The sequence below is a fragment of the Mus caroli genome, chromosome 7 (assembly GCF_900094665.2).
Source record: "Mus caroli chromosome 7, CAROLI_EIJ_v1.1, whole genome shotgun sequence".
Taxonomy (NCBI): domain Eukaryota; kingdom Metazoa; phylum Chordata; class Mammalia; order Rodentia; family Muridae; genus Mus; species Mus caroli.
The window spans coordinates 84,356,794-84,428,882 of NC_034576.1; the positions used below are offsets into that span (position 1 = coordinate 84,356,794).

A 72,089-nucleotide genomic window follows, 5' to 3' on the forward strand; every position below is an offset into this window, starting at 1 on the left:
CCAGTCTAGGGGTGTGATCCATTGGTGAGCCATCTTTGTCAGCAGAGGGAAAATTGTCACCTATCCTTAGGGTTGGCAAGACCAGCCAGCCTTGGTGCTCGCCTGCCCAACGCGGCACCATGGCAATTCGCACAGGGCAGTGTGCAAGGAGAGGAGATACACTGTGGGGTTGAATACAACCGCTCGTGAACCTGGAGCCTCAGAGGCAAATCAATGCAAGTGCTAAAGTTAGGGACTGGTCTTGTCCAATAAGGTTAGAAAGTATATATGGTATATGCCCAGAGGTAGGAAGATCTGCTACCTAAATGGGAGATGGCTTGTAACCATTTTGAGAATCTTTGGGACCTGAATAGTCTGAGATGGGAAAGATTGACTGAAGATGCCTGAGTCTCCGGCTAGTAGTTGTGGCAGTCCGAGGGGGAGTTTTTAGGGTACATTAAGTATGAAATGATTGGAGACATCCAAGTGGAATAGTTAAGGAGCTACCTGAATACATAACCAAAGTATGTATCCACTGTGCCAGTGAGAGGGGAGTTAAGGAGGAAGACAGAGACTATGACAAATGTCAAAGGGCGACAGCATTCAGATTCACAAACAGGTGAGACTGGAATGTGAGTGCTGAAAACAGCCACTAAAGGTTGGGATCAGAATGGGATGTCTCAGTTTACTCTCCCAGAGACACCATTTCCATATGACAAGTTAAGTGGTGTGATCATGAGAAAGTGGCTAAAGCCTATGACTCAGGTGATGAAACCACACCACACCTATTTTGAAATAAATTACAAATAGAGGCACAAAGTGGAGCCAAAACTATACTGTAGTAATTTGGTGAATTTTGAGGTGAAATCATGATACCCTCTTGAGCAGTGGTTTTCAACCAGTGTGGGTCTCCACCTTTGACAAACCTCGCCCTAAAAATATTTACATTACGATTCATAACAGTAGCCAAATTAGTTATGAAGTAGCAACAAAAGTAATGTTATCGTCGGGAGTCACCACAACATGAGGAACTGTATTAAAAGGTTGCAGCATCAGGAAGGTTTAGAACCACTGCTCTAGAGACTTGACAATTTTTTTTAGGGGAGGAACACAAATTGGTGTATTTCTGATGGTGCCTGGCACGTGGCTGGATGGGCAGAGGGGGAAGCAATGTCCTCTAAGGAACCGTCAGCCTTCTCCACAGGTACCTCTAGAGTACCTCATCACCAGCTAGAAAGAACAGGACCCCGCCTCAGGTCAATCTGTCACACAGCCACTTGCCCCAATGGAAAGAACAGGGGTTTGTAATCCAAATGGCAGAAACCCATTGTCTTAGATTTGACAATGGAGTTAAGGGTTTGTTTGGCATGTAGGAAGGATAAATGCTGTGGTTCCCTCTCTGGCCTTCTGAATGTGAGGACAAGGACAGAGACAGAAGGCTGAAGACGGCAGAGCAGAACAAGAGGGCAGCAATCGCTGCTGACACTCCCCATTACTGTGCTATGAGCATCTTCCCTTTCAAAGTGTGTGTCTCCCTAAAACTTCATGTTCACCTAAAATACGGTTGAAAGTGCAAATAGTCCATCTTAAATTGTTGGCTAGATTAGGAGTGTTTTAAAGAAATACTTTTTAAATTATTGATATCCTATAGTAGGTACAGGTTAGTGAAAATATATAATTGTATAATTCTATATAACATGTTGTTTTGTTATTGTCATTATATAATTATGTCTTGATATATTATATAATTGTGTAATACTATATACTATGTTGTTTTGTTGTTGTTATTAAGACTGGGTCTCTCTGTGTAGTCCTGGCTCTCCTGGAATTTGTTCTGTAGACCGGGCTGGTCTCAAACTCAAAAGACCCACCCATCTCTGTCTCCAGTGCTGGGACTAAAGGTGTACACCACAACTGCCTGGCTGTTTTGGCAATTCTAATGAAGCATTTTTCCTGCTCAATAATGTGGGGCATAAGTTACTTTAAATCGTATCCAGTAACGTGTAGTAACCTTTCTAATTATTAAATTCTTTGGGCACTATAATACCAATGCACAATGATGCAGTGGCAAGCAAGAATTTTTGCAAAAGACTTAGAGCAAAGGCCAGTCAGTGCACAGTAACTACTCAGGCTGCAATGACTGGCATTTTGAAACTAGGAATGAAATTCCAGCTAGGTGTCTTAGTCAGTGCTCTATTGCTGTGAAGAGACACCATGACCAAGGCAACTCGTATAAAAGAAACATTTAATTGGGGTTTGCTTACTGTTCAGGGGTTCAGTCCATTATCATGGTGGGAAGCATGATGATGTGCAAAGGTCACAACTTCTAATAGTGCTACCCTCCCATGAGCCTACAGGGGCATTTTCATTCACACCATTACACTGGGCAACTGCTATACCGCTGAGTTATTCCCTGCCCAACTCTCTAAGTATTAGTTAAAATTAGAAGTGCATAAAAGCTAAACTTTAACTATCTGGAACCGTTGTTCTAAAGTAGCATCTCAAGTTTTAGAGAGAAAGAGAGGTGACAAAAAATAGGTAAACAAAAAGGATAAATTTATTTTAAAAATTCCAGGTGATGTCCCAATGTCAGTGAGTGGTTCCGTATCTTGTTCCTTCCATGACTACATTCAGTTACAGTTGTTCAGTAAAGCACAAGGCATGTGAATGCCCCAATTGTCAGAAAGCACTAACTTACCTCTGGCATGCAACACTGGTTAAGGAATGGTTACTACACAGTCTTTACTTCTCTTCAGTTAAGCAGAATCACACATTCCATGGGCATTCCCGCTAACTGAGCTTAGACCATAAGATCATGGTAGCAGAGCAGACTGAAAACAGGTCCCTTTCTTCAACAACTTCAAGAGATCCTGGCCACCAACACATCACCTCCCTGCCATCTTGAAAATACAAAATTTACTTTTGATGAAAACTTTTATATCCTATTTAGAAAAATTCTTAAGTTGATACTTAAAAGAATTCATATTTTTAATAATTTCCCACAACTATCTGATAGACTGATAGACCTTAAGCTTAATTATACAAGGTTTTTTTGGTAAGATAATCATTTTCAAGGGGAAAATGTTATCTTACTTGTATTTTAAAAATCTGCTTTATATAAAAAATGTAGAAATGTCACACTGCCAAATATCCTTTTGATCCACTCTTACTGTAGCATTTTTACTTCTTGGGTGGAACTATGTAGGTGACACAAAGCCTTCTTCCTCTTCAGCTGGACATGGACAGCTTTATGGTTCAGCACAGCTGTTAGGGATCTTGGTATTCTATCCCCTTCTTGCTGTGTATGGGCACTGCAGTGCTGCAGTGGTCATCTGTTGGCATCTGTCATATCTCAGTCATCTGGATCACTGGCAGCACCCATGACAGGCTTAGTGGGATGGGAGTGATAAAGAATCCATCTCAGATAATCCCTTAGATCTGTTTATATCACATTGTGAATTTATACAAACCCCACTTCCAGCTTTAAAACAGTGCTATGTGATGTACCTCTATACTGCTACAGAATACCTTCCCTGTAAATGCACTGAAACTTTTCTTGAGTGTTTTCTAGGCATTATTCCAAAAGGTAATGACCACATATTTGAAAACCCCAAATATAAAGTCAGTTTTCTTAATTTTCTGAAATTAGTTATTTGAGTTAAAAAGAATTCTGTAGGAATACTCACCCATCTCATCTAACTTTCAAAACAGTTAAAACAAAAGTTTTAAAAAACAAACACCCACATCTGCTATTATGACAAGAATCTCTCAATTCCCAAACTACTGAAAGATCATGAGTCAGCGGATCTATGAAATCACACAAGACGAAGCAGAAAAGACGGCAATTTACACACACACCTGGTTCTCTTTGCTTCGAATCATGCAGAGACTTAAATGAACTATTTTACTTCTAAGAAATTAAAATGTTTCTTAATCTGTAATTATAAATACTCAAGACACTCAAACTATTTGTGGCCAGGTGTTTATGCTTTTGAGATTAGACTGAATGGTTAACACTAGATTATGTATAAAATATTATTTCTGGTATTTGTCCATCTTCTATTGATGTGCCATTGTTATTGCCAGGGGAACTGAAAAATAGGAAAACAGTCTTGCTTGCAGCAGGGGTCTCATGCACTACTTTCTTCAGTCCTTTTGTGCCATAGTGAGAATCTGGGCCCTAAATGAAAATAAACAATTCAGTGGCTGTCAGTTAAGAAGCATTCCTGTGTTCTGAGGTGACTAATGGTCTGCCCTATTCATTACAGACTCAGTATAAAATCTCATGCAGGCATCTAACGAAATATGAGGGTTTGCTTAAAAACAATTTTAATAGCAATATGAAGTTCAGCCATTAACAACTGTGAAAAAGGTTTAAGAAAAGCAAACTGAACGTTCCATTTTCTTTAAACAAACGGGAAGTTCTTGGGAAGACCTCTTCTCTCAGAATGGATGAGTGCTGGGCTGCACTGAGTGCAGCAGAGCATCTTAGCTCAGGCTTCCTCTTCCCCTGTCTAAGAGGCTCCCATGCTAGTGACTCTAAAACACGGAAGCCAGGAGCCTCCTGAGTGCATAGCAGGCACAGCTTGTGGGGCTGAGTGGCTCTTACCTTGAGTGTTGCGCATGCTGTGTAATAGACATTGGGCAGGATCTCTATAGGTTCTTTGAACATAACCCTGAATGTGTTAGCAGTCCCATCACAACTAAATCCAGTATCATTCTGTCCCAAGGTTTGTTTTTTCTCATATTCAATGATCTGTGATTTTTAAAAGAGAAGTTACATTTAAGTTAAATTGTAACAGTTTTGTGGGAAAGAATATGAAGGTTTGCCGGGCGTGGTGGCACACGCCTTTAATCCCAGCACTTGGGAGGCAGAGGCAGGTGGATTTCTGAGTTCGAGGCCAGCCTGGTCTAGAGAGTGAGTTCCAGAACAGCCAGGGCTACACAGAGAAACCCTGTCTCGAAAAACAAAAACCAGAAATTGTAACATAGTATAAACTTTTCTCTACTTATCTTTAATTGTCAAAGATTTTTAAAGCATAAGATGATCAGAAAATGGCTCTGTAACTCACACATCACAAGAACAGGAAAGACATCAAACTTGGGTTTGGCTACAGAAGGATTTCATAAAGAAAAGTAGAGTTTGGTGTACGAGCTTTAGATGTGGCCTTGGGATGTTACAGGGAAGAATCTGTCCTCCTTGTTTAGCCCATGTCTCTTCCCTACAATAATCTCAACACTTTCAGCTTCAGTATTTACGAAATTAAAATGTCCTTAAATGCACTGTCACCTTTATGTGCCAAGTGGTAAACAGACTACTAAGGGACCCATCCAGGAGGGTCCAGGCAACAGGAAACATGCTGGCAGTGCCAGTTCAGATGAAAGGAGACGGATGGACGGAGAGTTAACTACATTTGCTGAAGAGGGCTGAAGCTTCCTGGGGGACAGCTTGACAAACTCAAGCCATAGCTTATGGAGTGACACCTTACAAGCCTGCCTTTCTGCCAGCATTCTAGCAAACAATAATGAAATGAGCAAAAGCTACCTAAAGCTAAGGTCAGAACAGTGTTTCCTCTGTAAGGAGGGTGGAAGGATCACTAAGAGTTCTAGATGTTGCTCTGTCTTGCTCTTTGACTAGGCGTTAGTTATACAGGTCTGTCTGTATTAGTTGTACAGTCTGTGAACACTAAGACACGTACCGTTTATTAATATAACCCGCCTCCTTCCCAAGTTTTTGTTTGTTTCTTTAAAGACAAGGTCTCACTATGTAGTTCTGGCTGCAGTGGAACTCTCAAGGGCTGGGAATAGAGGTGTCCACCACCACACTCAGTGAACGTACCCTTCAAATATCTTCTATCAGTTCAGTAGAAAAAGAGGTCATACCGTTATGAGGTATCATTATCAGCATACAGAGATGTTTCCAACACCTTCTTGTGTTGGTTACCATCAATTTACATTACTTCCTAGTCAGTACTGCTGACCCATGGAGTTTTGGGGAGTTGAGATGGAGTGTGTATGTGATGTAACTGCTACAGTCCTAAGAGTCACTATCTTTCCTTAATAATCCACATAGCTAATGGCAGGGGAGATACGGATCGACTTTCAAAAATGCCCTTCTATTACACAAGTCTCTAATACTGTCATCTGTTAATACAGCGGAGCCAAAGCCGTTTCTTGGTAGTGCAGGGCTCTCGCTTCAGAGGAAAGGTAAAGTGTATCTCAAACAAAGCAAGCACACAGAGATGAACTTTCACATAGAAAATGCCTTCTGTCTACAACACCAGACTTCCCTTTCTGTGCCACAAGTCCCTGAGATAAGTATCTAAGAGCTGGAGAGGTGGTTCCGCAATTAAGAAAACTTAGTGTCCCTTCAGAGGACTGGGTTCAGTTCCCAGTACCCACATGATGGTTCACAACTGTCTCTAACGCCACTTCCCAGGAAATCCAATGCTTCCCCTGATCTCTTCAGGTTTGTGCATGCATACAGTGCACATGCATACACTTATACACGCACACAAAATAAAACAAATACTTAAGAAAATAAAAAGTCCTCTCGATGGTTCTAATAAAACTTAATAAAACTGGGGAATGGATCAGTGGGTAAAGTATCTGCTGCACGAGCATGAAGTTCTCATTAAGCTGCCCAACACCCTGAGTTCAAGGCTACAGAGTGAATTCTAGGACACGGAGAGGCTGTCTACAAATAAAGGTAGATGGCACGAGGAATGAATGATACCCAAGGTTCCTTCTGGAGTCTACATGCACTCAGGTGCATTAACGTGTACCTCTGCATATGTAGACATACTTAACCCCACACACAAAACAGCATAAAATAACTTTCCTTTGTTTCTGGCTGTCACAGAAATTGTTTTTAGTCACAAAGAATACAAAATAGCAACATTTTAAAAGCATTCATTTCATTTCAAGGTTCAAAGATTTTACTATTAAAAAGAATATAGTGGTTAGCATTTATAAAGCATGCTTTTGTTTTGTTGATAAAACCTTGAAACATGTCTTACTTCCTTTTCTCTTATTTGTATGTTTTATGTATAAAATAGATGCAGATCACTGCATAGTTCATAAATGACTTGTTTTCCAAAATAATTCTACTTGACAGGGTATGCGACCCGAGGGAGGGCAGTAGACCTCTTGGACGGATGGAACGGAAGAGGTGTCCTTAGTGCCCTATCTCAAAGAACTGAGGCCAAGCAGCCCTCAAGAATGGCCAGACTAGCTATGGGGGCACCCACCTGTAGTCTCAGTACTACAAAGACAAAAGAAGGATGGCAAGTTCAGACCATCCTCAGTCCGACTCTGTCGAAATAGAACACAGGTAGTTCCCGTACGCTTATACTTTTGTAAAGGACCTAAATTTCCCCAAACTGAATTTTCTACTTTACAGCAACCACAAAACAGAAACGGTTCAAAATACTACTGATGCTTCCTGATGCCTTTGACAATTAAACTTGTTTTTCTGTTAGGACAGTATTTACTGAAAAGTTGCTGCTGCGTCTCAGGATGCTAACAGAGAAGGGGATTACCTGTATATTCACTTGATAATCTGTGGGCCCGTGAATAGATCCATACAAACCAAATCCAACTACAGAGATTCTTCTGTTAACTGTGAACCTGTGGGAAAGAAGCCCATTACAAAATAACAGAAACAGTTCTCTATGTGCTCATGTTCTGAAGGTGGTAGCTTTTTAAAAGTATTTTACTTTTACTGAATTTTACTTAAAAAAAAAAAAAGCCTATCATAAAAGACAATTTTGAAAATGTCATTTTCTTTGTCCACATAACCTAATGTGAACTGAAGAGGAACTCAAGTCGGATTTGTTCTGTACAGTCAAAGGATTGTAACCTAAACAACTACTTTTATTATAATGGTGGACTCAGTGCTACACTTATCCAATCGCTCTCATGAATATGCTAATCATTAAGATCAAAGTTCCAAATTTGATCTATCTATCTATCTATCTATCTATCTATCTATCTATCTATCTATCTATCTACCTACCTACCTACCAACCAGAAAGCGGTCCAGATATGGAGCTGGGTAGTAGAGAATGTGCCTAGGTTCTGTAGTAGTCAATCCTCAGCACAAAAGAAAAAGTGAGGAGGCATTTGGAGCATCCTGTAAAACCAGAAGTGAATCTTGTCAACTCCTTTCTATGAGCTATATTAAAAATCATTATCAGACCCTGTATTTTAAATTTTTTTTTTTTTTTTTTTTTTGGTTTTTCGAGACAGGGTTTCTCTGTGTAGCCCTGGCTGTCCTCGAACTCAGAAATCTGCCTGCCTCTGCCTCCCGAGTGCTGGGATTAAAGGCATGCGCCACCATGCCCAGCTTGTATTTTAAATTCTTAATCATGTAAAACAGTAAAAATGACTATCGATTCACTGCAATCAACCAATTCCTTGGATAATCTAGGTTATTTAACTGCAGTTTTTAAGTCTATGATAGTGTGTGATTTAGAGCAAAATTGTTTTATAAGATTTTCATTACTTCCTTAGAATAAATTCCAGAAGTAGCACTGATGAAAAAAATCAAAGCACACTCCTAGACTTTCTGATATTTGTTAAGCTGTTTCAAAAAAGTTTCAACATTTGTTATTTATTTTTTGATTTTAGACATAAAATTCTTTAGTCATGTGGAAACCAAACTATAATTTATTCCAAGTTTAGAGAGGCAGATAATCCTCATCACTACGGTATGTTCAAGTTTCATTTTTGTTTCATATTAAAACTTTAATTTCCCAGTGGGTAATCCTTCCCTCTCCTTCATCCAATTCTAACTACTCACCTGGCCTCAGGGGTTTTGACCTGGAGTGTGTTTCACAGAAAACTTTTTTTTTTGTTTTTTTGAGACAGGGTTTCTCTGTGTAGCCCTGGCTGTCCTGGAACTCACTATGTAGACCAGGCTGGCCTCGAACTCAGAAATCCGCCTGCCTCTGCCTCCCGAGTGCTGGGATTAAAGGCGTGCGCCACCACTGCCCGGCCACAGAAAACTTCTTATAGACCCATTGCACTTTTTCATATTTGAGCTACTCCTCTCTTTGTAGAAGAGTATTTATTCTCCCAGATTAACTGTATTTTGTTAGGCAACTCCCTTACCAAACACATGGGACTTCTGAAAGGAATGTTCTAAGATACTCACAGTAATTTGGAAAGTTAACTTATCCCTATCATAGTGTGATTCAAGCCAAAGTTCTCTAGATAGTCCTATTTGCGGGACATTTCAGAGTTTAATTCTATTCTATCACAGTAATATCCAACATAATAAATATATAATTTACTGCAATATAGTAAAATATATATTTGCATGTTATTTACTCAACATAACTCAGTTTTTTAAGCATGTAAAGTCTTGGGTTTCAACAATGTGGCAATACATATGAGAGTCGCATCAGGTCAGTCATTCCGTGCACGGCTGAGTGCACTAAGTGCTCACATCACTGCACAACTGCCACTGTCATTTCTGGAACTGAGGACTTTTTATTTTATCAGAGCTTGGGTGAGAATAATCTCAAATTCACATTTTAAGCAGCAACTATTCTTTTACTAATTCCAATACTTTATTTTTTTTCTTCACCCTAAAGTTTATAGACACGAAGAGCCAGTGATGCTACAATTCCTGTGATGGACAGAACCGATCCCTATAACCCAAAAGCTCCAAATTCATTACAGGAAATTGTCTGTGACTATTAGCCTTAATCATATTCTATTTAAAAACCAAAGTACAACTTCACTGCCTTCCATAAAAGGCAAGGACCATATACGTAAAGAAACTCTTACACAGTTATTGTTGCCATTGGTAATTGTGTGTTAATTCACACACACACAACTTTCCACCCATACATGTGTTTGTTACATGTGAAGACACAGATACCCTTCTCTACCTTAGACCTAAATCCTACAAACGTCTTATCCTACAGTGTTATCTTCATTTTACAAAAGGACCACTTGGAGTTCAGTAACTTGATCAAGGCTGCCCTGCTAACAGCTGCTTCACCTGGGTCTGTAGGCCCAGCTCCAAGCAGTTTCTTGCACTGCCCCGCCCCGCTCTTCTCTTTTCTGCCTGTGCAGGAAAGCTGAAATAGGAAGGCAGAGCTTCAGCTTGCCTGGGAACATACAACTCAAGTCTCTGGCAGAAAAGGACCAAAAAGCTGAGTAGTGACTTCTGAGTTCCAAATAGCTTTCAGCCAGTAGGTAAGCTCAGATATGGAAAAATGAATATTGGAATGTAAAGCATAAACATGTCCATATTTGTAGCTGACACATGAGTATAGAGATGTACACTTCAGTTTGCCTGCTAGTGTCGTACCCAAAGTCTATGTACCAAAGTCTAATTTTACTATCAGCTTCAATATTTCTCTTTAAATTTTTATTATCAGCTGTATTTATTTCTCCTTTGTACTACAGATATGCCATTTATCCCCTAAATTGTGACACTATGAATTTCATGTCGGTAAAGGAAAAAGTACAAAAATATTTACTACAGAAAAACTGAGCTTCTGAGAGCTATATACTGATGTAGATCCAGAGTTAATGGGAAAGGCCTCTTCCTTTCTGATTCTATAGGGCTCTAATTTATGACCACAACAATCACCACAGAAACTCAGTAAAGCTGGTACATCTCTCTAAGTGGATTTTTAATTTCTCTTCAATAGTCTATATTAATTCTTAGAGAAATGCTAACAATTTAACCTACTAATATCATCACTAGGTACAAAGGTAAATTTCTATCAAATGCACCCCCACCCAGCAAGAGTCCTGCTGCCTACGGGAACTACTGTTCCTGGGTCTCCTGCTGGGATGAGCTGTATTACTGACCTACTTCTTGATTCTCCAAGCACACACTATTCGTTCTTGCAGCACTGTCCCATGAAGGTGGGGTGGACACATACAATTTCCTCTCTATGGTGAGGCTCATCTACAGTATGTGTCTTGTTAAACTCATATCTGAATTTTGCTTCTTTCAGTAATTAACCACATGGTATTTTCCTCTTACAGTGCTCAAGGAAACTGTTCCTTGAATGTTGGATGAAAAACTCACCTGTAAAAACTTTGTGAATGGACAGTTCTCTGATAACTTAATTCTTCCCAGGGTAATTGGTCTACACAGGCTTTCTTCTTCGGTCAATTTTGATAATTTATATTTGCCTATAAAATGATCCATTCCATCAAGATGTTCAATTTATTAGCATAGAGTAAACCCAGAACTAAAGTAAAATTTTCAGCATATGATAGTCGCATTTTGATTTCTAAATATGAATTTAAAGAACTGCTTCTAGGATGGTTTGTTTGTTAATCTTTTAAGAAAGACAGATTACTAGTTGATCAGCTTTCCTACTTTTAATTCACTACTGTCTTCACTTGCCTATTTAATTTCTCTAGGGCTCTATGCTCATTTTCTACTTACTTGCACTACATACTTAAATCAGTTGTCCCTACTCTTATTTGCTAAAAACAGTTATTTTTTTTCTTTTGTGTGCAGCTTTGACCTCATCCTGTATTAAGCAAACTATAAACTAAATAAAATACTTGTTAACAACCTCTCACAAGAGGATAAAAACTAGCCACTAGCTGTCCCCTCCACTCCACGTCACGCCCACACTCCGACAGATACCTGATGCGATCGCTTGTCCCACTGTAACCCCAGCGGCTCTCTACTTGCTGGAACCTGTTGATGCAGCACTCCTTCCCTCTGAGGCAGCACCGCGGCCGGTCAATGTACTCTACTCGGGGTTTAGGGTTGACGGTAAAATGAAGAAAGAGGTTTACCACTTCACGATCTGACAAAATTCCAGATTGAGCAGGACCTGGAAAAACAGAAAATAAACTTCGCATATTAAATTTTAGTATACATTTGAGGTTTTAGTCAATCGCTTTGAGGCTAACCTGAAAGAGTGTGTTAAGATAAGTGAAGGCTTAGATGGAACTCTACCATAACAAAAAAGATTTGTTTCTGCCCACTCCCCTGTACCACAGACTTCCATTCACCAAAAGAATCATTGTCTCTGATGGCTCATCACCTCCCAGGTCAGACAGGTAGGTACCAGTGACCTTCCATCTCCCATTTAATACTTGTCTGAGGCTATAATCTTAACAAAGGAACATTTCAGCACAGAACAAAACACAGAGAGTAATACTTATTTCTGGAGTTTAGAAGTGAGCAGAAAGTGAGAACTTCGGTTGGGAAAGCTGTGGAAACAGACAACCACATCTAGTAAAATTTTCCAGGTCCCTGTCTCTTATTGGAGTATTTTAAGTTTACAGAATTAATGCTGTACCCTTATAAAGAGGGCAGGAAGGCTGGAGAGATGGCTCAGTGGTTAAGAGCACCGACTGCTCTTCTGAAGGTCCTGAGTTCAAATCCCAGCAACCACATGGTGGCTCACAACCATCCATAAAAATACCTGATACCCTCTTCTGGTGTGTTTGAAGACAGCTACAGTGTACTTAGATATAATAATAAATAAATGTTTGGTTTAAAAATAAATAAATAAAGAGGGTAGGAGAGCCTTTGCAAATCAAGTAGAAGCAGGAGACTTCAAAATACTGTAATTTTGGATTAGAAAACCTACTAATTTTAAAACACATTTGTTTTTTTTCCCTTAATTTCAGTGTGAGTGCCAGGTGTGGTGGCGCATGCCTGTAATCCTGGAACTTCATATGCAGAGGGAGCTGATTTCTGTAAGCTCAGAATCAGCATATTCTACATAGCAATTTCCCAGTCACTGTGGCTATGTAGTAAGACCCTGACTCAAATAAGTTTAAAAAAAACCATACAAAATATATTGCTCAACATACATGATGCAAGCTTTACTACTTTGTTATCTGTGGATAAGGAAAGAGGATAAAGCAAACAAGAAGGAAAGCAGACAGAGAGGGAGGGAGGGAGGGAGGGAGGGAGGGAGGGAGGGAGGGAAGGAAGGAAACAGCAGCACAGTGAAGGATGACATAAGGGATGAAGATGAAAACCCATCTCCCTCCCTCCAGATGGATGAGAATTTTAAGGATAGGGCTGAGGAGACTCCTCAAACCTACAAACCTGAACCCCCACCACCCATATAAAAGCCACACACAGTCCAAGTAAGAAGCCGTCCCCAAAAAACTGTCTTAAAAGCCAACGTGGAGAGTTCCCAAGGAACAACACCCATGCCTCTCCTCTGGCTCTCCATACTGTGCATCACATTGCACCACACACACTTTTTAAGGTTAAAACTGCATGATAATTCAAAAGCCTGTGGCAAGAGAATTTTCCTTCATTGAAAAAAAAAGAAGCCTTCACTGGGCATGGGTGGGAGCACATCTTTGATCCCAGCACTCAGGAGGCAGAGGCAGGCAGACCTCTGAGTTTGAAGCCAGCCTAGTCTATATTAGTGAGTTCCAGGACAGCCAGGGCTTCAGAGAGAAAGCCTGTCTGGGGGGGGAAAAAATCCAAAAAACAAAGTCTTCATGTCATGAAAAACATGTAACAGCTTCAAGAAGGTAAAATAGCATTCATCAAAATTAAGAGGTCAATCAAATAATTCAGGTCTGTTATGTAAAAGGATACACTGAATATATCAACAACCTACTAGAAAGCAAACATAATAATAATAAAAAAACCTACAAGTACCAGTGAAAAGGTGTTCATTCTCCTAAAAACAAGCCTGCCAATGGGAATAGTGGGACCCCGAGGAACAGGATGACATCTAAATAGCAGATGAATAACTAACTGCCAAACTGAAGCTGCAGACCCAGGAATACAACCTTGAAAAGTGCAAACAGGAGAAGATGTTTACAGATGAAGAGCAGAGAAGGAATAAGAGACTCTAATGGCCTAATAATTACTATGAAAAATACTCTTTGTTTAGCTTGACAGAAATGATCCCGGACAGAACACAGCAGTCATAAGTAGTATGAATTTACAGGTAATCTAAATGACTACTGGTTTTTTTTAAAGGCTTATATATTTTATGTTATTTATGAGTACATTGTTTTCATGCACACCGTAAGAGGGCATCAGATCTCATTACAGATGGCTATGAGCCAGCATGTGGTTGCTGGGAATTGAACTCAGGTCCTCTGGAAGAGCAGCTAGTGCTCTTAACCGCTGAGCCATCTCTCCAGTCCATGACTGTTAATTTTTAAGATAACAACATCTTATAGACTTTAAAATATATGAAGAGTTAAAATACATGAAAGGGCACCAAACACTGAAGAGAATAAAGTATTAGTAAAATCTTTTGTACTGCATGAGAAAGTTTAATTTAAATTTTTTAATTTTTAGGATTTAATTTTAAAATCTCATAAGGAAGGATTTGTATATTATCAAGTAACCCACCAAAGGAATAGTAAAAAAATACTTAATTTCTCATTAAAATTGCTAACCTTTTGCTTTTCACTAACAAAATAGTAAAAGAATGTTTAACAAGCAAATAGAGAACAAAATACCAGAAAGCATTTGGTTCCTCCAAAAAAAGGATAAACAAACAAACAAAAAAGCCAGGCGTGGTGGTACACGCCTTTAATCCCAGCACTTGGGAGGCAGAGGCAGGCGGATTTCTGAGTTCGAGGCCAGCCTGGTCTACANAGTGAGTTCCAGGACAGTCAAGGCTATACAGAGAAACCCTGTCTCAAAAAACAAAAACAAAACAAACAAAAAAAAATGCAGCTTACAAAAACATAATTGGCATGCAAAGATAGTGAAAACCTACTTAAAATGGGGAAAATAAAGACTACAGCTCTGGAAGGATGGCTTAATAAGTAACAGCACCTGAGTGCTCCTGTAGAGACCCAATTTGATTCCTAGTCACCGGATCAGCAGCTCACAACTGCCTTTGTCACCAGCTCCAAGGGGACCCAAGACCTCTGGCCTTCTTGGGCACCTGCACTCTTATGCACATACCTTATCTCAAACACAACTACAAATAACAAAAATAAATCCCTAGAAAATACAGAATACAAAAAACCTTTTTAAAAAAGGTTGTAAAACTACACTAGTGTCAAAGATGTAAAATAAGCTTTACTAGATTTAAAATGGGATATAAAATAAAGGTAAAGGCATAAATCCAATAAAAGTAATACAAAATTTAATGTACCTAATAGAATCTTAAAGAAAAAGATTTATGGAACCAAGTAGGGACATTCTTTCAACTAAAAAACAAACACTCGAACCTCTCCTCTCTCCTAGTGACTGACAAAAGGAAACAGGAGAAAACAGCAGATATGATAAATTGTTGAGCAATATTTTTAGAATGTATTTTGTAGATATGTGATTAATCAAGTTGTTAAGCAAGCTTTTTCTGTATTTAACAATTCAAATTACATTCACTTTATTATACATCAATATTTATTAAAATTGGACATGTTGGCACATAGAACAAGTTTCAACAAATTTCAAAGGACTGAGATGATACAGAAGCGATGTCCTAACTACACCAGAATTAAAAGAAAATAAAAATAAAATCTCAAATATTTGAAAATAAAAACATACACCTATAATCACAGTTCTGATGAGGAAAAAAAAGACCTCTACTACAAAACTAGAACTGATTTTTTTGTTGCTGTGAATTAAGCCCACTACCATGTAAATGCTGGGGAAGCACTCCAGGCTGTAAGAAAGAGAAAACGAGCCCTTTCCTCCCCAAGGTGCTTTGGATCACGATCTTTAATCGCAGTGATAGAAAACAAACTACAGCCATCATGATCAGAAGTGTTAGGGAAGAATGTTACAGGAAGAATCAGAATGGATGTAATTGTTCTAACTTTCAGCCTCCATGTGGACTTAACCACTTTGGGAAACTGACAGGATAAACCGATGCTAAAATATTAATTCTCCACGTAGTAGTTCTACTTACATATGCCCAATTGAAACATTTACATTGTACACCAAATGACATGTATTATGAATGTACTTTTTAATTTTTATTATTTTATTCTCTATGTATGACTATTTTGTCTGCATCATGTACATTCATGGTACCCAAAGTTCTGTCAGAGAATAAGGAAGAAGGTCTCAAGACCCCTGCTTATGAACTACTATATAAGTGCTAGTTATACAGCAGCAACGGAAAATCAGGTCTGTCTCATTCTAATCAGAAGTGCAACCATAAAGACCAAAACGATTCGTTCCTATAACCTTGGGCAAGGCACTTAATCTTCTCTAGTTTAATCTATAAAATGTGGATGTTATCTTGAACAGCTCTTTTGAGAATTAAATGAAATTACACACAAATATTTATATTTTAACTAGCACTTACTAAGTCATAGCTTACTCTTTATTTTCTGCCCTGGAAATAGTTTCAAATTAGTGAAGTTACAGCCTTACCTGCTGCAAACTCCTCAATTGTCATCAGTGGGAAGCGGATTAAGGAAAGCGCTTTTCCTAGAACTTTCTGTTTGTTTCCAAATGTCACAGCCAGTTGTTGTCTCTGACACTCTGCTTCTGCCCAACGTACAATAGCTCCAAAAAGTCGACTTTCTCGGATACTCAGTGTGTCTCTTTCTAGAACTGCACAGAGTGTATCTACAGAAAAAAAATACAGTAATGAAGGATATTCTGTTCTTTAACAAAGTACTATTTTACGTTTTTAAATCTCAGCTTAAACACAATTAGATACTTAAGACTATTAATACAAAGCAGGTAAAATGGTGGATTAGCAGCATCCTCTGCAACCCAGTAACAGAAAGTAACTAGGATAAAAACAATAAACTCTTTGTAAGAGAGTGTTGAAGAAAAAGAATAAAGACTAATAGAGACCTCTACAAGACAGTAGGCAGGAACAGCTGCAGACTGGCACACACTGAATGAGCAGCATCTGCTGGGGGAGTGCCCTTTCTTACAGACACAGCACTACAACAGTAGCGGGCCAGAGAGTAGACTTGATCAGGAGCTAGACACAGTCAATGGAGATAAGGCCTGGGCAATACAGGCTATGGGGACAGAGGCGGAGGTGTAGCAGAGGAGCCTCACACAGAGACTCCACCAGAGCTCTGAAGTGAATAGCCTGGAAGGAATCAGCCCCACCATGCCTGCGTGAGAGAAACAGAGAAAGCAGCAAGTGTGCTGCTGAATTTGCTGCAGTCTCCTTGTGCAGGTAGGAAGAGATTACAGGACAGAGGTGGCTAGGCCTTCCATACCCCCTGGGCCTCAATCACATGAAACTCTAAACATGGAACGAACTAATCCCCCACACTCCAGAGACAAGCTGTAACTAACTGGTGAGGTAGAAATGGAGTCTCTGCAAGGTTGTCACTCTCCCCGTATCTATTCAATAGAGAACTTGAAGTTATTGCTAGAGCACTAAGACAACTAAATAAAGATCCAGGGGATTCAAATTGGGAAAGAAGTCAAAGTATTGCTATTCATATTCAAGGTATATGATAGAATGAATATATAAATGACCCCAAAAATTCTAGCAGGGAACTCCTATAGCTGAGACACACCTTCAGCAAAGTGACTGGATAGAAAATTAACTAAAAAAATAAAAATAAAAACCAGTAGTTCTCTTACATACAAATGGCAGACTGGCTGAGCAAGAAATCAGGGAAATACACCCTTTACAATAGCCACAGATACTATATCTTGGGGTAACTACTCAAGCAAGTGAAAGACCTGTATAATAAAAACGCAAGACTTTGAAGAAGGAAACTGAATTAGATTCCAGAAGATGGAAAGATGTCCTATGCTCATGGATTGGTAGAATCAACATAATAAAAATGGCCATCCTACCAAAAGTGGCATACAGATTCAATTCAATCCCCATCACATTTACAACACAATACTTTACAGACCTTGAAAAAAACAATACTCAAATTCATATGGAAAGACAAAACAACAACAAAACAGGCTAAAACAATCCTATATAATAAAAATATATCCAGAGGTATTACAATCCCTGATTTTAAGCTGTACTACAAAGCTATCGTAATAAAAACTGCATGGGACTGGTATGAAAACATACAGAATGATCAATGTAATCAGATCAAAGACCCAGACATAAATCCACACACCTATGGACACCTGATCTTTTTTATACAGAAGCCAGAAATATACAATGGGGACAAAAGCATTTTCAATAAATGGTGCTTGTATAACTGGATGTCACCTTATACAGGAATGCAAACAGATCTACATCTACCACCCTGCACAAAACTCAAGTCCAAGTGTATTACAGACCTCAACATAAAACCAGGAACACTGAACCTGACAGAAGAGAAAATGGGGAGTAGCCTTGAATGCACTGGCACAGGAGACAACTTCCTAAACAGAACACCAACAGCACAAACACTAAGATCATGTAATTAATACATGAAGCCTCATGAAACTGGAAAGCTTCTGTAAGGCAAAGCACACTGTCAATACGACAAAACAACTCTACATCTAACAGTGGGCTAATATCCAAAATAAATAAAACAACTCAAGAAACTAGACATCAACGAACTAAATAATCCAATTAAAAAATGGGGTACAGATCAAAACAGAATTCTCAACAGAGAAATCTCAAATAGCTGAGAAACACTTAGAGATGTGTTCAACATCCTTAGCCGTTAGGGAAATGCAAATCAAAAAATTTGTGATTCTCTCTTACAGAATGTCTAAGATCAAAAACAAGTGACAACGACTCATGCTGGCAAGGATATGGAGCAAAGGGAACATTCCTTCATGGCTGGTAGGAGCGCAAACTTGTACAACCACCTTGGAAATCAATATAGCATTTTATAAGAAAATCAGGAATCAATCTCCCTCAAGACCCACTTCTGGGCATTTACCCAAAGAATGCTCCATTCCATCACAGAGCTATGTTCAGCTATGTCAGCTATGTTCACTGCAGCTTTGTTCGTAATGGACAGAGACTAGAAACACCTTGTATGTCCCTGAATCTAAGAATGGATTAAAAAGCATTTACTCAATGGAGTATATTTCTCAGCTGTTTAAAAAAAAATGATATCACGAATAAAATTTACAGGAAAATAGATGCAAATAGAAAATGAAGATCATCCCGAGTGAGGTAATCCAGACCAAAAATGACAAACATGCTATGTATTCACTTATTAAGTGGGTATTAGCTATAAAGGATAATCTTGCTACAATCTATAGACCCAGAGAGGCTAAGTACAAGTAGGGCATCAGGAGATAGTGTGGGGAAGACACAGACACACACACACACACACACAGATACACACACAAGGATCTTTCCGGGAAGGAGAACCAGAATAGACTTCTTGGGTGAACTGGAGACAGGAAAGAATGGAAACAGGAGGGAATCAAGTGGAGTTGGGAATGTAGGGAGACGATACTGGAAGAGATGTCTGGAACTGGGGTCATATCAGGAGTCAGGTAGAAACCTCATGCAATGGAATGACTCCTAGTAAGGTGACTTGGAGCCTGAACCAGCAGCCATGCTCTATCACCAGGCAAGGCCTCCAGTGAAGGGGTTGGCACAGCAACCCAACCATAAAACCTCCAACCTACTTTGTCATGCCTGCATGATGTGCTAAGACTGAAGCCTTTCATAATCATAATCATTAAAAAAGAAGTTGACACAAAACTAGCCAGTACAGGTGGTAATCTCTGACTCTTCTGGACGCCTTTGGGACCGTTTTCCTCCTGGGTGGCCTTGTCCAGCCTTGACGTGAGAATATGTGCCTGGTCTTAGCATAACTTTAGCATAACTAAATAAAAACCATTATGGAAACCATCTTCAGAAGACGAGAAAATATCAAGAATGGAGGTCCAAGTGGAGGCAATAATAAATCCTGATATTCAGAAAGAAAAAAGTGAGTATGAGCAAAGCTCCCAAGAACTCTAGGATATATTCAACAGGATGCAAGCAAGCCAGCGCAATGTAAAAGCAGACTTACAACACAAGTCACATCGTTATCCCAACACACACAGAAAATGTATCTGGCAAAGTTCAAAAGCCCTTTGTGATAAAAGGCCTGAAGAAAACAGAAGAAATGTTCTTCAACATAATAAAGGCGACCTATGACAAGCCTATAGCCAGCATTATACCAAGTTGGAAAAAACTAGGAGCTATTTCCTATGAAACAAGGGTGCCGACTATCCCCACTCTTATTCAATATAGGGCTCAAAGTCTATAGAAAAACAAAGAGGAATCTAAGTACAAAAAGAAGTCTAAATTATTCCTGTTCTCAGAGAAGGACATAATCCTGTACTTAAAAGGCCCTTAAGACTCCATCAGAAAATTCTCAGGATGAAAAACTTTCCACAAATTAGATGGTTAGATTACCACATTAAAAACAAAAACAAAAACCAGCAGCTTTCCTTTTAAACTGCATGTGTGTGCCACATGTACCACAGTACATGAGTGGGGAAAGATGATGACTTAAGGATGTCTGCTCCATCCTTCCACCATACGGGTTCCAGTCTTGCTGACTTTACTAAAGTCATCTCACTGGCCCATTAGTAGCTTTTCTATACATGAATAATGAACATGTCAAGATAGAAATGAGAAAAGATATCTCACTCACAAAACTGTTTAAAAAAGAATAAATGAAAACTTAAAAAAAAAGACACAAGAAAATGGTATTTCTATGATCAAAGATAGGCAGAATTGGTAGTATAAAAACATGACTGGAAATAATCTACATATTGAGTACAATCTCCATCAAAACATTCCTCACAGAACTAGCACAACTCTAAAACGCTGATGGAAGCACAAAAGTCCTCATATTAGCCAAAGTGATGCTGAGTAGAGTCATGCTGGAGGACCACATCAGAGGCAGCATGGCACAGACCAGACACACAGACTAACTGAACAGAATAAAGAAAGTGTGATATATACACACACTACAATTCTAGTTACCCGTAGAAAAGTCGAATTTGCAGGAAAATGGATGGGACTGGAAATCACCTTAAATGAAACAAACTGGACTCAGAATGTCCAATATAGAATACTCTCTTATGTGAGCCTACATTTTCTGGGCATGCCTGTGTATAACTGGAAATGGGACCATGGAATGGTAACAACAGACCTTAGTGGGAAGGAGAAAAGAGAAGGTAATGGAATGTATGTGCCATGGAAGCAGAAGAGGGCTTGTTGGGGGGGAAGAACAGAGAGCAGCAAGAGGAGTAAGGGGATGGGTTTTAGTGGGATGGGATTAAGGAGGGACTACTATAATAACGTCCAGTACTTTGTATTAGCCAACTCATAAAAATTATTGGCTTTATCTTTAAAATACTAAAGACACTAAAGGAATTAAATATATATATATATACACACACATATATATGACACTGTCAAAAAATAAAAGGTATTCTAAAAAAACTATATATGGTAAACATAACTTATCACTTAGAACTCCTGCTATAGTCATGTCATTTATTAAGCATGTTTAGATAGCCAGAAAATTAATAATAAGCAACATATCGGGGCTGGAGAGATGGCTCAGAGGTTAAAAGCACTGACTGCTCTTCTGAAGATCCTGAGTTCAAATCCCAGCAACCATATGGTGGCTCACAACCATCTGTAATGAGATTTGATGCCCTCTTATGGGGTGTCTGAAGACAGCTACAGTGTACTCATATAAATAATAAATACATACATACATAATTTTTTTTTAAAAAGCAACATGTCTTAGTCAGGATTTCTATTCCTGCACAAACATCATGACCAAGAAGCAAGTTGGGGAGGAAAGGGTTTATTCGGCTTACACTTCCATGCTGCTGTTCATCACCAAAGGAAGTCAGGACTGGAACTCAGACAGGTCAGGGAGCAGGAGCTGATACAGAGGCCATGGAGGGATGTTCTTTACTGGCTTGCCTCCTCTGGCTTGCTCAGCCTGCTCTCTAATAGAGCCCAAGACTACCCAGCCCAGAGATGGTCCCACCCACAAGGGGCCTTTCCCCCTTGATCACAAATTGAGAAAATGCCTTACAGTTGGATCTCATGGAGGCATTTCCTCAACTGAAGCTCCTTTCTCTGTGATAACTCCAGCTGTGTCAAGTTGACACAAAAATAGCCAGTACACAACATATAGGCATCAAAGTTATTCACAAAAACTAATGATGATTACAGACACAATCCATTCAGTAAATATTTATTCTGAAGCATACACTGTTGCTAGGTACTCTGTGCAGAGATATATCACTGAACAAAAGTGAAGTCCTTGCCATCACAAAATTTACATTCTAGCTTAATTAAGAAATGTAGGATGACTGTTGTAAAACAGCAAGGAAGGAATCAGAAGTTTTGATTTAGATTGGAGCATCTGCAGAAGTCTCAAGTTTCCAAGGCTTGCTGCCCTACCTTTTAAATTTAATTAAAAGCACTCTATATTTATACATAGCAGAAATCAACTAAAGCATTACACATGAGTAATAAATTATTCAGAAATAAATATAAAATGATTAAAAAACACATCCTGCAGTCTATACATTCACTCTATAAATCAAATATTTGCTTATCAATGGAGGGTAACATTGATATTAGTCCTTAGAACAAAGTAGGGGTTCAATAATACGTTAAAAATTGGTTAAGTAAAAATTTCTTTAAAAAGTTACATCTAGTTGTTATTTCTTGTGTGTATGTTACTATAACTTGTACACGTGGTAACATGGGACTCACAGGACAAACGGTGGGAGCACCTGAGTCCTGGGCTGGCACCGGCCAACAGCCCACCTTTCCTCATCCCAGCATCCTCGGATTTGTTTTTTAACAAATCAAACTTTTTAAATTTTCATTTTCATTGAGCAAATCAGTTCAAACTAAGGATCTATGTAGTTTTTCACAATTCAGTTAAGTGAAGATTAACATACTTTATTATTTTTTGGATTAAATATACACAACAAAGGGCTAGAGAGATGGCTCAGAGGTTACCAGCACTGGCTGCTTTTCCGGAGGATCTGGGTTCAATTTCCAGCAACCACGTGGTAACTAACAACTGTCTGTAGCTCTAGTTCCAGAGCATCTGACACCCTCATGCAGACATATATGCAAGCAAAACACCAATGAATATAAAATAAAATTAGATAAGTTTAAAAATACACAGTGAGCATAGCATAGTGGCTAACTCCTAGAACCCAGCCTCCAAAGGCTGAAACAGGAGAATCACCACAAGTTCAAGGCCAGCCTGGACTACAGAGTGAGACCCTGTCTCAAAAACTGCACAAACAGCCGGGCATGGTGGCGCACACCTTTAATCCCAGCACTCGGGAGGCAGAGGCAGGCGGATTTCTTAGTTCGAGGCCAGCCTGGTCTACAAAGTGAGTTCCAGGACAGCCAGGGCTACACAGAGAAACCCTGTCTCGAAAAACCAAAAAAAACAAAAAACCAAAAACCAAAACAAACAAAACCCAAACAATATTTAATCTCTTCAATGGAAAACAGACCTCTTATCTAATTCAGTACTAACTTTGATTTTAAAATAAACTTAAATTCTGGAGTATGATACACACCACATCATCCTGCTCTTGACACAGTGTGAAATTTTTTTTAAAAATTTTGCGTGTATGCACACATCATAGTGCACAGGTGGGAGCCAGAGGAAAACTTCCGGGAGCTGGTTCTCTGCTCCTACTATGTGGGTCCTGGGGCTCCAACTCCAGATATCAGGCTTAACAGCAAGCACCTTTACCTGCTGAGCTATCTTGCTGGCCCAAATTCATTTTGTTATATCCGTGTTAAAATGATTCTTTCCCCTGAAGTAAAAAAGCTAAAACATCTCTTTTCCTCTAGAACATGTGCTCACACCCTAGAGAAGGAAAAAAAAATCCCTATCCTCTTAGTTACTACACGTTCTCTAGAATTCCCAGGTTCAATAAGTGCATGTCAGGCAAATTGGCCTACAGTGTGGAAATAGGTGGAGGAACAAATAGGTCCTACTGACAGGATTCTATGTGTTAAAAAAAATATATAGCTGAGCCCAAGATGATAAAAACACAACAAATTATGAGTCATAACATAATACAACACTGGGTGTTAAACAAATCAGCAAGTCTACACAGCTAAGCACCCACACTTTAAGATTCCCAGGCTCTTAGATTTCATCCCAGGGATAAAAAATATAAAAGCTATTTATAAACCAGTTGCCACATGTAAAGCACTCAGAAGCAGGTAGTGTGATTTCACAATTAGATGAAAAACAATGGAGCATTTGACAGCTTAACAAGAAACAATTAAGCTTAAACAATGCTTCATTAACAGCTCAACACTGTACTAGCCCTTGCCCTTCAGTAAAACACAATGGATAAATTCTTCCCAAGGCACTGAGCAATGAACAGGTAAACTGACAATGAACTGTTAGATTCGCTATAAAAGAAGTACACTCCATGTCTGGAAAAGGGTAAGGTGTCAGTTCTTACACAACTCACTGCAGTGGTATAAGCTGAGCTAAGTTGTATTTTAAAAGGACCATCCTGGCTTCCTGACTGAAAACGAAACGCATTCAAAGAAACAGCATTTTATCACAGCTGGTCAGGGTATTAACTCAACGTGTACTATGTGCTACAAATACAGTGGTAACCAAGACAAAGGCCTGCCTTCATGGAGCTTACAGTCTAGGAGAGGAAATCAGACAGCCCACACTTAAGGAAAGAGAAACACCTAGTTAAGACTCACAAAGAGCAATTAATATGAGGAAAATAAGCCAGAGTAAAGGACCAGGGATTTTATTTAGTTATTTAATTAAGTAGGTCTGAGATAGTCTATCCCAAGTCTCAGTTAACCTGTGAACTGAGTAGTTAAAAACAGGCAGCCATATAAAGATCCAAGGGAAAAGGAGTCCAGTCAGAATGAGCAACAAACACAAAGGCTTGAAAGGCAGTGACTCCTGTTGGGTGTAAAGAACAGGGATGGACAAGAGGGTAGAGAGCAGCGGCTGTGCTGCGTCTGCGCTGTTAGTTACAGCTATCGTCCCTCTCGTCTTAGGAAGTAACTAGTCTGTACGTCCTGCCTTGCCGTCACATCAGCTGGATCATGTGACTGAATTCTGGACAATGAAATAAGGGGGCTATTTCTTTTAGACCCAAGTGTTTTGTAACATGGATATTTTCCCTCCCATCTGCTAGCAAGATACAGGCAGTAATCAGGCTACCTGCTGAAGACACTCTCTATGGACCATTACATGAACACAAAATGACCTTGTTTTGTGTTTGAGCCAGACAGCACTCTGGGGTTTGTTACTATAGTCAAGCCTAGTCTCTGCCTTACACAGGGTCTGATCTTCTAGGATTTATGAAAAGTTTGAATTATATTATTCCTGCAGTGGAAACAGAAGTAATACAATCTGATTTTTTTAGTTACGAACATCATTCTAAGGCATCCCACTGAGAAAGAATGCTGGCTTATATGGTAGCAACAGATAAGAAATGGTCATTTGTAGGATTTGTTTATAAGTGAAGTAATGGGTACCTACTGGTGAGACTGCATGTGGGGTAATGAAAAAGAATAATCAAAGACTAAGTTCTGGGGTTTAAGCTTGAGCAATCAGGTCTAAAAATAAATATATTTAAAAACATTTCCTGTTGTAAATGAGAGGAATACAAAGATTTCAGAGCATCAGACTTTTGGTGAAGACTAAAAACAGCCAGAAAGGAACTGAGGAAGTCTAACACAGGGAAAGAAATTAACATTTCTCTTTTGACTGTTTTGTATGGAATACCTTTTTTTAAAAATGAAGCAGGCAACCGGTATAAGAGTTTCAATCCCCAAAGAGAGGGACTCATGACACCTAACTTCAATTCACCATAAAAAAATAAAGCTGTGGAAACTCGCTTTCTCTTCCTGCAAAACAAATCCTAAGCCTGTCCACTTCCTGGTCCTCTACCGTCTGGAGCCTACAGCCAGCTCTTCTCTGCCACATACTTCCTGTGATTCTGCTGTCTCTAATGCCTAATGTTGTTGCTTTAACTACTGAGGGATCCTGCTTCTTGTGGTGCTGGGATGGGAAGCGGGGTCTCATGCATGTCAAGCAAGCAATCTATGACTAAGCCGTATCCCCAGTCCAAGTGCTAGCCATTCCATAAGGCTCTTATCAGAACCTCTTGTGTCATAATTTTCCTAACACAACACCAATGTAAGGTAATGTCTCTCATTTTTTGTAGTTATCAAGTAATTATTTTCCACAGATATGATACCTTCTTAGAATGGCTAAAGTTACCATTATATGCTAGCTTATCTACTAACATGCTAAATCCTAATGTTCACGTATTTTGTTCCTTGGCATCTCTGACTAGCAGTTATTTAACAAGACGATCACATTTTACTCTTCTTTTTATTTGCTCTAGGACAATCCCATGAAGATGGTGAACAATCTTAGCTATTTGGTACTTTTTGGGACACACCCAGGTAGTGAAGATTCTCAAGAGTACTGTCACTAAGATGAAAGAAAGTACACCCCCTTAAGGACAGAGACCTTCAAATATCGGGAGGAAACACCAATTGACACAGTTTTCCAACAAGATAGTGCTGTCTCCAAATGTAAACACTCTGATCAGTAGGAACTCACCTATGTCAATATCAGTAAACCCTTCCGCACTGATTGCATCCACTGTGCTTTTGTCTATGGTGTCCAGACAAAGGCTAGCCAGCTGGGGCTCATCGAACAACCGCGCCTACACAAACAGACAAATAGTCATCTTACTTTCAGTTACTTACCTCAGACTGTGCACAAAGTTGATACTGTATAAAGCTACAATTGCTATTTATGCAAAATACTGAGAATAAGAAATGGAAGGCTAAAGAATACTAGTGTGTCACAATATCAACAGTCTTGTTATTTTTACTTTCATATGCGTTATACATTACAGCCTAATTTTCATGTATTACTTAGTCTGATCCTTAACAAACTCTCAGATTAGGTAAAGGACATCACACACTTCGGTGGTGTACACATACTTGTCTAAGATCTAGTTAGATATGCTGCAGTCTAGTACTTAAAACTTCAGTCTTGCCATCACTGCTAACTAGTACACCAACTGTCAAGAATAAAGAGATCGTAAGGTTTTTTTTTTTTAAACATTTCCTGTAGTGATGGGAGCTGTGTAAGAATTTTAGAAGTCCATGCACCCAACTAATTAACTACATCAGAAATGACACCCATAACCTGACATGACTGATGGGTCTTCACTTAATTTTGAGTAAAATTCTCTTCTTAAAGATTTATTTAGGGCTGGAGAGATGGCTCAGAGGTTAAGAGCACTATCTGCTCTTTGGTAGGTCCTGAGGTCTAATCCCAGCAGTCACCATGGTGGCTCCCAACCATCCATAATGAGATCTTATGTGTATTTACATATAATAAATAAATAAATAAATAAATAAATCTTTTAAAAATGATTTATTTTTATGAGTGCTTTACATGCATTATATATGTGTACTGTATATATGTGTACTATATGAGTGCTTGGCACCTGTAAAAAACAAAGAGAGCATTGGATCCCTTGAACTGGAGTTGCAGAAGACCGAAGACACCATCTAGGTGCTAGAAACTGACTACGCTGTTCCTCTATGAGAACAGCAAATGCTCTTTAACTGCTGAGCATCTCTTTAGCCACAGTAAAATTAATTTTAAAGGATTCAATAATTAAGTTTGTGTATGTGTGTGCACATATGTACAGTACATGTGAGCATGTGTGTATGGGTATATGCCCAATTATGTGCACACAGAGGCCAGAGGAGGATGCCCAGTGCTTTCATCTATCACTGTTCACGATATTTTTTTGAAACAGGGTCTTTAGAGACCTAAAGCTCAACAGCTGAGCGAGACTGACTGGCTATTACCTGTCTCTGTCCATCAATGCTGATGTGACACTTTCATGTGAATTTAAGAGATTTGAATACATATCCTCTTGATTTTATTACAAGCACTTCACTGAGTCATTTCTCCAACCCAGATTCAGCAATTCACATGCAACTGAACAAATATTCTCCTTGGATTTACACATTGGACTTGTTTATATTAACTTGCTTTGCCAATCTAATTTTAGCTTTAAATAATAAAAAAAAACTATTATTACTTTATGTAATTTGAACACACACAGACATCATATCTCCAGATTACATATCTAAAAATTACTTATTGTATCTGTTCATTCTTTCCCTCCATACAGACCTCTCTTTTGTAGGGAGAGCAAATATATTTGTGGGGGTGGGGTGAACCAGGAAAGTAAGCTGCATATATTATGGACTTTTAAATTTCCTACCAACGAGGACAGTCTCATATAACTTTAATCATTTGGTAAATACAAAACTAATATAATATTTATTAGGGCTGATTTCAGTTTTGTAACTTTGACTTGGTCCTATTTTTGTAACATTTTTACTTCTAGTATGGGATTCCAGTCAATAACCAGAATTCATTCATTCTTAAAGAAATTTAGTGCATTTTTTATTTATTTATTTGGTTGGTTGGTTGGTTGGTTTTTCAAGACAGGGTTTCTCTGTGTAGCCCTGGCTGTCCTGGAACTTACTCTGTAAACCAGGCTGGCCTCGAACTCAGAGATCCGGTGCCTCTGCCTCCCAAGTGCTGGAATTAAAGGCGTGCGCCACCACTGCCCAGCAATTTAGTGCATTTTTATAAAGTGAAAATCTATCAAACAGATTTTTGTTTTGTTTTTTTAAGACAGGGTTTCTCTGTGTAGGCCCGGCTGTCCTGGAACTCATTATGTAGACATGGCTAGCCTCAATCTCATAGAAATCTGCCTGCCTCTGCCTTCCAAGTGCTGGGTCTAAAAGTGTGTGCTACCCCTGCCCAGCTGAGGTTCAATTTTTAAGCTACTATTTTACCTATATTTACTTACCTGAGTAAGCAACATAAAGGCATTATCTGCCCTAAGATGTTTGGTGAGAAATTCTACGCAATGTGCTTCCAAGGCAGGGACTGCATATTTCTTAGCAGTATAAAGAGTGGTCATAACAGTTTCTGGACCAATTTGAACTTCGTCTGAATACAAAAATCTAAAAAGCAATTGGAAAATTCATATAGACAATCGGCATTGTTTTAGACAAGCAATCCATCAGAATTAAACTTTAATGAGCAAACAAACAAAAGAAAAAGAAAGACAAGCCCCGACCTTTGCATCGGGTAACCAGCACCTGCAGATTCTGATTCCTATCCCTCAGAGGTACACAGTATTCCCATTTCCAGTAGGGCAGTAGTGCTCAGGAGACAGGCATACAAACACATGTCCCTAAGTCAAGCCTTGGGCTCCTTGTAGCACTCCACAGCTGCTTACAAGAACAGTGGATCATTAATGTCTCCCTCAGCAAAGGACGTTCACTTGAGTAAATCTACAGCTAGCTAAGGTCACATCTCCAAATGTTAAAAGATTCATTTATTTCTTGGTATCAGAATCTTGTTTAAAACCTTTCGTAGTCATTTCAGAATTAGCACAATGACCACGGATTAGAGTGCTTTAGAGGTAAAATAATTTAATAATCCACTTGACCTGTATCCACAGGTTCCATATCACGGAGGCTTTATATAAATTTGTGTCTTAAGCATTAGGCTTCCCCCACCCGCTACTTTACTACCAACTTAGAGTAGGGGGTTTCTACCAGACCAGTTCCTGGCTCCACCAGCTGCTTCAGCCACTCTCATTTTATCCACACAATTTCTAAGTACACTGTCTATTTTCTATACGTTGTCCATTCCAAATCCTCTCCTTTTCTTCTAGTAGGCATACTGTCTTCCGTATTTATTAATAGTCACTTTAATTAAGAGAGAGGTGGAAGCGGGGCATGGTGGCACAGGCCTTTAATCCCAGCACTCCGGAGGCAGAGGCAGGCGGATTTCTGAGTTCGAGGCCAGCCTGGTCTACAAAGTGAGTTCTAGGACAGCCAGGGCTATACAGAGAAATCCTGTCTCAAAAAAAAAGAAAAGAAAAGAAAAGAAAAAGAGAGAGAGAGAGAGGTGGAAGACAAGGCACAAAGCTGAAGTGCATGGCTCTATATGAATCTATGTTTGGGAGCTACAATTTAGGCTGGCATGAAACATCTGTGAAGGCATTTCTAGGTACAAAAAAAGAATTGTGTTTTAGATTATTCTGCACGTGATCCTTCACATTCAAACTGAATTTAATAAAAATTTCACTCTAGTAATAACCTTAGCTTATATCAAGGAACACATCATTATTATAGTAAGGAATCACCTGTGTCTACAGCCATTGCTTACAAACATTGTTCATTATTCTAATAACTCCTTCTCTATAAAGGCAAGGCAGCTGGGACAGTCAGTTTCATTATTACTCTCATTCTTGTAAGGTACTTTAAATTATTTTTGAGAATGCCAAGTTAAAAGTAAATACTGGACTATAAACAATAAAAACTCCCCCTCCCCTATATACTAGACAAACAAAGAATGGGCACATTTAAGTTTTAATGAGTATGTATGTTAACACACTAGGCAAAAGTTTCTAAGTGACATCAATGTGGTGGTGTGGGTGTATTTTAATTTTTTTCTATTTCTTATTTTCTTTTCTTTTCTTTTCTTTTTTTGTTGTTGTTGTTTGCTTTTGAGACAAGGTTTCTCTGTGTTGTCCTAGCAGTCTTGTGCCTCGATGTGTACATCAGGCTGGCCTTGAACTCAGAAATTTACCTATCTCTGCTATCTAAGTGCTAGGATTAAAGGCATGCATTACCACTACCACCTGGCTGGTATTCTTATTTCTAATAAGAAAACTTACTAAAAATCTAGGAATCATCTTGTTCATATTTCATTTACATATGTTCTCTGAAATAATTTAATCAGTAGGATTTCTTTTTATTCATCATCTATTTACTTATAAAATATTATGTATATGAGGCTGAGTGAGTTTTTGTACCACTTGCGTGCAAAAGCCTGCAAAGGCCGGAAGAGTCCTAGACTCCCTGGCATTGGAGTTATAGGTAGTTGTGATCTGTTCTGTGGGTGCTGGGAACCAAATCTTGTTGCCGATAAGAGCAGTAAGTACTCTTAATCACTGAACCCCCAATTATCTCTAATCTCTAAATCTCTTAATCTCTAGCCACCAATTAGAATTTTATATTAAGAAAAACTAAGAAAGATACAACTAAAACGTAAACATGACATTACCACAATTCTTTGCACTTGAATTTTAACTATCAGTCTGTATACATGATATCACAGTATGTATGTAGGTAAACTCCTCTGTGAAACTGGCTCTGCCCTTTCACCTGTGTGTGCTCAGCTCAGATTGCCAGGCTTGCACAGCAGGCACAGAGCACAGGCACAGCTCTTTGTATTCTCAACAGACAACTGAAGTTCTCAGACATAACCTTTAGGGACAGGAACATAAAGCCCAGAGAAATGATTGTATGTCAAAGAATATCAGTTTCCTTATCTCCATCCCAAAACAAAGATGGTCTCCAACAAGATGAGAGCTAAGGCTATATTTAATACAATTTAAGAAATTTTTAAGATAGGGTCTTCTGTAGCTGTTTCAGGCTTTGACTTTCTCATCCTCCAGCCTCCACCTCCCAAATACTGGGAGGTGTGCCTCCACATCTGGCTAATTAAAGAATGTTATGCATATGTGTTCTTGTGTGGGTGCATGTATGTGGTGGGTGGGCGTGGAGGTCAACCTCTGCAATAACATCCATCTCCGCTGAAGGCAGAGTCTCAGTAGCTTGGAACTCACTAATTACATCAGACAGGCCAGGGAGGCCAGGGTTCCTCCTGAATTAGCCTTCCCAGCACTGGAACTCCAAGTACATGCCTGCCACATCTGCCATTTTGATACAGGCTCTGGGAACCAAATTCAGGCCTCAGATTCCTCCAGCCCTGAAATTAAACTATTTTTGAAATTATAGAGTGAAAAATTTGACCTCGAATTAGAAAAAAAGGTTGTATGTGTGTGTGGGGGGGGGGAGAACCAGGGGGCTGGGGATCATATATAAAGAACTTTTTTTTAACCAATGATCCATTTTATTCAAAAACATTTTTGAGGGACTATGTATATCATTAGGCACTGTAATAGATAACAGAGCTACAGAAAGACTAACATAGATTTGTTCCATAGTAAGTTTATATGAATGCTTAAAAAGTAATGCCATAAGAACAGAAGTATCAACCGACACTAAGAAACAACAGTCACTTAGGAAGCCCACACTAAGTCATGCCTTCTAATATTAATGCTGCTATATAGATCTTTGCTGGCTTACATGATTCCCATTCACCATTAATCAGCAGAATGCAGCATCAAAAACATATCAGTTTAGCCTACACTTTTGGAACACCTGGAGGGCTGGAGAGATGGCTCAGCTGTTAAAGGCTAGGCTCACAACCAAAAATATAACAACACCTGGAAGCTCCTATTTTTGTTCAAGAAATCAAGCTCGCTGAAATGACCTCAAATTACTTGAAAACCATCCAGAATCTGAGTCAAACCCTCCATATGACCACAGCCCTAGATGTTATCGGAAATCAATTCTTGGAACCTTAAAGATATGCCAAACAATTGGGTGATCCCATCAACCCACACAGCTCTAAATATAATGAAATGACTGTTTAAAACCACCAGTTGTTGGAATGGTTTGTTCTAGGGTAACATGTAACCAAAACACGCTGAGAGATTAAATGAGCTAGGGTACAAATTTGCCTGAAGGAGAAAGGAACAGTGATTTAATCAAAAAGTAAAGCCCAAAATTACTACCTTAACTATAGTAATTACTGTCTTTTAGATAGAGGCTATACAGTTACAAGAGGCCTTGGAAGGCAGGCATTAAAATTAGGAAAATGTCACTAGTAGTTAAGTGGGACATTGAATAAAGGGGCAAGGTGGTACCACAATGGCCTTTAACAGCTGTAAAACATTAAACTTCACCCAACAGACAAGTTCCCAAGAGACTAGGAGAGGGACTGTAGAGCTGGAGTGAGAGCCAAGTCCAAAGACAGCAGGAGCTGGAGCTTGGCCAAGGAAACGAACGTGAAATTCTCCAGTGTGGTCGGAAACTGAGACACCAGCCCCAAAGAGGGGCACCCAAAGGTCAACCTGAAGTCAAGGCCAGAACAGAAGCCCCTCTCTCCCGCCCCTCAAGGAATCCTGAGTGAGAGTGCAGGCATTAGTGTGATAGTGATAAGCAGGGAGATCAATAGCTTACATCTCATCATACCATCAGAATTCACTTTACCCAACCCTCGGTACCATTTAACAGCTAACCATGTTCTATAGCTGTCAAAGTTTTCCACTCTCATTTCCCAAATACTCTCTTTGACTTGCCTCTCAGAATGCCCGGCTGTCTTCCTTTCTCACCTCTCTGACAGCTGCCTAGCTTGCTTCTCGCTCCCTTTCCCTTCCTCCAGCTCTATGCACTGCAAGGTCTCAGGCACCCTGTACCTTTCACAGTCCACTACTTTCCCAAGTTAAGGCTGTTCTAACTTCCTGCAGCTCATCGGCATCTCCTATCTAAATAGAGCACAACAGAACCTCTTAATTTATATGTTATTTGGAGGTTCCAGTTCCTCCAAGTAACAGGCAGGTGAGGATTGTAAATGCGAATAGGGTCACATCACTCCACTGAAAACCCTGTTTTCTCTCAAGCCTTCTTCCTCAGTCTCTCAAATCCCTGCCTGGCCTATCTCTTTTATCACTATCACCCATCACTTTCTTTTTATCTACTCAAACCATGCTAGTTTACTCTTGTAGTTTCTCTGGCAGAAGAGATTAAGGCCTAAAACACGCCCCACCCCCTTAAAAAGTTTTCTCTGGTATCATTTCCTTTCAAACCCTGTCAGCCCTGACAGTGTCCTCCTTCTCTTATGTAATTCCTCACTTTGTCCACTGCTGACTCCTACACTGAGAAATAAGCTACACAGGGAGACACAGTGTACGTCAAATGAACAAGAATATCATTTGTAAGTGAGAGGGCTTTAAGTAAGCAGATTATTAAAGTGTAAAAACCTAAGTTCAGAAGCCTCGAGGTAATGGTAATTAATTTAGGTTGTAAAAACAGTAAAAATCTGCCTCAGCTACCTCACTTTTCCAGTTTAGCAAGCTCCACCATTGTTGTCACACAATGTTTTAAAGATAATCAATGCCTAAGTAAAAATTAGTCCAGACATGCAGTTCAGAATAGAAAAATGACCAGGACCTGACTATCAGGAAAATAATTTACTTAGAGAGCAAGAAATCAATGGCACTGTATATTTCAAGGGCTCTAAATTAACTTACTTCCTATTAAAACTGATTAGCACATTCAATGAAAATACAAATAAAAAACAAAAGTATGAAATAGTCCCCTCCATAATTCTATTCTAGCCCTATCAATAAAAAGTGCCTAGTAGTTTAGCTCCATGGTTCTCAAGGTTAGCTAGTGTAAACTTCACTTAGGAAAAGTATTAAAAATGCTCTAAGGTTTTACCTCCAAAAATGATACCAAAAGGAGACATCTACTAATTTAGCATCCCAGTGGATGGTACAGGTTGCAAAAAAAAAAAAAAAAAAAAAAAAAAAAAAAAAAAAACATTTTGCCTGTATTTTTTCCTGCCTGTGTGTGGAGGCAGGTACACAGCAGCTCACATATGAGGTCAGAGGACACTTGCAGGACTAAGTTCTCCCCTTTTACTACAGGGCCACAGGTACCTCAGGCCTTCCTCTAGGCTTGGCAACAGGAGCCTGTACCCACTACTCCGCCACCTCTCTGGCCTATCATTTTAAGGAAGGCTTCTAAACTACATAATTTGCTAAGCAAGCTATATCCAGTCTTCCTGCTCAACTTCAAAATCCAAATGACTCGAATACTAGCAGGTAGGCTGCACACCTATCCCCATAAATACAAATTCAATGCTAGAAAACCTGAGGACAAAGAGAGAAAAGGGTACTATCGGCGGCTTTTCAGTTCACCACACCTTGGTATACTGGTCTCTCCTTCTATCCTATCTCCAGGTATATAACATTTGCTCCATTCTTTTTCAGTTGTTACTATGGTGCATGAAATTCAAAATGCTAACTTGGACACTGCCCATATTATCTGACTTTTATAAACTTCACAGTGACTGCATTATATTCCATCAAGTGGACCTATGACTGTTACTGAATTATTTATTTCCTTGGCTCAACTTCTTCGTACATTCTAGTGAAGAATGCTGTAGACACCTTTTTCAATAATTTAATGTTCTCTAAGTGTAGAAAAAGTCTAAGGCATCCAACTATTTTTCAAAGGCTTTTTTGTGATAATCTTTCTCTTAAAGTGTTCCTTCAGTCACTTTTAAATTTTTTGGTGGGTCAGCACTGAGGGGGGTAATAAGTTCGCTGAGTTCGAAGCCAGCCTGGAATACATATCGAGCCCCAAATCGGCCAAGTCTAAATAATGAGCCCAGGTCCAAGAAAATAAAAGCCAAATCCACATCTCCGCCCCCAAATGAAAAGGAGAAAGCACTTTACTGTTTTAATTTGCATTTCCTCATTTACTAATGAGGTCACACATTCCTTGGTTGTATTTTTTCTTTTCTATTACATCTTGTCCTTTATCCATTTATTGATGGGAACTTAACATATATTTCTTGTGTGAACTTTATATTTCACTCCATAAGCATCTTCTTGAGGAAGCTGTGAGCCTCTGTGGACTGTTGTGCTCCATTGACTTGCCTGTTTACGTCAGAATTACTCAAAATCTGCTATCTTAAAAACAACACTATACTCAAGCAGCCAACACCATCTTCGGTCCTCCGGGAGCTGGCTCGATTACCTTGGAAAAGTCACTTTTCTGGGCCTCGGTCCCATTTGTAAAACTGGGGTAAAACAACACGATATGCCTCCCTAACAGGACTGCTGTGATTAACAACGCCACAATGCCACTGCCTTCCACTAAAGCAAACTATAAGCTATCAATCTCCTACCCTCAGATCGTCGGAAAGCAAACTCGAACACTACTAGCGTGTTTTAGAATACAAAAAGTGTCACCTTGTCTGCAGAAACTTGAAGCAGGCCAGCCTGATACCTGCTATGGCTAGTATCTTCCAGAGTCCTGACAGCAAACCGTGGAGACCCTGACAACCCCAGTCCTCTAAGACCCTTCATCCACCCGGGTCCTTTAAACAAAAACGAATCCTGCAAGTGGGTAATCGGGACAGCCTGTCTCGTCTTCTAGTCTGACCACTCCATTCTGAAGCCCGGGCGACAGACAATCCCGCTACTGGAATGTGACAGCACCCTTCAACGGCGAAGCGCCCGCCGCAGCCGGGAATGGCGACACTGGCGGACCTTCCCGAGCATCGCCTGCCTGCCTGCCTGCCGGGGAGGACCCGAGGGAGGCCGACTCGCCCGGTCCAAGGTCACTCGGGAGTCGGCGCAGGCCGGGTCGGGTGCCGCCACCCTCCAGGCCGCCGGCTCCGCGCGCCCGCCGCTCACCTCAGCAGCGCCAGGAAGGCGGCGGGCTCCACGTCCGGCAGCTCGATCTCGGCCGACGTCGTGGCCATGCCGCCGTTGAACATGGCGTCGAAGACCGCGCTGCCGGCCGCCAGCACGAAGCGGTGGGCGGGGATGCGCTGCGGGCCCCCGGCGGCCGCCGCGCCTCGGCCCTTGCCCAGCACGAAACGCACATCGCTCAGCAGCTCCGAGTTGAAGAGGAAGGCGAAGCGCTCCTTGAGCGACGCCTTGGTGGCCTGCCAGTTGTACAGCGGCTCGCGCTGCAGGGGCAGCAGCGGCCCGAGAGCGGACGGCGAGGGAGCCGGTGGCGGCGGCGGAGGCGGCGGCGGGGCCGGAGGGCCCGGCTCCGCCTCAGCTCCGGTCGCCGGCTCCCCGGCCCCGGCTGACCCGAGCGAGGCCATCCTCCTGCTGCGCGGCTCTGCTCAGGCTGCGAGCACCCGGCGCGCCGCCGCCATGGTCGAGCCGCCCCGAGGCCGGCACCGCCCCCCAGCCTTCCGGGAAAGGCGCTTCCGGCCGCGCGCGCCCGTCCTCCCGCAGGGCCGTGTTGCTGAGGCAGGAGGCGCGCGGCCGCGAGAGGGTTGAGGGGCGGGCGGGCGCGCCGCGCTGGGTCCTCAGGCCGCCTCCCGCCCCTCCCGTCAGGCTCGCCTCGCTCCCACCCGCGTCACCCTGCGAGGACGCCGCCTCAGCCTGCTTGGTGGATGAGCTGGACGTGGAAGGACCTCGAGGGCACGGCAAGGGAGTCTGTAGAGGAGAGACAGACACCCTGCTGTTCTAAAGGCGGGATGGTGGCCCTGTCACAGCCCCGATGGCTACGTCACCCTTGGAAACCCCAGGCGGAGCTGAGAGGCTTGGAAGCCCACTGATCCCTCTCCCCGGTCCGCAGTCTCTTTCTTACCCCTTCCGACTGTCGAGGCTCCACCCCGCCCTGTGAGAGAGTTCCTCCGCCATTTCCATGTCTGAGGTGGAAGACCTTCCTGCTCGACTCTCCTAGGCCTTGCTTTTGGTTCCAGTGCAGAAAACACCACCTTATGAGCCCTAGGATTTGAGCTGAGATTGGCTCATGCCTGTAATCCCAGTAAAATGGAAGGTTGAGGCAGGAACATGGCTGCAACTGGGAACCCAGCCTGGGTAGCAAATGAAGACCCTCTCCCCCCCACACACACACACACACACACACACACACACACACACACACACACACACACACACACACACACACGTCTTAACTCCTTTCCCCTCAAAAACAAATGGGAAGGGTGCTGCCAGCTACATATCTTTGGGGGCAGTGTTCCTGTGTGGTTGTCATTATGTGGGAGCCTTTCTTGAACCCTGCAGCAATAAATAGATCCTAAGATAAGGCACTTGTTATAGACAGAAGGAAAAGACCCAGAAAATGATTCTTTACGACATGAGAATAATTGGGGGGGGGGCGGGAACCTTCCAGCTTACAGATAATCTAAGAGTCCCACGCTTCGACTTTATAGTGGAATTGGACAAGAAATTTAAGCTGATTCTTTGAAAACAAAAGCAAGATACCAGAACCTCCCCCCCCATTTTAATCTCTATTTTTAGGAATATTAAAAAACAATCCGAACAAGCTCTACTATTAATTTTTAAATGTATACAATTCAATTATCTGTTATGGGACTTTAAAAATAGAGTTGCAGTTGCCACCAAGCCTGGTGACCCGAGTTTAATCCCAAGCACCTACATGGTAAAGGGAGAGAACTAACTCCTGCAAGTTATCCTTTGACCTCTTGATGTCTAGTGTAACATCCCATAAAAATGGAATGTAATTTAAAAACATAGCTGGGTGTGATGATGCATACCTTTGAACCTGTGCCACAGGGGCTCACTTAGCTCTGTGAATTCCAGACCAGCCAGGGAGACCCTGTTCCAAAAATACCCTACAGGGACAGAGAGATGGCTCAGCAAGTAAAGGTACTTTCTGCTAAGACTAAAGAACTGAATTTCATCCTGGGAGAGACCGATTGGCTGTACTCTGCACTCCACAAGCACTGTGGTACTCCAGGATATATATATATATCTACAGATACACAAAAATGAGTAATTAAAAAAAAAACTACAAAAAGAGCAGGGCACAGTGGCCCATGCCTTTAATCCCAGAATTAGGGAGGCGGAGGCAGGCAGTTTTCTGTGAGTTCCAGACCAACCTGGTCTACAAAGCAAGTTCCTACTCAGCCTGGGCTACAGAGTGAAACCTTGTCTCAAAACCAACCAACAACAGCAAAAAACCCAAAACTAGCTTCTGTCAGGTCCAAAGCCCCACTTCCTCCAAAATGGCAATGCTAGTGACATTGTCCTAAGCAAGGATTTTGGGTAAACATAGGATTGTTTATCTGTAAACAAGCCTAAAGGTTTCTATTTACTAGAAAAGCAGATCTCTTAAAGTGGTTGCTATTCACCAAGAATCTCCCTTAATCTTCCAGGAACCTGCTGGGTGGTAGTGTCACATGCTCACATACATACTGGGCTTTAATTCTAGCAGGGAGGCAGAGGCAGGGTGATCTCTTGAGTTCTAGGCCAGCCTTATCTACAGAGCCAGTTCCAAGACAGCCAGTGCAATACAGAGAAACCTTTTCCTAAAAAAAAAAAAAAAAAAATTAAAAATCCTCCAGAAACCTTTCTTAATCTTCCCCCAAAGGTCAACTACCTCAGGCAAGGGCACCTAGTTTGAGATCAACCCAAACAACCTCTATCAGCTCAGATTCCCCACCCCTATGACGGTCACATAAAATCCACTTGCTTTTCCACCATTTGCTCTTCTCTCTGCCCTGAATCCCCCTTGGTAGTTTTTCTGAGTCACTGTTTATATCTCCATTACTATGTTTTAATTGTAATTGTAAATGAAAATCTTTAAAACAATGAGTTCTTGTTACAGAAATACATAGACTTATGGGTTTAGCAATAATATTATGGGTAGCACACCAGAGATCACCACTCAGATACAGTTTATAGCTAATTCCTGATTCCAGTTGTTTAGGACCACACCCAGGCATTAGAGGATCTAGCTGTGGCCCTGAGTAGCCAGAACACAGAATTTTTGATGTTTTGAAGACAAAACCACTTACTGGCATTTTGATAGGCAGCAGAGGAGTGAGGGGCTTTGGGTAAGAAAGCCATTGTACAGAAATGAAGATAAGCAGTTAGCTGGAGGGGTTTCTGCACAAACAGGCAGGTTAACAGAAGCTAAGGTAAGTTATCCAGGACATTTTGACCTTTGTTTCCAGAATAGAGTTGGTAATTTTCTATGGGATTCTTCATCAAGGAGATCAAATTCTAGCTAAAACTGAACTGTCCTCAGTAAGAATACAAGATGGGGGCTGGTGAGATGGTTCAGTGGGTAAGAGCACCCGACTGCTCTTCCAGAGGTCCAGAGTTCAAATCCCAGCAACCACATGGTGGCTCACAACCATCCCTAACGAGATCTGGCGCCCTCTTCTGGAGTGTCTGAGGACAGCTACAGTGTACTTACATATAATAAATAAATAAAATCTTAAAAAAAAAAAAGACATACACAGGAATAAAGTAAATACAAATGAAAAATAAGTTAAAAAAAAAGAATACAAGATGGAAGAACCTTTGCACTGTCTTCTATCACAATGTAGCAACTCACTTCTGGCTCATTCTCCCACCCACAACTGCACAAATATGAAAAATATATAAAAGAACTCTTGTGAGGGCATTGCTGAAGGAAAGATTATTCTGATACTTAATAAAACACCACGGAATACTTTCATTAAGATTGATACAATGGGGCATTATAACAGAAGAAAAATTAGATTCAACTGTGAATTCAGCAAAGCTAGCTAGGAATTTGTGGCCTAAGCAAAAGAGTGGACAAATGGAAACTTTTAAGAGGATACATGAAGGCTAAGAGTTGGATGTTTGCTAAGACTGGGCGGGGCAGACCAAAAACAGGACAAGGGCCTTAGCTGATGTCTATTTGACGAGAGGGTTCAGAAGAATCTTCCTAAAATGCCAAGAATTAGCAAGATCAACTATCAGCACTATACAGTAATGGATACAGAGATCTTGAAACTTGAGGGGACAGAATCTTTCAGAGAAATGGACATCTGGTCAGTTTTTACTCTTGAGAGCATATTCTGATTTGTTTATCTCCCAAGCAGAGAGAATTAAGGAAATACTTTATAAAGCTACAAACATTTATGGGAAAAGTCTTGGTAAGGCGATAACAGAGAACTCAAAATCAGGCAGATCATTCCAAGAAAGGAAAGCTACCAATATTCATGATGACTATAGGTGCAAAAATCCTCATCAACAAAAACCCTAACTAATCATATTTATCAACATGTCAAAAGTATATTGCTAGGGCTAGAGAGATGGCTCAGTAGATAGGTGTTCTTCCTGCTGCTCTGAAGGACCAGAGTTTGATTCTCAGCACCTGGGTAAGGTGGCTCACAACCTGTCACTCCAGCTCCAAGGGATGCATACCCTCTTCTAGCCTCTTTGGAGACCTACACACATGTGACATGTACACACACACACACAAATAATATTTAAAAAATCAAGTATTATCAAGAGGAATTTATTTTAGGAAGGCAAAGTTTATAAAATGATTAGTATAATACATCACCATATAAGTAGACTAAGAGAAAAAATATATAAATTATTTAGATAAAACATCTAACAAAACATATATGTATGTACACATACACGCGTGCGCATGCACAGGTATTCATACGTATGCATGCATTTTGAGACATACTCATAAAGCCCAGGCTGGACTTGAACTTGCTGTGTAGTGGAGGGTGACCTTGAACTTCCGATTTCCTACGTGCACAACCACACACTCACCCCTTTCTCATGTAGTTGGGGTTGAACCTAGGGCCTTCTACATGCTAGATACATACTCTACCAAGGGATTTACACCCTCAGGTCCCAACATTTTTATATGTAAAGAATATTATTACATTATTAAACATATTAAATATAATTAAACATATTAAATATACAATTAGTTTTATAATATTATGAACTCTTATTTTTTAGTCATAGAAATATTAAAGTAGAAAAAGAAAAGGCATCCTCACCCTGACAAAGGGATAAAGAAAATTCTTAGTTAACATCATATTAAAAAAAAATTCTGCAGAAAGAAAATTCCCCCTAAGATAAAGAATAAGACAAGGATATCATCTGCTTTTACCACCTTTATGCAACATTGTGCTAGAGATTTGGCCAGGCTAATTAGTCAAGAGGAAATATCTGCAGTTACAGATGAGATAATCTCACATGTAAAAAAAAAAAAAAAAATCCTGAGGACTAGCTGAGCATGGTGGAGCATGCTGTGACTTAACAGCCTGAGGTAGGAAGATTGTCAGTTCAAGGCCAGCATGAACTACATAGCACAGCTAGTTCCAGGCAGAATACCTAGACCTCTCAACACAACAAAGAAAGGAGGGACAGAGGCAGGGATAACAGAAGCTCTTGTGCAAATAAATGCACACAAGTATGAAAATTCCTAGAGCAACAAGTTCAAGTATGCAAGAAATAAGGACTATCAATTATACTTCAATATGCTATCGGTGTATAATCCCAAACAAAATTAGGAAAACAATTTAACATGGTCAAGCAAACGACTCTGTCAGAAAAGTGATTGCCTTGAAAGCCTGAGGGCCTGAGTTCTATCTCCAGAACTCATGCAATACTCATCCAGAGAGGACTGGACTGGTTAAATTATGGTCTACTCATATAGTCATTTTAAAAATGAGTATTGTAAGAGACATGGAGGTCTTTGTGTTCACAGATGAGCACTGGGGAATCAGAATGCTAAACACACAGGGTTATTCCTTCAAAGGAAGGAATGTATAACCTGTTATTTCCCAGAAGGCTGGGAGCAGAGCTGGTTATTGCCTGCTGACCTTGGAGCTATCTGTGTGGTCGAAGACCACACTGGATGCTCCCACATAACCTTATCATAAACTTGTTTTTCTCAGTCAATCTCTAGAGCCCATCTTTAGGGAAGCTGTCACACATTCTTTACAAAGAGTTGATGTAGTCATGTCCAATCTTCATTTAGTTTATTTTGTTCCTCGGGGAGATTCATGCATGCTTTATTGTACACACAGGATTAAGTTAATTATCACCAAGGAAGTTTCCACCAAATTGTGTTGTGCTTAAATAAACTCAAAATAAACTTCTTGGGGTTAGACCAAAATTCAAACCAATACTGGTGTTGAACCAAACTGCCTTCCTGTGTCCTGTGAATTATTATTCTGCTGGCCAAGGTGATCACAGAGCCCCCTGCAGGGTATCTTGTGTACTGGAAAGCTCTTCAAGTTGTATTATTTATTTTTTTTAAAGGAAGATAAATATGTCCCCAGAATGGGCTGGAGAGATGGAACACTGGTTGCTCTTCCAGAGGACCCAGGTTCAATTCCCAGCACCCACATGGCAGTTCACACCTATCTGTAACTCCATTTCCAGGGACCCTATTCTGGCCCCTTAGAGCAACAGTCACATAAGTGGTACACAAACATACATGGAAGATGGCAGAAAAAAAAACATGCACATAAAATAAAAATCAAATGTTCCTACAACTATAAAGTTGAGATAAGATGCAATAAAATGGAGTGTGGTCATTTGTAGACATTCTAGGTCAATATTTTCTAACTTAGTGACAGTATATTAGCCAACATTTTCCTGACCTCTTCTTATTTTATCATCTGTAAAATTACTATATAATATTACTATATACTTTTGTTAGTCTGAAGCTTCTATTATAAAGAGGAACTTTTAAGAAAAAATTATGCAAAGCTAAGTAGAAAACAGGGTTGAGCAGTCTTTGTTACACAAGTCTTTCAAACCTTCCAGCACTCTGGATGGAGGAAGGATGAGGTCACCTCTGCAGGGCTTTGCTCCTGTAGTTTCGACTCTTCTGTATGATCAGAAAACGTCTTCCATGTGTGGTATGCACTCTTTATAAATGGATATTAGCCGTAAAGTACGGGATAACCGCAGACACAAAGAAGTTAAGTAACAAGGAGAGCCCAATGGAGGAGACTTGACTCTCACTCAGAAGTGGAAATAAACATCACAAATAGATGGAGAGAGAGAACTGGGTAGGAGAGGGAGTGGGAATGGGGAACTGGGATGGGGACCAGGTATAGGGAGAATGGGATGGGGGTGGAAAGGGAGAAGAACAGAGCATGTTCTAAAATGATAAGAAGATTATTACTGCTTTTTTAGTAAATGTCTTCAGCTTTTAGATTGTTAGTGGAGACAATCACTTTTGTAGGGTGTTCTGAAATCCAGGGTAGACTGAGGCTTCTCTGTATGAGCTACACAGAGATTTATTTATTTCATGTATGTGAGTATACCATTGCTGTCGTCAGACACAGCAGAAGGGGGCATGATACACCATTACAGATGGTTGTGAGCCACCATGTGGTTGTTGGGAATTGAACTCAGGATCTCTGGAAGAGCAGTCAGTGCTCTTAACTACTGAGCCCCTACAGCAGAGACTTATACTACAGATGTGGGTTCTAGAAACAAGAATGCTGGTTAGTTTGTTCTGTGAGGTTTCACAAGAACAGTATGATTATCTACTCGAAACCAGTGAGTTCTTCACAGTAGGACACTCCTGCTCCATCAACAGGAATGAGAACCAAGTTCCCATACATGTGGACTTGGATGGATTGGAAGAAATTCTCCACTGATTGGCTTTAAGTGCTACAAATTTTGACCTTGTTTTCTCCTAGGACTCACCTGCTCTAGGTCTGACACCTAACTGCAGAAAAGCCCTGGCCCTGCGTCCTGTCACGCTGCTGCTTGATCCACACACACAGTAGACCATGGAGGAACATTGCTTACTAGCTTGCTAGATCTGTGGTTCTCAACCTTCCTCAGGACGTGGCACTTTAATACAGCAGCTCCTCATGCTGTAGTGACCCCTAACCATGCAATTCTTTCATTGCTACGCCATAACTGTAGCTTTGTTACTGTTATGAACCATAACGTAAACATGTGACGTGCAACATACATGTGATCTCTATGAAAGGGTCGGTCCACCCACGAAAGGGTCACAACCCACAGGTTGAGAATCCGTGTCCTACAGCATCTGAGAGAGAGTTGGGGGAGGGAGGAAGAGAGAGAGAGAGAGAGAGAGAGAGAGAGAGAGAGAGAGAGAGAGAGAGAGAGAGAGAGAGAGAGAGAGAGGGAGGGAGGGAGAGAGAGAGGGAGAGAGGGAGAAGGAGAGAGGGAGGGAGGGAGGGAGAGAGAGAGAGAGAGGGAGGAACTGGGAGCCACAGACCCCAGTTAAGTGCTCCTCCACTCACCTCCTTTTCGTGCTCTGACTCAGGGAAATTGTCATGGAAGATTTTCTTTTTCATAAGCATCAGTCAACCAACTATTGTGAAATACCTTATTCTTCAAAGTTTACAAAAGCATAGGCTTGTGTGTAGATGTTGCTGGGGTCCTCATGCCAGTGAACACCCTAAGCTTTAGCTCCGTCAGTTTGAAGACAGGGCTACACTGCAGAGGCTCTGTAATGGTTAACAGAAGTGAGATGTGGAAAGCCTGCAGGAGGGTCTGGTGCTCCACAAATCATAGTATACGTGGCTGGTAAGTGGAAGTCTACCAGACAGACAGACAAGATAAGAGTTCATGTTAGTGGAGAAAGTATGGGATTCATTAGTAAAGATGCTAGTGGAAAATTACTTAACTCATGTGAGTTAGAATATATTTCTCCCCTATATGCTTGAAATGGTAGTCTATATATTTTAAAATATGATGTAAACCCATCTGTGTCAATAATTATATGTAATCTCTGCACTCAGGTGGTTGAGACAGGTGAGTTTGAGGCCAGCCTGGGATATGTAGTGAGTTCAAAGCCAGTCTGAGCCTTATACAGGGATCTTGTCTTAGCAAAACAAAACCATAATGATTTTTTTAAAAAAAGGAAAAGCAAAGAAGAGCAATACCAAGAAGAGACTATAAAGTAACCAGAGTAAAGTCCAAGGGGAAATGATTGCTTTTAAAGTAGGGAATGCCTTTATAAACAGGAAATCAATAATCAATATCCATAAAATAAAAAATAAAAGCATGTTAGATTAAAGCTGTTAAAATTTATCTACCTAAAAATATATATATAATAAAATTAAAAGTAGGCAAAACAGAGTAATATTGAGTTTACATGACAGAATTTAGACAAAGTCATGGATTGTAATATATAAAAGACCTTTATAAATCAATAAGACAAATACCCATCACCCTCTTTTGTTCCAGAACTCAAACCCAGGGCCTTGTACATATTAGGGAAACTCTCTACCAATGAACTATACCCACAGCTCATTCTCACTTTCAATGGATAAAACAATAAATGTACTGAAGTAATTCAGAAGTATGTGTCCACAGATTAAAGCCAATACATATCCTGTATGAGAAACTGTCCATGGTAATCTATCTTGAAGAAATAGAGCTAGGTGTGGATTTTAAGACGACGAGGATAGAGAAGTGGTACGACGCTTTTTCAAATGGACACTTGACTATTGCTCTGGGTCGCTCTCTGCTGCTGTGGTAAAACTGAAGGCATCTTGGGGGAAAAGGGTTTTTTCATCTTATAGGTCCATCATTGAGGGAGGTCAGAGCAAGAGCTCGAGGCAGGAGCTTGAGGCAGGAACTACAGCAGAGACCATGGAGGAACCTTGCTTACTAGCTTGATTCAGCCAGCTGCCTTATACAACCCAGTACAAAGACACTGAGTGGCACAGCCCACACTGGGACGGTCCCTCCCACACCAACCATCTATTAAGAAAGTGCACCCCAGACATGCACACGAGACAGTCTGACCTAGGCAGTTCCTCAGTTCAGCATCCTTCTTCCCAGTCAGCCATGTGAGGGAGTAACAATTATCTGTTGGAACGAGGTTTATAGAAGTGAAAAAGTGTCCTCAACACATAATACTGATGAAAAAGAGCTCACAGACACAGCAACTGTTTTGTCCTCCGGGCTCAGAGTACGGCATTTTGTTTGAAATGCCTAAGACTTTATAAAACCATTTGCACCATATATACAGGAAAGCATATGACCACTGCTGTTCTATCTTACAGAATGGTAAGGTTAAGGGCGCTTTCCCTCACTTAATAACTAATTGAGGGAAAAAGAGGGGGTTGATTTCTATAGGGAAAAACACTGGGAAGAGACTACACTAAGATCTTAAGGGAACTCCCGGGTAAGCTCCAACAGGGACACCAGGCATGACTGTCATAAGTCACCATTATTTCTTGGGTCTCTGAAATGCCAGGAGGCATTGAATCTGAAGAGATGCCATTTAACTCACTTCTGCACCCACTGCAAAGATAGAGGTGAAATTACAAAAGTGACTAGAATGAACATCACTTGTCCCAGGTCCCAGGAAGCTTCTACCTTATCAAGAGGTGGAAGGCCTGCTCAGCTCAAAAGCAAACTCCTTTTTTTCTGTATTTCTTTAAGTACCATGGCAGCAACAGCAATTTGCCATGCCCTAAACTAAACGAGGCTTTCTTCCAGAGTCCTTCTTTCTTTGCTTGTCAGTGCCTTCTGGAAATCAGCCTAGGGAAGGTAACATATGCCACCATGCGTGCTGGTTTATAATTAGAGCAGATGTGAGGCCTCAGAAGAAAAAGACCTACTGACGGAAAGGCATTGAGGAAAACTCTAGAAAAGGCAGCCGGGAAAAGGCGGAGGAAAGGTTCTATTTTGGAAAATGAGTTGATGCCAAAGAAGAGAAGAGCTTTAGAGAGCATAAAAGGCGGTGATTAGAGCCCTGCGATTGCTGTGTCCCAGGGAGTGCATGAAACAGTAGCCGCTGTTGGACTGCCTGCTCTCTAAAGGATGAGCTCTGAGGGTATAAATAGAAGCTAAGGCAAAGGAGCCAAAGGCAGAAACACTCACGTGTGCCACAGAAACTACAACCATGTGAAATCACACCCTCTACTCCTGAGATTTGTGCACTATGCCTACAACCTCAGTTTGAGCTCCAGGCAAGGGGCAGGTCAAAGAGTGAGAAGCCCAAACTGCAGCCTTGACTGCAGCTCCTAAGCCAGCCCTAGCCTCCCACGGGTCTCCCACAGACTTGCAGATCTTGAGTGTTGGGACTAAAAGCACGCACCACTTCTGCCTGGTTTAGTGTTCTTCCTTTAAAACAGGAGATTTATCCGACCTCGGAAGGAAGGAGTAGGAATTTGGCCTCCTTATCAAGGTAATTTGGAGAAAGCTCAGTAGCCGAGGAGGAGACGCGGTGCTCACCAGCTCCTGAGCCTCTTAGCTCCCAGGTTTAGTTAAGAGCAACTAGATTTCCATAGTTCTGCTGGGTGGGGCAAAGAGTCCTCCTTGCCTGGACCTTCCAGCTAGGGCCTGGTAGACAATGTGTCAGGGAAACTCATGGGGTCAGCAAAAGCCAAACTGAGGCTGAGCCAGCTGGCGAGGCTAGCCCTCAGGTTCTAGCCAAGAGAAGCAAAACTAGGCCACAGGTTAGAGCGAATGGTAAGGTCAGCTGTGGACACCAGAATGCCAGGGGCAGGGCCAGTATGTCAGCCATCACCAGCCTGCACATAGGACAGATCCGGGACAAGGCCAAGCTAGCTGAGTATCTCACCAATATCCTGAGGTCGCGTGGGTCCTTCCCCACAACATACAGCTGCTAACATACAGATAGGGTGGGGAAAAGGTAGACTCTCAGAGACTTTTTCTGGCTGAGGGAATGGGCTGTGTAGGGATTGGTTGTCTTCCTGCCTTGGATAAACTGTACTGAAACAAGTTAGACACATTTCCCCAGCTCACGCAGTAGGTGGGACCTAGTAAGACCAATATGCTTTAAGATAAATAAGGAAGTCCCATGCCTCAGTGCCTGCGTCTGAGTATTGTGTGGGTTTACTTACCACTCTCTTTTGTTTGTTTTTCCAACCTTTATGGTTACCATGAGAGTAACTTACTTTGAACATTTTTCTAGACTTCTGATGAGGATTTAAGGAGGAAACTCCCGGAGCCATTGCCCCCACACCACCCTTTATTTACTAGTAAAATATTTGAACGTGTTCCCCTCCTCACTCTGCTCACCAGCCAATCATCTAGCCTAAGTAGCAGCCACTTCTTTGGATTTGTATCTCAGATACCGAGATGGAACATGGAGACTTGACTTCGTGCTTCTAGAACAGAGACTCACAGCATTTCAGCCACTCCCCCACACAGCCACATAGATGTCTGTCATACTCCAGCATCTAAATGCTGCTTCTGAGACCCAGGACAAGATGGCAGTCTTTCTCCATGCCTGGTCGTATGTTGGAATATACATAGCTCCTGCCTCAGACCCAAGAGAGCGTAGTTGTTGTAAAGTGGCGTCTCATTTGTGGTTTTGGTTTTTATTTCCCTGATTATTCATGAACTTACCAATCATTAATCTCATGTGCTTATTGGCCATTTTAAAATTGTGCTTTTGAGTTGTAATTATTCATCACATGCTCTGGAATGCTGGGGCTTTATTGAATGTGTGGCTTACAAATATGGTCTCCATTCTGTTGTCTGTCTTCTTACTTTCTTGCTACTGTTATTAGGACCGTAAAAGTTTTTAGTTTTGATTAGATCCACTGGTCTAGGATTCTCATTTTCTTTTTAAAAGGATTTATTTATTATTTTATGTACATGAGGGTTTGCCTGCATGTATGTGTACCTGGTGTCTTCAGAGGCAGACATGAGGGCCTAAATTCAGTTCCCAGAATTCATACAAAAACCTGCATGATTATAAGCCTAGCAGTGGAGAGGTAGATACAGGCAGATCCTTGGGGCTTGGTGGCCAGCCAGCTTATCTGCTGGGCAGTTCCAGATCGATTAGAGACACTGTAGTGGTTTGAATAGCAATGGCTCCTATAAGCTCTTGGATTTGAATGCTTGGTCACCAGGAAGTGGCACTATTAGGAAGTATGTCCCTGTTGGAATAGGTGTGGCCTGATTGGAGGAAGTATGTTACTGGGGGGAGGGGGGGCGCTTTGAGGTTTCAAATGAACAAACCAGGCCTAGAGTCTCTCTCTTCCTGCTGCCTGTGGATCAGGATGTAGGACTCTCAGCTACTTCTCCAACGCCATGTCTGCCTGTGGGCCACAATGCTTCCTGCCATGCTGATAATGGACTAAACCTCTGAAAATGTAAGCAAGCTCCAATGAAATGCTTTCCTTTATAAGAGTTGCTGTGGTCATGGTGTCTCTTCACAGCCATAGAATCGCGACTAAGACAGACTCTGTTTTTGGTTTTGTTTTTTTAAAAAGGCAATTATAGATGGCACTTGAGGAATCATGTTTGTCTTCTGACCTCTACATGCAAGTGCACACATGTTCATATGCATCTGCACACATATGAATGTGCACACTCATACATACACACACAACAAAACTTATTTCTCCTTTATTAACCTTAATTCAAAGTATTCTTTTTGATGCTATTATGAATGGAATTTTTTAAAAGTATATTTGAATGGTCCATTGTTCATACAATAGATTTCCAGGTTTTGATCTTATATCTGCCAAATTGCCAAATCCAGCAATTAATTCTAATGGTTTTTGTGCATATATTCTTTGGTACTTTCTCTATATAGAATCAGATAATCTGTGACTAGAAACAGTTTTATTTCAGACTTCCCACTTTAGATGTTTGTTCTCTTTCTTTTCTTTTATCCTTATTGCTCTGTCTTGGAGTTCTAGAGCAGTGCTGGCTAGGGGAGGTGAGAATCAGCCTATTGTGTTCCTGATCCTGAGAGCAGCTTTGGAGGAACTGAAAGGGGAGCCTGGTACCTACATAGCCTTGGCCACTGAGTAGTTCTCCCTGTAGGGAAGGGCATCCTCTCAGTGCACAGCCTTAAGAGGGACGTGCGTGCATGGGATAGTGAGAGAGAAAGAGAACACTCTGCCCATCCAGACAGATCAACGGTACCACAGACATCACAGGCAGACCACCCTCCCTTCTAATGGCCACATCATCACAGCAATGTCTTTCCCCATTGAGTTTAAAGCCAACTATGGGTTACTCGCTGCTGCTCTTCCCATGTTGAGGGTAGTAACCTTTTTGCTTATTCCTAGTTAGCTAAGGATTTTTCATCATAAAAGCCATTATATTTTCTAAGATCCTGAGACCAAAAGTGTTAAGCTTCTTGAGCACAGCGTAAGAGCTGCTGGCATAGGGTAGGGACAGATGAGAGGAAGGATTCTGAACTCAATTCACCTGGTTTTGAATTGCATCAGGGCCACAACTTATGACGTGACCGGTTTACCTCACCTTCCCACCCCCCATTTTCCTTGCTACAAAATGCGAGAAATTACTCAAAAATGAGTCAGTGTAAATACTAACTGCTGATTTTTTTTTGTTTGGCTTTTTGTTTGTTTGTTTTATAGATTCTTCCTATGTATCCTAGGCTAGCTTTGAACCCTTGCCCCTCTGTCTTCACATCCTCAGCATCACAAGCCAGGGCCACAAGGCTTAGGTTCTCACTGCTCATTTCTGTGCTACGTATTTCCTAAGGCCCACTCTCCACGAACTTACTTTGACTTTGCTTTTGTTTCCCTTACAGTGTCTTGTTTCTTCAACCTCCCGGGTTTGCATTTGCTCTCATCACGGCCACCTTTCCACTTTTAAGCTACTGTCACCGTTCAGTTGCACTATGATCGTTAGATGTCTCAAGATTTTTGTGATAATAAAAGTAATCTTAGGGCTTACGGCATGGAGGAGCTGGGCCATGTGTTCTGAGCACAGTTGCTGTGATTCTGCTGCGGGATTTAAATATGACCTTCCACGAAAAACACGTCCCGGCCAGAAGTGAAATACAAAGCAGCAGGTTGGGTTTCAGAGTCCACTTCTCCTGCATTTGCTGCCTCTCGGGTTACAGGGAAATAAATATAGATGCTGATTATGTGAACGCGTCTCGTTAGCTCTGCCCATCTCTACTTATTCCCTAGCCCTCGGGAAGTAGACGGCCCAAGTGTAAGCAGTTGCTTGACCCTTGCCTGCCAGCTGCAGAAATCCCCCTTCTTTTCAAGACCAATTTTCCTGTCTTTGCACTTGAATTCACCATCCAGAACTACTCTGCGCCTTCTCCTTCTGGTGACATCAACGTGCCCATTCCACAGTTCTTTCTTCCAGATACCTATAAGTATATGGCCATTGCCCATCATGGGAAGTTTCCTCAACCCTGCCTCAGCTTTCCTTTCATGTTTCCTCTTCCTTCCTGTCTAAGCATCTTCATCTCCTCCCATGCCTCATGCTCCCCAAGCTGGCATTGTCTGGCTCTGTCATCCACCCCTGCGTGTAGCTCTAGGGCTGCTGGCTGGTGATCTAACTGTCAAGGCCTCTGAGTCTTTTTCCATTCTGTGTTGACCTCCTTGGGCATGACGTTTGACCTTGTGGTCTGCAACTGCCTTTGCCTGGGCTTTGTGGCACGCGTTTTATAATTTTTCACAGCATCTTGAATGCTGGTTATTGGTGTATTCACTTATGGCTTGCTTGGCCTACTTTCTTAAACCATGCAGAACACACTAATCAGAGGTGGCATCACCCACAGAGAGCTGAATGCTCTCACACCAATTATTAATAAAGAAAACACCAGACAGACTTGCCTATAGGCAATCTGATGGAGGGAGGCATTTTCTCAATGGAGGTTCCTCTTCCCAGATATGTCTAGGTTTGTGTTAAATTGACAAAAGTCAACTGGCGCACACCATAAGGATGGCTCAGTAAGCAAAGGTATTTTCCCTTCAGCCGGAGGACATGAGTTCGATCCCCAGAATCCACATGTTAGAAGAAGAGAGCTAACTCTGAAGTTGCCCTCGGACCTATGCCTTCATGCAAGAGACACATCACGCACAGGCACATACAACAAATACATGTAAACAGATTTAAGTTCAGCCAAAATTCTAGATATGAAGTGGGAAGGCAGTCAGGCTATCAGCTTCGCCTGTGGTCTCAATAGCCACAACAGAATGCAACAGAACTGTACAGCACGCTAGCCATTGTGTTTACAGATGGAGTCACTTGATGACACTCCTGTCCCTTGAACTGGCCCCACTGTCCAGTCAGCCACAAGCCCGTTGTGGGAAGCCTCCAAGCACTGGTGCTCTGCTGTTCTGTTCAGTGTAGATGAACTCCCACAAGAGTTTAAATCTCTAAGCTCTGTTTGCTCACCTGTCAAAGGGATGTGATAACATTGTTATTTATTTACCTGAGATAACAAAAGGATTCATTGTTTACACTCACAACTCCCAGGCGTCTTACTCAACACTGGCTTTTACTACTGATTAAAAAGATGCAGATGGCTTTGCGTCTAGGGCCAGCTGAGAGGCATCTGGGACCAGCAATGAAGGGCTGGCCTCTCCAACAGTAGGGCATACAGCATCCCATAAGGGACATACTGGAACATGCAGGACACTACTTACACCAAGGAGTTAGGAAACACCCTTATTTTGCAGTGCAGTAGTTAAGACACTGTTACTAAAGCTTTCCGTTGTGCTTGGATCGTTACATGCATACACCCCAGATAGGACAGTGCATTTTAACCTAGCTGAATCCTGCTAAGTGTGTTGCATGGATAAGATCTTTTAAAACTCTTTTTAACCCTGGCACGATGGTGCATGCCCTTAACCCCAACCTCACGTGGGAGGCAAAGGCCAGCCAATCTCTGTGAGTTTAAGGCCAACCTGGTTTACAAAGTGAGTTGAGGACAGCCAGGGTTATACACAGAAACTCCGTCTCAAACAACGACAACAAATCTTTCTATTGTTAAGTGCCACCAAGAAGTATTTAGGAGGCTGTCCTGGCCTTCTGCTTTTGTTTCCTTCTTTTCTTTCTACATATCTTCCTCCTCTCCTGTGATATTCCAAAGTGCAGACAACCACTTTCTATTTCTTTTCTAGATTATAGCATCTGGTCTCCCTCAGTGACATCTCATGCCCTTGAGGGACTGACTCTGTTTTCAGGGGAGTAACCACGACTGATGTTGTCTCCCTCCCTGCTGGTGACGCTGAACCAATCAGTCTGTGAGTTCCAGCCAATGAGAAGGGGTGTGTGTGGCCTAGTTAAATTAAAAAACCTCAGAGGAACCAGGAGTGTATTGCCAAGCTTCAAGGTGAAAATCCAGCATGCTGAGGGTGGGATTAGGAAGGCACAGAGGCCATGTCTTCGGTGACATCCCGAGCCACTCACGCTGAAGGAGGACCCTTAATCCTCGAGGATTTCTCATATCAGATTGTCAAGGCGCTTCTCCCTAAGCTAGGTGAGGGATGCATGCTGAGTCTCAGAACCCCTCCCATTCCCAAGGGAAGCAGAGCCTTGGGGAGGTGTCTGAGAATCCAACACTGAGGACAGCTCCAAGGCAAATTCACAGGCTCCTGTGATTCCAGCAGTGGGAAGACTGAGATAGGAGAATGAGTTCCAAGTTAGCCTGGGCTACATAGTGGAAACCTGGGTGGAGAGGATGAGCAGAGAAATCATCCAGTAGATCTTTATCTTACAACTACCTCCTGACAGTCTTTCCTGTCTTTCCCAGTTTATAAAGCTCCATTGTTTTATTTGGGAAGCAACAAGCATAAGGAAAGAGGAACCTGTCTCCATAAACCATAATGGGATTCAGTCCAGTTCAAAACATCTTTCTCCTTGGCTCCTTTTCCCTAGCCACCTGTCATCCCTAAATCCTCAGGCCCACTTTACTCTTGGTCAATTAAGCACCAGACTCTAGGCTCCAGCTCTGATTAACAGGTCCTTTCCGCTCTCAGCGGCTCAGCACTGGCCCCTTAGTTTCCTGCTGAGATGAGTGTTCTCTCTAGCTGCCTGCTGCCTGACGTCTCCCGCTCACCTGATCCCTGCACACCACCAGCCCCAGCTACTGAAACAGCCTACCTGAGTGTGACAACTCTTATTAGACTTTCCACTAGTCCCCTTGTCCCAAGCATTTCCTCCGTTGGGCCATTCCATATGCTTTTTGAAAGGTCCCCTCCACTCTGCTCCTTCCCAGGTCCCATTTGCTGACTTGCCTGTACCCTGAGGCTCAGGACGGGTTATTTCTTGGTGGTGGTTTGGATAAGAACGGCCCCCATAGGCTTGTCTATTTGAGTGCGTGGTCATCAGGGAGTGACACTACTTGAGAGGGATTAGAAGGTGTGGTCTTGTGTGTCACTGGGGGTTGGCTTGGTAGTCTCAAAACCACAAGCTGGGTCTCGTCTCTCTCCCTGCTGCCTGTGGATCTAGATGTAGGACTCTCAGCTATGTCTCTAATACCGTGTCTGCCTGTACGCTGCCATAGTAATGGATTAAACCTCTGAACCTGTAAGCAAGCCCCATTTAAATGCTTTCTTGTATTGTTGTTGTTGTTTATTTGTTTGTCTTATTGAGACAGCGTTTCTCTGTGTAGCCCTGGCTGTCCTGGAATTTGCTGTGGAGATCAGGCCTTGAACTCAGATCCTCCTGCTTCTGCCTTCCAAGGTATGTGGGATTAAAGGTATGTGCCACCACAACCCGACTAAATGCTTTCTTTTATATGGGTTGCCTTGATCGCGGTGTCTTTCCAGAGCAGTAGAGCAGTGCCTGGGATACCTCTGAATGCAGCAGCTTGACATCTGAGAAAACAACAGAACCAGAACACCATCATTGTCCCCCTGAAGCAGGTTTCGCAAAGTGTTCCTTCTAGAAGTGACCATGTGGACAGGGATCTCCTTATCCCCGAAGACCCAGAGACGCCAAGCAGAACCTGGACAAAGTGCTCTGGCGCCATCCTCATCTGTGATGGCTGCCTTTGTTCAGCTTTATTTTCCCGTGATAGACACTTCTCATCAAATAGCACATATATAAACACACACAGGCTTCCGGGGTCCTTCAAGTCTTCGTTTCTGAAGGCTGTAGTGTTACAGAAAAGTTATAAATCCCCTTATATGATTTTCTCTTGATCATTTGTCTTTTGCTTTAGGTGTCTCAGCCATGGACCTAGTGGCAGGTCAGAAAGATGTCATGTCCCCCATACTTCCCTTGCTGTGGGGCCCATGCTCTCATGATTAAGTTTTCCCATCCCAACTGTGATTGTGATGAGTGATATGTCTAACTCCCTTGTAGACTGTGAATGAGTTGGTAACTTACCCACAATGCCTAGTACAGGAAGTATCCAGTCAATGCAGAAAAGTCCTTTGTGATGAGTGATATGTCTAACTCCCTTGTAGACTGTGAATGAGTTGGTAACTTACCCACAATGCCTAGTACAGGAAGTATCCGGTCAATGCAGAAAAGTCCTTTGGGGACATTGCGTTAAATCTGACAACTAGGGCAGAGTTCACTCAGCTCTCCAGCACTGAGGGGGTAGTTTGTTCATCTCCGGCTGTGTTCTCTTTCTCACTTCTCCTTTCTACTTCCTGACTATAGGAATCAAGGATCAAGGATATGGTGAACTCCTGAAGGAAGAACATATGTGACAGACGGCTAATACCCAACACCCAGAATTCATATTGTCTGACTTTTTTGTTATTCAAGATCCCGCCAAGGGGTGTGTGAAACAGCTTTCATTACAGACAGGGTGCCTGAGACCATGAACCTACTGGGAAGGAAGATCTACTTAATGTTAAGGTTCACAGGTTTCTGTCCCTCATCACTGGGTTCCGTTGGAAATGGCTCCCCCTGTGGTTAACTAGAGGCCCTGAAAGAAACCAGAGGGTCCAAGCAAAATATGACCCTAAAGATACACTTAGGTAACTCTGTTCTCCAGCCAGGCCCCACCCCAATAACCCTTTCAGTATGAAGTCATCTGTGGGTTAGCTCATTGGCTAAGTGGCCCTCATGGCCAGTCACCTTCCCACAGCACCTGCAGTTGGGGACCCAGCTTTGAACACATCAGGCTCCAGAGGGACACGGGATGTGACATGACACTTCAGTCTTTACATACAGTCTGTGAAAAGTAGCAAAAGCCATCAACTCTTCAAAATCCTTGCTACCAAGCTGGTCAATGATAGAAGTGGTATCTACTGGGCTATTCCACAGCCCACCTCCACCACTGATCCTTTGATAGTCAACCTACCCATTTGGAAGCATTTGCCGTGCCTCTATCTTTGTTACTCGGCTGTTTGTTAATTTCACAGTTAAAGTCTTATTTTTGTAGGTAAGCCATTCTCAGCCACCACTTTAATCAACATCATGAAGTTCTGCAGTTCAGCCATCCAGCAAAGGCTGTCTGTGAGGGGGAGGGCCACTGCCTCTGTGGGGAGTGTGGGGAACAGACGCAGTGTGAGCAGAGCCAGAGGACATTTATAAATGTGAAAAGTCACGTCATTACATTGTGCTGCCCTAAGCAGATTCTCTGAGTGTCCCTTAAGTTCTGGCTTCTTTCAATCCTTGGAATTTCAGTTTCTTGTTTCCATGTTGTCTTCTTTCTTGGGCCTCCTTTGATTTTTACTGAACAATATTGTTGATTCATTTTCCTACCTAGGGAGTATGGGTAGTAAATATCCTGGGTTATAGCATGTTTGAAAATGTACTCTTTAGCACTTGACAGTAGCTGTTTTGGCAGAGTTCATTATTCTGGGACCAATGTCCTCTAACTTGCTGACTCTGTTTGCTAGGACCTAAAGCTCTCTGTGTTGGGTGACAGCTCTGCTTTCCCTTCTCTTGAAGGAAACACCAAAGTTTTCACGATTTTCTTCTAATAACTGGAGTTATAAGACATTGCTCTCTGCACCCAGGTTTAATTTAATTCAATAAATCTTTGTTGGCCTCTTTTGAGTCTAGGCACTGTTTGTTAGTGAATAAGTCAGGGAACAGTTCCTGTTTTCCTGGAGCTGGAAGAATCATAGGGGAAGACAGGGCATAGCCAATACGTGCAATGCATAAGAAAAATGTGCAGCATGTTAGTGATGGACAGGCCTGTGGGGAGCCGAAGCAAGCAGACCAGGCTGAGGGACACGCTGGCAGGGGAGCAAGTGTTCACTTAGGCGTGGTAGTACACGTCTATAGTCTCAGACTGGGAAGCGATGTGGGAGGATGTCTGGTCTTTTCCTAATGACACAGTTGATGGAGCTCTAGTTTTCTCCCCCTTGAATACTTCTGGCCCTTTGTTTTTCTTACTCTACATCCTGAAGTTCCTGGGCCAACTGCTTTGTTGTTGTGTTTTGTCCCTTTCCCACCTCTTCTTGCTTTTAAGGTCCCTCAGATCCCTGCAGATGGTAACCAGTTTTGGAGTACACTCTTCTTTAAGTTGCCCGTTCCCTCCATGGTCAGCCTCCCAGTTGGTTCTTTTTGGACCTGTCTTCTGTGCTGTTGGTTTTCCTGACGTATTTAGAAATCCTTGGGTTTTGCTTATATTTATGAATAGAGGACTGTGGTGGTCAATATGCACACTTTTGTGTCTTTGCAGATGTGTAGGTTGCTCGGCAGGCCTTCTTTAGCTGACAGATCAGCAGAGAGCTTTGTGTAAGCAGGCAGGATCTAAAAGAATGTTACCGAGAAGTAGAAGTGGGCTTAGCGTTGCGCATAGAACCAAGCAGGCCTGGTTCTAAGGGATAGGACACTGCAGCACTTTAGGCTGGGGTCCCTACACCCTCCTCTAAACACTCCCTTGGCAGATCACCTATTTTCTTACAGATCCTGATTGGGAAACAGGAAACCATTACTTCAGGCCATTTCCTAGTCTGGTAGGGAAGAGGACAGGCATGCCAAGCCCTGCTCCTGTGGCCTCTGACCCTAGGTCTACTTGTCTTCTCCCACAGGAAGCATTGGATAGGTCAGGATTAGGTTCCTCTGGTCTCTCCTGCCACTATCTCCTCATCACTGCCCACTGTGGCACAACAAAACACCCACAATTCCGTGCTTTAGGACACCAAAGCTTTGTAATCTGTAAAGATTAAGAAAAGTTGTCTTCAGGTGGTGTCAGTGTTGGGTGGGCTAGAAGGTTAAAAATGCTGCCTACTTGCTGGGACTGTCTATGGCCGTCATGGCCGTCAGCAAGGCCTCTTCTCGTGGCTACGGGGAATTCCCTCCTCATGTCACAGCTGGGTTCTAAGAGACTGGACTCCAGAAGCGAGACCCACTAACAGACCTCAGCTTCCCTGTGCTAGTGTCTCATTGGGAGGAATAGGCTACGCTGCCAAGCCTGATGTCCAGTGGCGTGGCTCACTGTCCCCACCCCTGTGACAGCCATCATAGCCTTCTGCCTGTCCTTCAGACTTCATGGCCTATCAATCTTATTGGTATTTTTTTTTCTTTTTTCTTTTTAAGTAGGTTAGTTTTTAAGCCCTTCTCCAGTCAGTTCTTTCTAATGCAAAACTTGGTGACTTCTTCTTGTCGTGCCTCAGGAACAGCCTGAACACTACTGACACGTTGGGGTTTGATGGGTTGTAGCCCGACTCACCTTATTCATTCAGAGTGTCAAATCATCTATTTTCCATGCTTACTTAAAAGCATGGAACATTTTCTCTGCCACGACTTCAATCTCCCTATCACCTCTTGTGTAGTAAAATGCCCTTCCTCTGCCTCTCCCTCCTCTTCTTCCTCCCTCTCCCTTTCATACTTGGAGACGAGGCCTCTAGAGGTTGGTCTCTAATTTACTATGTAACTGAGTCTAACTGTGAATTCTCATCTTCTGTTTTTATTTTCTAAGTCGTGGTATTACAGAAATATGCCATCAAACTTGGCCTTAAAACTTTCTTTGTAATCCCAGCACTCGGGAGACAGAGGCAGGCGGATTTCTGAGTTCGAGGCCAGTCTGGTCTACAGAGTGAGTTCCAGGACAGCCGGGGCTACACAGAGAAACCCTGTCTCAAAAAACCAAAAAAAAAAAAAAAACAAAAAACAAAAAAACCCAAAAGACCTTTCTTTGAAGCCGGGCTTGGTGGCACACATCTTTAATCCCAGCACTTGGGAGGCAGATTCAGGCAAATTTCTGAGTTCGAGGCCAGCCTGGCCTACAGAGTGAGTTTCAGGACAGCCAGGACTATACAGAGAAACCCTGTCTCGAAAAACAAAAACAAAAACAAAATTTTCTTTGAGAGAGCGCGCACTTTTGTGTGTGTGTGTGTGTGTGTGTGTGTGTGTGTGTGTTTGTGTGTGTTCTTATTGAGACCAGAAGTCACCTTGGGTATCATTTTTTAGGAAACCCCTTCCCCACCTTGTTATTTTTGAGATAGGGTCTCTTACTGGCCTGGACTTTGCTGATTAGGCTAGATTGGTTGGTGTGGTGGTTTGAGCAAGAATGGCCACATAGGCTCTTGTATTTGAATGTGGTTAACAGGGAGTGGCACTATTTAAGAGGGAGGAGGTGTAACCTTGTTGGAGGGAGTGTGTCACTTGGGGTATGCTCAGAGATCTCAAAAGCCCAGGCCAGGCCTCCCTTTTCCTGGAATTCTACCCTCAGCTGCTCCTCAAGCACCGTGTCTGCCTGCATGCCTCCATGTTTCCCACCATGATGTTAATGGACTTAAGCTGTAACAAGCGCCAGTTAGATGCTTTGATGCTTTTTTCATTACAGTTGTCATGGTCATGTCTCCTCATATAGCACTAGAATAGCGACTAAGACAGCTGGGCAGTGAGCCCCAGGAACCTGCCTGTTTCTCCGCTTTGGAATTACAAGTGCACATCGTCGTGCTAGGCTTCCGCCATTATGGAAATTAAATTCACTTCTCCAAGCTTGCATGGTAAACACTGTGCAACTTACCAGCATGCTCTGTTGGGGAGGTGACACCTGAAACAGGAGAATGCCCTGGTCAGGTAGGTGGCGGTGTCTCTCTGCAAGTGGTGGATGGTGTGACTGCTAGAAAAGTATTTTTCAACATCACTGTCCCCAGATTTTATAAAATCTCCCTCTGAACCGATCCCAAGTGCCCAGAGAGTTCTTATCTCCATGAAGTTGCTTTGACCACTCAAGTATACTGACACTTGGCAAAATGCCACTCACCTGCCTGAGGATGTACTGAACACCAGCTGTCTAGAACATGAGCCCACATTTACTGTAGGAATGTTCCCTTAAGACGGAGGGAAGCGTTCTTCTGAGCAACTGCTCTGTTCTTAATCTTATGGGCACGGTGAATGCTACAACTGATTGTGTTTCTTTTTTTTGCTCTGGTTGCTAGGAAACCCCGGGCAAAACTGCAGACCTCCAGTAGCGACTGCTTAGGACCTTTGCAACCCTTTTACAGTCTGCTTTCATCTTCTTCTCTTACTGCTCTTTTCTACATTACTTCTGTACATGGCACCTCCACTTGCTTCTCCCTCTGCGGTCAGTATTGAACATGTTCTATGCTTGGTGCCGTTAGGGGCTGGAAGCACAGCAACTTCACTTCCCTCAAGATCCTTACTTATAATGAGCCCTTACTTTTAATAGTAACTGTAGAGTTAAGCAGTCATAGGCACTGTGAGATTCTTCCTGTAGGGAGGGAAGTGGTGGGTTATTCCTTCCTGGCTTCTGTCATCACACAGCGTCCTCATGATGTACCCCATGTGTCACACTGTCCTTACTTTGATCACTTTCAAGTCATTTGTTTTGCCACAGTGTATCCCACAGAACACCCTGAGTGCCTCAAGAACACTCATCTAGAGCAGGTTAGCCTCTGTAAGAACACCTACTCAGCCACTGCCTCCTCCTCCTCCTCTGCATCTTCTTCTTCTTCTTCTTCTTCTTCTTCTTCTTCTTCTTCTTCTTCTTCTTCTTCTTCTTCTTCTTCTTCTTGACACTTGGAATCAGTCTGGTGTTTGGTTGTAGCTATAGTTTTAGCACTCACAGCTTATAGGGTTGGTACTTCTTTTTTTCTTTTGTTTTTTCGAAACAGGGTTTCTCTGTGGAGCCCTGGCTGTCCTGGAACTCACTCTTTAGACCAGGCTGGCCTCGAACTCAGAAATCCGCCTGCCTCTGCCTCCCTTTTCTGGCATGTAAAAGTTTTAAGGCATGCACATAATGAAATTGTTTTTTTGTCTTATAGGTATTTTTTAATTTGCTTTTAAAGAAGTACCAATCCAGCCGGGCGTGGTGGTGCACGCCTTTAATCCCAGCACTCGGGAGGCAGAGGCAGGCGCATCTGAGTTACAGATGGTTGTGAGTCGCCACATGGGTGCTAGAAAGCAGAACTGGGTTCTATGGAAGAAGAACAGCCAGGTTTGTTAACTCCTGAGCCATCTCTCCAGACCCCTGAATGTCCTTTTAAAAGCAGAATTTGTCCCTCTCTCAAACTTAAATTATTAAGCTGAGTGAGGCTCTGGGTCACCCAGACAAACTTGAGGTGTGTGCACAGTTTCCTAAGGTGCCATTTCCAGTGTTCTGTTGCTGTCTGGCTGTGGCATGCTGAGCAACTGAAAGGAGACCTGAATTTGTCATTCCTTCTTTATCCTTCGGCTATTAGTAAGTCAGCTAACTTCTTTTGAGTTCTCAGCTTCTTCATCCACAAATGAATCTATATTCTTTAGGACTTTCTACAGGAGATAGCGATTGTGCAGCTGTGGAGCTGTGGGACCCGTAGCAACAGGCCTGGAGCAAGAGTGGGGTCGAGGCATATCCAAACCCTGGAAATCTCACCCTGAGATCGGTGGGAGTAGGATTGCTTTCCCCCTGCCCTGGACCTGAATGTCCTGGTGCATATAGTGTTATGCCCCCAAGCCTTGCATTACCAGAGGACATCACAAAACCTGGTACCCAAGTTTCATTTCCTCTCCCCTCACAAAGTCAAGTCCAGCCGCACTGGAATTCCTCTTTATGCAAATGAGGCATCCCTAGCACCCTAGTCCTGGCCAATGATGTACACTCAGACCCATAGTCCCTACTTACCACCCCCAAAGGTTTAAATAACCTTTGTTGTCCCCCGCAACCCCCATAACTATAACAGTTCTTCAAAAGCTGTTTCTGGGTGTATGCTCTTTGCCCAACTACTCACTGCTGAACAAAATCCTGCCGGTACCCACCTGCCCAGCTAAGCTTCCCTCCCTCCAGCCCGGCCTGGTGCCCAACTGGCCTGGTTACCCCGAGATTGAGATGCAGACACGGAGTGGCAAAAGATGAGGATTACTTTTTAATCTACAGGGTACAGGGTAGATTATAGATGGGTTTCTATTTGCTAGATGTGACTACTCACAAGCCCGGGGAAGTTCTGCGAAACCTTCCCACCTCTTACTATCCGTGTGTTCATCTTCAATCACTGCAAACACAAGTCCAATATGCCTGTTATATAAACCTTTGTCAGCGCTCAGCCGTGGGATGTTAGTTGATGGTGCTGTCAGGGTAGGTGTGAGTGTACTGGTCTGCCGGTGGCAATGCACACCGACCTCTGTTTACCCTTCTTGTTGACTCTTCCTCTGTGCTGAATTCACTGTCTTGGTTTTAAGCCCCACTTCTAGGCTGATGACACCCAAACTTGTATCTACAGCCTTTGCCTTTTGCTGGAACAGATCAAGACTCCCAATTGCCTTTGGGACGGTGGGAACACTGTGGGTACTGAAAATCCAACACACCCAGAACACGTTCTTTTCTAGTCTCCTCTCACTTTGTCCGATTCTTTCTGGCATCTTTCATGTCTGTCTCCTCTGCCCTCTCATTGCCATTGGGTTGGTTCTGGACTTATCATCTCTTGCCAGGATAAATTGTAGAGGCTTCCCAACTGATCTTCTTGCTGCCTCTTTTTCTGGAAAGCAGCTGTGCATACCACAGGCTTTTAAGATGTTTCCCTCACCAGGTCGGACCTTAGAAATAGCTTCCTGCACTTGAGGTTTTCTGAGAGGAGTCTGATCATCTCTCTGTCCCTCAATACCTCAGATTCCATCCGGAGCAGAGCTCAGGATGTGGCATACTTTGTAGCATTTCTCGGTACCTTTTTGTTAGTTGAGACAGAATCTCATATATCCCAGGTCGGCCTCAGACTTGCTGGGTAGCTAAGGATGACCTTGAACCAGGGACTCCCTCTGCCTCCATCTCTTAGCGCTGGGATTTCAGATGAGTCCCTATCAAAGTCAGTTCATGAAGTGCACGAGGACAGAGCCTTAAGATTTGTGCACACAAAGCAAGCACGATCAACTAACTACACCCCCCCCAGCCTCTATTAAGTTATTTCCATAAATATAATTCTGAATTTAAAACAAGCCCAAACATGGATGAGAAGGACTAGAAATGATATGCAGCAAGTGTCTAGGTAGACAAGAAAGATTCAGAGCAGCCAGAGAGGCTCAGGATACACCCAGAAGGCTAAAAGCAGCTCGGTGTGGGATGTGGAGGAGGTTGGACTGGCCTGGGAAACTGGCCTAGGAGATGGCCTGGAGGAGAGAAGGCACTTTGGGGAATGAAGGAGGTGGTAAAGGCAAGGAGCGATCATGGAAGATAGTGAGTGATGTCCAGGTTCCCGCTGAGACTTCTGGGAGAAGCTTTGGAGATGCTGCAGTTTGGACAGTCTTTACCCTTTTGTGCCCATTGTTGGCTGAGTTTTCAAGAAAAGGTTGGGCAGATAGTAGGAGAGCTGGCTTTGGAACAACCGACTGGCCTGGAGCAGGTTCATTTTCCTCACCTTGAAAATGAGCCAAATGACCTGTAAGCCTCTGACCTAAAGACAGGAAGGGGTGCACTCTGCTGCCCCCGCTGTTGCTTGGGAGCCCACTTCTTTTCCCTTCTCTGGGGCCATACCAACAGGACTCAGGCCCAGGGGGCTTCCTGAGCACACCCACAGAGATCCTGCTCAAGCAGCTCGTTGGGCGGCACTCTCATGCTCTACACCCAGACGTCTGGGAATATTCCACGAAGAGCCCTAGTCTTCGGGACCTGCCAGGCTAGCCGGTGGTAACCTGGCCTCCAAGAACACTCCAGGCAAGGAATACATCAGGGCATTCCTCCGAGGGTAGGTTCTGCTACAAAAAAAAGAAAGGGAGCAGGAGACAGACCAGTGTGCTGAGCAGTGCAGGGCAAGCACTCCACGCTTGTTAACTCGGCCGATTTCCACAATCGTACGAGGGAGCAGGTTATCCCCATTTCACAGAGAAAAGATACAGAATGTTTCGGTAACTTGATCAAGGTCAAGGGCCGTTGAGTGAGCAATCAAGGTGGAAAACAAATATTTCCACTTGGCACTGGAACATTGGTTGCGGACGTTGATGGCAGCTGTGTGTAGGGAGGGGGTGCGGAGGGGTGGGGAGGCACAGTGTTGTTCCCAAGGTTCCAGGAGCATCTGTCCCCACAGGTCTCTGAGCCGATCTCGCGGGCCTGCAGACTCTGACACCCTCAGATCTGGCTCCACCCTCTGCTGGCCCTTGGCTCAGCCCAGCTCCGTTCCAGCTCGAGGATGCCCAGCTCCCATCTGTGACCCGCGTCCTTCGCCGGGTCCCTCCTTTCCCCATTAAAGCAAGCGTCCTGGGGCGCTTGTCTTCTCGCGGTGGCTGCTGAGCCCTTGCGTTTGTTAGCAGGAGCCGGGTGGGGACGCCTCTGGGGATTGTACAGCGGCCCTAGAGCACCCGGGTGGTGCCTTTCTCTGTGCGCGCCGGGCAGCTACGGGCGACGGGGACGCGCAGAGGAGACGCGGCCGGGGGCCGCCTGGAAGGGCAGCGGCGAGGGGCGCGGAGCCGCCGGAAGCTGGGGCGGGGGCCCCTGGCGCGATGCGGTGAAAGAAGAGCGACCCGGAGGTAGCAATGAGTGCCTCTGCGGCCACGGGGGTTTTTGTGCTGTCCCTCTCAGCCATCCCGGTCACCTACATCTTCAACCACCTGGCGGCCCAGCACGAGTGAGTGAGCGCGCGCGGGGTAGACAAGCGCCCGCAACTTTTCCGCGGGCTTGGGACCGCGGCTTTGGGACTGGGTAGCGTCCAGAAACGCCACGCCCGCAGCATGAGGGAGGCACCAGGGTCACCCGGCCCTAGGTCCTCAACTGGGCTAGGGCAGTTCAAGGTCTGAGAGCTCGGCGCCTGCTCTTTGCCAGTACTGGGTGGGTAGCTGATAATTACCAAGGTCAATACCGAAATGCCCCTGCCTCCGAGGCTCTCAGACACTAGAGGGATGCAGAGCAACACGGAAGGCACGAACCGCCTTATTTGAAAGGAACGCTTTCCATGTATGGACTTTCACATACTTACCATTTTTTTTAATTTTAGAAACTGTTGTGAGCGGCTAACAGAAATAACTATGGCTTTCTGAGCCTGGCTTTGCTACTAACAGGGTGATCTGGCTTTAGTGTTCTGGTCTGTCTTTGCACCTCAAGGATCTTGTGGGAACTTTGTGCAAGGGCTCTGTGAAAGGGATAGAGGTTCGATGCTGGCCAGGAGCAAAGGTTCAGTGATCAGTTTAATGCTAAGGAAACGGGTGGAACCGAAGAATTCTGTAAGGGCTCTGGGTCCCAGTCTTGGCTTTCAGTTCTCTAAAGGGATCACTGACTGACGAGCCCCCATGGGCAGCGGAAGGCCTGGGTGGTCACTGGAAAGGCGCCAGCGGTGGCTCTGCTGGAGTTGATTGTGGGCTGCTGGAGGAGGAAGTAACTGGCCGACTGTGTTTTTCATAGCAGTTGGTGCTAAGGAAATTGCATCAATCTATACCCTGCAGCCTGCGCCAGACCGCCAGACTGCTAGCGGAGTGAGCACGCAGTCAGTGGTTCTCTCTCACTGCTGCGGTCACCTCATCCAGACGGCATGAGTGAGCACTGCGACGCTCCCTTAGGCATAGCCTGCCCCTGTGCTTGGCCTTTGGTGCATCTCCTGAAGCAGCAGCTCTGAGCAGTCAGATGTTTTGTGCCTGTCAACAGAGCATAGGGACCTAGGCTCCTAAAGTAATACCATTCATTGTACACTTCTGTGCTTGGAGCCCTTGCTGAACAGGCCAGGGATGTCTGAGGAGCCATGCATTAAAACAGACACTATCAGATATATAGGGTAGCATGCAATGAAGACAACAGAGCAGGGCATAGGGAAGGGGGTGAGCGTGGTAGGGGAAGGAAGTGGATGTGACGGACAGGCATTTGCAGGAAGAGCAATTTAGGAAGGGCTGCTACTGCTGCTGCTGCTGCTGGTGGTGAGGATTTGATGACATATTACTGTGTATTACTTACTGATCAGTGCTGAGTCCTGGAGTGGACTCGTTCCAGCCACACACACACACACACCCATCTTCCTGCACGGTTGTACCTGCAGGCTAAATGCCAGCAGCCCATAACACCTCCCTTATAGCACTTCACTTTCTCCTTCCTACAGTCTCCTTTCTTGGTAAGTCTCAGAGCTACTCTAGTGTCCGTGTCCTCCTCTGAGCTCTCTGGTGCTGGCTTACTCTGACACAGCCAATGGCAAAGGCTCCCTCCTGCTTGAGCCCCTTCACATCTCTGAGCCTCCGGCTCCCCCACTCCCACCCCCAGCGTTGACTGTCGTAGATCTTTAGCACCTGCTCCACCTTCTTGCCTCCTTCTTCCTTCCTCCCCATTGCTGATTGCTGAAGACACGCTTAGCTTGACAGCCCCTAGTAAATGAAACGGTCACTTCTTCATTTCTGCATCCTCCCACTGAATCAGGGACTTCTGCTTTGAGCCCCCTCAGCCTCATGACTCACTTTTCCCACAGAGTTCCTTCCTGTGGTCAGAGCTCACCTTCCCAGGCTGCAGCCTGTCTTGATACTGCTCTGCCCAGTCCAGTGCCTTGTGTGTAGCAGGCATTCAGTTACACTTGACTTTCTTAACTTGGGCTTCTGGTTCCCCAGGGTCTTTTATGAAACTCTGAGAAACAGCATGATCAGATAAGTTGAAGGGTCAGGAAAGGGTTTAGGGGGGCGGGTCTCACAGTGCACCCACCTATGTTCAGTAATGGTGAGATCTGGGGACAGAACCTTGCAGGTGTTCTCGGGTATATGTGAGCTAGGTAAGGAAGGGGGAGGGCTAACCTGGTGTTTGTTGGGAGAACAGCCTAGGAAGGGCTGTTTGGCAGTCCAGAGGATTCACCAAAGAGCCCCAGTAGCTTTTCCCACCATTCAAGGATAACAACCATGGCCTTCAAAGCTCTGCTTGCCCATCACCTGCAATCCCACTTAGACCTCTTTCTGTCTGTCTTGGGCATGTGTTGTTTTCCCTAGAGGGTCTCCAAGAACAGACCTGGGAGGAAGAAATGACCTACTGCCCCAGTTTCTCTTCATTTGTCTTCCTCCCTCAGAGATAGGGAGCATGAGAGGACAGCTTGAACTAATTCATGCTGCCTGCCATATCCCATCAGTGCCCAGCCCCGTGAGCAGGCTAGCTGTGAGCTCAGTCTTTGGTGTCCAGGGAGAGCCCTGTCTCCTGACCAGTACCCGCCTCTGGGCTCATCCTTCACACCTTGTCACATGGCTCACCCAACTGCTCCTCTCCTCCCTGGATGGATATCTTAGAGCAGCATCACGCTTGTGACCCATGACAGGTTCTCCTTCCTCTGCTTTGGACCCTTGTGAGAAGTCTGGAGAAGGCACTGCTGTGAGGCATCAGAAACCTCTATTTTTAGCTCTCCCAGAGACCCAGCCTCCTTCTCATGATATTAGAGAACTAACTCATCCTACATCCTAAGGCTCTTTCACCTACCACCCCTCCACCCACTCTCCACGTAAATGGGTACATTTACCTGCCCATCATCTCCCCTTCCATTCTGTTCATCCCCCCTTTCTTCCTCGTTCCCAGAGGCATGGGATGAGGTTATCTGGAGATCTCAGAGTGCAGGCCATGGTGTGGAGACCTACCGGCTAAGGATCAGAGCTTGTAGCGTCTCTGAGTGGCAGTGGAGGGAGAGTGGGTGGTATACACCAGGGTGACAGGGAGAACCAGGCAGGTATTTACAAGATAAGTCTCTCCATGTAGACAGAGACCTCTCTTGTTCATCTGGAATCTCTCTGAGGTCAGTAAAGGTACCTGACACATGGGGAAGCACAGCTCTCTCCCTGGAGGGCATGCGCAATCATAAGGAACTCAGTGTGAGGGTTTATGGCTGGCCCAGGGGAGGTGGCAGACCCGGTGCTTAGGCTCATTAGCTTCCAGGGAGATGGGTTAGAGAAACAGGAGGGCAGAGGCAGCTAGGCCGCTGCCATATTAGGGATGAGGGAGGATGAGGAAGAAACAGGTGCACAGGGTGGGTGGGAAGGAGAAACTAATGAGCTGGGTTTCTGGTCCTGAGAGTCACGGGGTCGAGACCCAGATCAGCGGGCTGCGGATAAAACGAACTGACTTTTCAATGCGGTTGAGGCTGGATTCCAGGAGCCTTCTACAGCCACAGCCAGGAAATTCCAGGCGCCATTGTTTATTGTGATTGCTGACCGCCTCCCTGCTCTGGTCCTCACAGTTCCTGGACCATTGTTGGGGTTGCTGCCCTCATCCTGCTCCTGGTGGCCCTTTTGGCTCGGGTCCTTGTCAGAAGAAAACCACCGAGGGACCCTCTGTTCTACGGTAGGTAGGCTTCCTCGGAGGGGAAGGGTTTGTATCCACTCTGTGGCAGGAAGCCGGGCACTGGGTCTGAATACCTTCTGGGCTGTGACTGCTCTGAGCCCACAGAAAGCGGAAGTGGAGGGCTGTTCCGGAGAAGGCTCTTCCCTCTCAGCTCCCCTTCTAGGCGGTGGTGTCTTCTTTCTAAATAGAGTTCTGCTGGAGAGTGACTGGCAGGGCCAGGCGGGCCTCCTCCCTGCACTCTGTTGAGCCCCCAGCAAGCTCTTACCTCAGCCTCCTGGCTGGGCTTTCTGCCTTCAACTGGCAGCTGGCATGTGGCATTGAATTTAGTGTACGGTGTCTCAGTCCACACCCGCGGTTCCCACCCTTCCAAATGCTGAGACCCTTAAATACTCGTGTGGTGACCCCCAACCATAAAATTATTTGTTGCTTCTTCATAGCTGTATTTTGCTATTGTTATGAATCATAATGCAAGTATCTGTGTTTTCCAATGGTCCTAAGTGAGCCACAAAGGGTTGCAACTCACAGGTTTCTCCCTGTTTGAACACACACAAAGCTGACCCTTAGAGAAACCATATACCTCTCATGTCTAGCTGCACCTCTCTATGTCAGCACGGGTCCTTATCCCTGTCCCACCCCTAAACCCTACAGGCCCAGACCAGTCCCCCTCTGCTGTCTATCCTTCTTCTCTCCCTCCCCCAGAGAGCCCACACTTAACCTACTGATGCAGTCCCCCGTCCTTGAGGCAGAGCAACCACTCTTGTGTCCTCAGTTCTGTTAGAGCCTGGAGGACCCTTTGACCTTGAGGTCAAGCCTTGGACAATGTTCCTCATCTACTAGGAGGCTTTGTCGCTGTCACCTCTAAGACAGTATCTACCCCTCCATGGCTCAGCAGCTGCTAATGGGTTTTCCAGGAGACACGCTGGCTACTCACCTGGGAGTCAGCAGGAAGTAGCCATGGGCCTGCCTCAGTGGAGTCTGGTGAAACACTCTCAGGGATGCCTCACTTCTGATGGCTTCCCACCATTGTAGCTGTCCCACGATTTTTGCTTTTCTATAGCTTTCCAGTTCACCAACTGGGTTTTCTACAGCCCCTTCCACGGGCTCAGACATCAGTTCATTATAACCTGGAAATGCAGTTTTCTTTCTAGACTCAGAGGCCCTGAGTGGGCTCCCCAGCTGTTAAAAAGCTCTGGTCCGCAGCTGGTGGGCGCTCATAGTCTTAGTTAGGGATCTTACACAACTGGCTGGATTCCTCAGACACCGCAGCTCGTCTCCTGCATCTCCAGCCATACCATCTCATGTGCATTTTAATCCCAGCACACGGGAGGCAGAGGCAGGCGGATTTCTGAGTTCGAGGCCAGCCTGGTCTACAAAGTGAGTTCTAGAACAGCCAGGGCTATACAGAGAAACCCTGTCTCAAAGAAACAAAATCAAAAAACAAAAACAAAAACCTCACTGCCTTTCTTCTGAAAGCGGTTGGCTGTCACATATCAGCCACCTGTCACGAGGACCTCCAGGAGGGACATACTCTTAATAGTCCTGCATCCCACACTGGGATGACCCATCTTTTCTAGACTACCGAGGGCCTCTTTGACTGCCTGGTCACAGGCACAGCTCCTGCTGCCCAAGTGGGATGTGGGTTTCACTCGAAGCTAATGAGCATAGTGGGGTCGCCTGGCAAACTCTTCTGGGACACCGTGATTGTCTCCCTGACATGAGTTCCCTCAGCGAGAGCCTCGGATAGGTATGCAGAGGTCCAGGACAACGGGTAAATGCTCAGCCAGTGTGAAGCAGACACAGCCTGCTTCTCTGTGTAGATGACGCCCACAGAATCCTCTGGAACACCTGGTGGATGCCCCGTCCTGGTTGTCTCCTACGGCACGCATTTTCAGCTCTCCTTCCTTTGCTCTAGTGTATGCGGTGTTTGGATTTACCAGCGTGGTGAACCTTATCATAGGCTTGGAGCAAGATGGCATCATTGATGGATTCATGACGCACTACTTGAGAGAGGTACGCTGGCTGCTCAAGGGTCGCTCAATGAGTGGGTGGCTCAAATGCAGGCTGCTGTTGGAGTGTTTCCTCAGTCACCAAGCAGGCAGATGGAAAGCCAGCCACAGAAAACAGAGGCCCGGGAGACCACTCTCCCTTCACAGCGCCTTCACTCCAGAACCATGGTGTGAGCTAGCGTTTCCCTTTAAGTGAAGAACTCCTCATGGATTTAGTATTTGGGTTTCTGTTACTGGGTTGTAATCTCAGGGGGTCCCTAACCAGCTTACCCGTAATCAGGATACCTCTCTCTGTTTGCCCTGCACTGCCTCTGGCTAGCTCTATGCCCTCGTTGTAATCTCAGCATTTGGGAAGCTAAGGCAGGAGGATTGCTGCAAGTCTGAGGGCAGTCTGACAACATGGGGAGTTCTAGGCCAGTGTGGACTACAGTGTGAGACCCTGTATCAAAAGTAATGATAATAATAATAATATCAAGGTACTTACTTAAGCGTTTGGAAGTCCCTACCAACCAAATCATAGCACTCGAGGAAACTTGTCTTGTTTTCTAATTTAGAGTGGGCTGAATCCAGTCCCAGAGTGGCCAAGTGACTTGCTTAAGGTCATATGGAGAGAAAGGCACAGAGATGAAAAGTGTTGTCTATTATCTTTCTGTGCTTCAAATGATGGGGAGTTTATATGTCTCCCCAGGAGTGTGTGAGAGGAGAGTTTGAACCAGGGAAGAAGGCAAGTTTGTGGGCATGGAGCCATGCCATGAGGTGGGACATCCCTAAGGTGGCTTCTGCAAGGCCAACGAGGGCATAGAGCTAGCCAGAGGCAGTGCAGGGCAAACAGAGAGAGGACTGAGTTTCAGGGATTGGGATTTGGGGGTCGAGTTGGGGTGGTGAGTGATGGAGAGGACCGCTGGGGAGGACCTCCTGGTTCCTGCTTTGAGGTTTATTAGAATGCTGGAATTACTATGCTGGAGGCTTGAGGAGCCAAGTTCTGTGGAGAGTCGTTGAATCGAACCTTGTCTCCTGCCTTTAAAGTTCACTGTCCGGGGCTGGAGAGATGGCTCAGTGGTTAGAGCACTGACCTCTTCCAGAGTTCCTGAGTTCAATTCCCAGCAACCACATGGTGGTTCACAACCATCTGTAATGGGATCTGATGCCCTCTTCAGGTGTGTCTGAAGATAGCGACAGTGTGCTCACATATATAAAAATGAAGACATCTTTAAAAAAAAAAAAGAGTTCACTGTTCAATATGAAGGGAGGACAACCTTGCCCTGGGTGTGATGGCAGAGACACACTCTCTATGACAAAGGCACACTCTCCACACAGATGGATGGGCTCTGGGACTGGCCAGGGGGGCCTCTTTGAATTGCTGTTGTTTCCACAGAATTTCTGAATGGCCATGGGAGAGGACCACACACACACACACACACACACACACACA

General features: G+C 43.4%; 2 protein-coding genes across 2 annotated transcripts in view; one reads left to right on the forward strand and one right to left on the reverse strand.

Annotated features, from left to right (window-relative positions):
- Window positions 1-2,514: 2,514 nt before the first annotated feature.
- Btbd1 (BTB domain containing 1) lies at window positions 2,515-36,797 on the reverse strand. Its single transcript, XM_021167718.2, has 8 exons — window positions 36,278-36,797; window positions 28,730-28,886; window positions 26,440-26,545; window positions 16,298-16,495; window positions 11,609-11,801; window positions 7,521-7,608; window positions 4,589-4,735; window positions 2,515-4,159 (listed from the first exon to the last, which is right to left on the reverse strand). Exons 1-8 carry the CDS (start codon window positions 36,694-36,696, stop codon window positions 4,001-4,003), a joined length of 1,467 nt encoding a protein of 488 aa, XP_021023377.1. The 5' UTR covers window positions 36,697-36,797; the 3' UTR covers window positions 2,515-4,000.
- A 27,662-nt stretch (window positions 36,798-64,459) lies between these two features.
- Window positions 64,460-72,089, forward strand: part of Tm6sf1 (transmembrane 6 superfamily member 1) — a 25,035-nt gene continuing 17,405 nt past the window's right edge. Inside the window, exons 1-3 of the mRNA XM_021166344.1 lie at window positions 64,460-64,998; window positions 68,548-68,651; window positions 70,564-70,661. Coding sequence (XP_021022003.1) covers window positions 64,907-64,998; window positions 68,548-68,651; window positions 70,564-70,661 — 294 coding nt within the window. The 5' untranslated portion in view covers window positions 64,460-64,906. The remainder of the gene's footprint in view (window positions 64,999-68,547; window positions 68,652-70,563; window positions 70,662-72,089) is intronic.

Coding starts and splice junctions, on each gene's coding strand:
- Btbd1 (XM_021167718.2), bottom strand. CDS start 36,696: ATGGCCTCGCTCGGGTCAGCCGGGGCCGGGGAGCCGGCGACCGGAGCT. Junction 26,546..28,729: donor CCTTTATGTTGCTTACTCAG/GTAAGTAAATAT, acceptor CTGTTTGTGTAG/GCGCGGTTGTTCGATGAGCC. Junction 7,609..11,608: donor GGGACAAGCGATCGCATCAG/GTATCTGTCGGA, acceptor TCTTTCCCACAG/GTTCACAGTTAACAGAAGAA.